General features: G+C 43.1%; 1 long non-coding RNA gene across 1 annotated transcript; it reads left to right on the top strand.

The window, feature by feature from the left end:
- Window positions 1–18,407: 18,407 nt before the first annotated feature.
- LOC112544862 (uncharacterized) lies at window positions 18,408–61,018 on the top strand. Its single transcript, XR_012906129.1, has 3 exons — window positions 18,408–18,482; window positions 27,473–27,616; window positions 60,493–61,018. It is a non-coding gene; the product is annotated as an uncharacterized LOC112544862 (long non-coding RNA).
- The last annotated feature ends 11,071 nt before the right edge of the window (window positions 61,019–72,089 follow it).

Genomic DNA, 72,089 nt, shown 5'->3' with positions numbered 1-72,089 from the left:
CCACCCCCAAAAGAAAACAACGGGTGGTGGTGGTCGGGGACTCCCTCCTGAGACAGACTGAACCATCCCTCTGCCGTCCGGACCTGGAATCTCGAGAGGTGTGCTGCTTACTGGGAGCTCGCATTCAGGATGTGACTGACAGGCTTACCAAGCTGATCAAACTTTCGGATCGCTACCCCTTTGTGCTTCTCCATGTAGGAAATAATGATATGGCCAAGAATGACCTTGAGCGGGTTACTGCAGATTATGTAGCATTGGGAAGAAGGATCCAAGAATTCAGAGTGCAAGTGGTGTTCTCATCCATCCTCCCTGTTGAAGGGAAAGGACTGGGCAGGGATCGTCGAATTGAGGACGTAAATGCGTGGTTGTGCAGATGGTATCGCAGAGAGGGCTTTGGTTTCTTCGACCATGGGACTCTGTTCTGGGCGCAAGGATTGTTAGGAAGAGATGGGATCCACCTAACGAAGAGAGGAAGGAGCATATTCGGGGGAAGGCTTGCAAACCTAGTGAGAAGGGCTTTAAACTAGGTTCGTGGGGGAACGGTGACCAAAACCCTGAGGGGAGAGGGAAAGTCGGATACCGGGAAAAGAAATGCAGAGAGGAAGGAGCGAGAAAGGAGGACCCCTGCCTCGAATGGAGAAGATAGGGCAATCAACTTGTTACCTGAAGTGTTTGTACAGTAATGCGAGAAGCCTGGGCAACAAACAGGAAGAACTCGAGGCCCTGGCCCAGTCCAAGAAATATGACTTAATTGGGATAACGGAGACTTGGTGGGATGACTCGCATGACTGGAGCGCTGTCATGGAAGGGTATAGACTGTTCAGGAAAAACAAGCAGGGGAGAAAAGGAAGAGGAGTTGCGCTATATGTAAGAGAGCACTATGATTGCTCAGAACTCCAGTATAAAGAGGGCGAAAAACCTGTTGAGAATCTATGGGTTAAGTTTAAAGGAGCAAATAACAGCTGTGATGGTGTAGTTGGTGTCTTCTACAGGCCACCGAATCAGGTGGATGAGGTAGATGAGGTTTTCTTTGGACAACTGAGCGAAGCTGCCAGATCGCAGGCCCTGGTTCTCCTGGAGGACTTCAATCACCCTGACATCTGTTGGGAAACCAATACGGCAGTACACAGGCAATCCAGGAAGTTTTTGGAGAATGTTGGGGATAACTTCTTGACACAAGTGCTGAAGGATCCGACCAGGGGCCGTGCGCAGCTTGACCTTCTGCTCACAAACAGGGAGGAACTAATAGGGGAAGTGGAGGTGGGTGACAACCTGGGAAGCAGTGATCATGAGATGGTAGATTTCAGGATCCTGACCAAAGGAAGAAAAGAGAGTAGTAAAATACACACTTTGGACTTCAGAAAAGCAGATTTTGACTCCCTGAGAGATCTGATAGGCAGAATCCCATGGGATGCTAACATGAAGGGGAAAGGAGTCCAGGACAGCTGGCAGTATTTTAAAGAAGCCTTATTGAAGGCACAGAAAGAAACCATCCCGACGCATATCAAGAGAGGAAAATATGGTAGGAGACTGGATTGGCTTACAGGGGAAATCCTTGGTGAACTTAAGCACAAAAAGGAAGCATACAAAAAGTGGAAACTTGGACAAATAACCAGGGAGGAGTTTAAATGTATAGCTCGAGAGTGCCGGAGGGTTATCAGGAAGGCGAAAGCGCAGATGGAATTGCAACTGGCTAAGGATGTGAAGGATAACAAGAAAGGTTTCTACAGGCATGTTAACAAGAAGAATGTGATCAGAGAGGATGTGCAGCCCCTAATAGATGAAGGAGGTAACCTGGTGACAGATGATGTGGGGAAAGCTGAAGTACTCAATGTGTTCTTTGCCTTTGTTTTCACGGACAAGGTTGGCTCCTAGACTTCTGCGCTAAGTGATGCAAGATGGGATGAAGATGGACAGCCCGTGGTGGGTAAAGAACAGATTAGGAACTGTTTAGAAAAGCTCAACGTACACAAATCCATGGGTCCGGACTTAATGCATCCGTGGGTACTGAGGGAGTTGGCAACTGTCATTGAGGAGCCTTTGGCCATTATCTTTGAAAAGTCGTGGAGATCCGGAGAAATCCCAGATGATTGGAAAAAGGCAAATATAGTGCCCATCTTCAAAAAAGGGAAGAAGGATGATCCAGGGAACTACAGGCCGGTGAGTCTTACCTCGGTTCCTGGAAAAATCATGAAAGGGATTCTTAAGGAATCCATTTTGAGACACTTGGATGAGAGGAAAGTGATTAGGAATAGTCAGCATGGATTCATAAAGGGGAAGTCATGCCTGACCAATCTGATTAGCTTCTATGTTGAGGTAACTGGCTTGGTGGACATGGGAAAGTCAATGGATGTTATATACCTTGACTTTAGCAAGGCTTTTGATACGGTCTCCCACAATATTCTTGCCAGCAAGTTAAGGGAATGTGGATTGGATAAATGGACGGTAAGATGGATAGAAAGATGGCTAGAAGACCAGGCCCAGCGGGTAGTGATCAAAGGCTCGATGTCAGAATGGCTGTCGGTTTCTAGTGGAGTGCCCCAAGGTTCGGTTCTAGGACTGGTTTTGTTGAACATCTTTATTAATGATCTGGATGAGGGGATGGATTGCACCCTCAGCAAGTTTGCAGATGACACTAAGCTAGGGGGAGAGGTAGATACGCTAGTGGGAAGAGATAGGATCCAGAGTGACTTAGACAAATTGGAGGATTGGGTCACAAGAAATCTGATGAGGTTCAACAAGGACAAGTGTAGAGTCCTGCACTTGGGACGGAAGAATCCCAAGCATAGTTACAAGCTGGGGACCAACCAGCTAAGTAGTAGTTCTGCAGAAAAGGACCTGGGAGTTACAGTGGATGAGAAGCTGGATATGAGTCAACAGTGTGCCCTTGTAGCCAAGAAGGCTAATGGCATATTATGTTGCATTAAGAGGAGCATTGCCAACAGATCCAGAGATGTCTTTATTCCCCTTTATTCGGCTCTGGTGAGGCCGCATCTGGAGTATTGTGTCCAGTTCTGGGTCCCCCACTACAAAAAGGATGTGGACGCATTGGAGAGGGTCCAGCGGAGGGCAACCAAAATGATTAGGGGGCTGGAGCTTATGACTTATGAGGAGAGGCTGAAGGAATTGGGTCTGTTTAGTCTGGAGAAGCGAAGAGTGAGGAGGGATTTGATAGCAGCCTTCAACTTCCTGAAGGGAGGTTCCAAAGAGGATGGAGAGAGGCTGTTCTCAGTAGTGACAGATGGCAGAACAAGGAGCAATGATCTCAAGTTATGGTGGGAAAGGTCCAGGTTGGATATTAGGAAAAACTATTTCACTAGGAGGGTGGTGAAGCACTGGAATGGGTTACCAAGGGAAGTAGTGGAGTCTCCATTGCTAGAGGTGTTTAAGTTCCGGCTTGACAAAGCTCTGGCCGGGTTGATTTAGATGGGATTGGTCCTGCCTAGAGCAGGAGGCTGGACTTGATGACCTTCTGATGTCTCTTCCATTTCTATGATTCTATGATAAGGGGATGGTTTGAGAACATGATCTTGGTAACTAATTGACCATTCATTATCAGTGGGAAATAGGTCAATGGAGGGATGATAGGAGTTACTATAGAGAACTTTTTGAGTGTCTGGCTGGTGAGTCTTGCCCACATGCTCAGGGTTTAGCTGATCGCCATATTTTTTCTGACTTTTTTTTTAATGTCTCGCTCAAAATCATCACCAGCTCTACTCTTCATGTTACATCAACAATGCAGCTGCAAAAAGTAGTCCTTGCTTTGTACAATTTTGTATGGCATTGGCATTCATGTCAGATGTGTTTTCTAATACTGACATTATTACAGCTTCTATACATAGCATTATTTCAGATTGATCATTGGTCGTGTACTTTCAAGTACTAAATATAGAGAAACACTTTTTTGCACTAGGCAATTTTAATATAGATCTTTTTAGGGCTGTCTGTTTGGGGGTAGGGGGAGGGGGGCCTCTCTCTCCCTTCTCCTAAGGTAGGTGTTTAATACAAATGCCATCAACCTTTTCCTTTTATAGCAGTTCACTTAGAGACCGAGAACATGCAGAGAGTGTCAATTATTATAGAAACTTCACCTCTAGCTATAAGAAGTAAATATCTCACTCATTTTTAGCCTCTTGGATTTGAAGAATGACATCACCTAGAGCCATATAACTTTTTGAGCTATATAATAAACTACTTATATTCTTCAGATTTCTTGGTAGAAACGTTATTGTGTGATATGAATATCAACATACTTTAGTGATATATGTGTTAAAATATTTAGTGTCTCAATGGTGACTTGATCTAAGTTAAATCTAGCAGTTGTGCATATTTAAGCTTAATGGCAAACTAAATTTGTATTAATAGTAAATTACAATCAATTACATTGATCACAATGAGAATGAACAGTGATTCGGCCTGTACCATTCTGCTCTAGACATTAAAGAAAATGGCAGTTCACAACTGCTCCTGCAAGCAGGAAGTTTCCTCTAAATGTAAGCTAGTAGCACATAGGAAATCTTATATTCCATGCTGGCTATGTAACTGATTTGTTACTGTTTTAACAAGAAGAGCTAACCTTGCTAGTTCCCTTGTATACTGGAGTAAAAAGTGTGGGGCACTGGAGGTAGAAGAGACACATTTATCTATTTTGCAGATTTGCCTCAATTAAGAAATACTAGGCTTTCATTTAACTTAAGTTGAAAGCTATTCAGAACAGTGACCGGTCCACATTGTGTTTGTGTGTACTCTGCTTAGCATAATGACTGCAATCTATTACTGAGGCCACTTCATGATACAACAAGTAGAATTAATTGGGAATTTTTATATAAAATATGCCAGTTGGGCAAAACAAAACCTTTTTGTGCAACTGTATTTTGATGAACCTTGTGTGTCAGGAAGTTTTACAGAATTAGGATTCAGTCTCTGATCAGAGAGAGGAGAGAGACAGATATTCTAGACTGCAGATATCTAAGGGGTAAGGGCATTCACTTGTGATGTAGGAGACCCAGACTGAAGTCCCTTTGTGTATGTCTGCATTGTAATTAAACACTTGCAACTGTCCTGTGTCAGATGACTCAGGATTTAGGGGCTCGGGCTCTGGGGCTCTTTGGGTGCGTCTAGATTACATTCCTCTTTCAAAAGAGGAATATAAATGAAGGAAATCGAAAATGCAAATGAAGCACAGATTTACAAACCTTTTTGAAAAAGGTTTTTCAAAAAAAAGCAGTCTAAATATGGTTCTTTAAAAAAAAACCCTTTTTATAAAGAACCCTTATTCCTTGAAAAAATGAGGTTTACAGGGTTCTTTTAAAAAAGGGTTTTTTTTTAAAAGAACTGCATCTAGACTGCTTTTTTTCCAAACAAAACCTTTTTCAAAAAAGCGATCGGATGCAATTATGCAAATGAAATGCGAGATTTGTAAATCTGTGCTTCATTTGCGTTTTCAGTTTCCTTCATTTACATTCCTCTTTCGAAAGAGGAATGTAATCTAGACGCACCATTAGACTGTGGAATATGTGTTTGCTTTTGGAATTCTTGGACCTTCCAGAACGTTGAGAGTCTTGGATCCTGGGCTGAAGTCTGAACCTCAACATCTGCACTGCAATTAAACAGCCCCACACACCTGAGTAGGTTGACATGGGACAGCCATGATGGTTTAATTACAGTGTAGACATACCCTCTGATTCAGACAGAAAACGACTTGGGTCTGGGCCTCCACTTCCCAGTTGAATGCCCTATTCACAAGTCTATTGACGAGTCCATTGTGGGGGGGCGGGGTGTCTTTTTTTGTGAAAAATTCTGGTTTTGTTTGACTATGCAGCAGGGAAAATGTAAAATTCCATTTTGGCAGAATGGGAAAACCATTTCCTATATAGTTTTAATTACAATACAAAGACCAAATAACTTTGGAAAATAGAAAAATTTTGAAAATCTGAACCATACATGTTTGGAGAGAGCTTCACGTTTTTACTGAGGTTAAAGTCCCTTATGGCCCAATTCTGCTTCCATCGAGTACATTGCAAAGCTTCTGTTGACTTTTTGATAATGAATTAATGGTCTTTTGTGTCTTACCTACAAAGTTCTGAAACCTTCTGCTTGGTGAATAGTCGTCTTCTCTCTTAGAATGGTAGAATCATAGAGCTGGAAGAGACCTCAGGAGGTCGTCAAGTCCAGCCCCCTGCCCAAGGCAGGACCAATCCCAACTAAATCAACCCAGCCAGGGCTTTGTCAAACGAAGACTCAAAAACCTCTAGGGATGGAGATTCCACCACCTCCCTAGGTAACCCATTCCAGTGCTTCACCACCCTCCTAGTGAAATAGTTTTTCCTAATATCCAACCTAGACCTCTCCCACTGTAACTTGAGACCATTGCTCCTTTTTCTGCCAACCATCACTACTGTGAACAGCCTCTCTCCATCCTCTTTGGAACCTCCCTTCAGGAAGTTGAAGGCTTCTATCAAATCCCCCTTCACTCCTCTCTTCTGCAGACTAAACAAACCCAAATCCCTCAGTCTCTCCTCATAGGTTATGCGCTCCAGCCCCCTAATCATTTCGGTCATCCTCCAATGCTTCCACATCCTTTCTATAGTGGGGGCCCCAGAACAGGACACAATACTCCAGATGTGGCCTCATCAAAGCCGAATAAAGGGGAATAAAGACATCTCTGGATCTGCTGGCAATGCTCCTCCTAATGCAACCTAATATGCCATTAGCATTCTTGGCTACAAGGGCACACTCTTGACTGATATCCAGCTTCTCATCCACTGTAATCCCCAGGTCCTTTTCTGTAGAACTGTTGCTTAGCCATTCAATCCCCAGCCTGTACCACTGCTTGGGATTCTTCCGTCTCAAGTGAAGGACTCTGCACTTGTCCTTGCTGAACCTCATCAAATTTCTTTTGGCCCAATCCTCTGATCTGTCCAGGTCTCTCTGGACCCTATCCCTGCCTTCCAGCGTATCTACCTCTTCCTCTAGCTTAGTGTCATCTGCAAACTTGCTGAGGGTGCAATTTATCCCATCATCCAGGTTGTTAATAAAGATGTTGAACAAAACCATTGACCTCTGTTGAAGTTGACAATGCTCACTATTGATGAGGCACTTGTAGTCTGACAGGATCATTACATTATTCCAGTTTTCAAAAAAACCGTGTACAGGGCCTGAACTATGCATGGAATACTTTGCTTCATTTTGTTGGTGGCCCTTGAGGAGACAGTTTGCAGAGAAATCAATACTTGGACTCAATTTAACAAATGAACATAGTTTCTGAAGCATAAAACTCGTGAGTCTAGAGCTGTTGCATGTCGATGTAAGGGTATGCCTATTAATGAAGCATTTTAGTGAAACTACTAGTGTCTGCATAATTGCATCATTTCACGCATCAGAAAATCATCCATTAAAGGACCATACCCAAATCTTAAGGTTCTTAGAAAATAGCGTGTGGTATTAGGTTGTTCTCTCACCCAAATCTAGAGTAGAACTTTACAGCTCTCTGCTGTTTGTTTTTAGCACTGAATGCCTGTATCTTCCCTCCTTACAATATTAAACAAAACGGATTGATTATCTGTTCTCACACCTTTCTTGATTCCATCACTCAAAACCATTGCATAATAGTAGCAACCACTCTACCTCACAGAAACCACTCAAATCTCTACTGTAACTTCTGGATCAAAAGGTTATATAAATCTATTCCTAAGTATCGTAGAGAATATTTCTTTAACAAAATAGATTGGAGCTAAAAATCCTTTAAACCAAAATTAAAAATCCAATATAATGTTCAAAGGAAACTATTACACAATGGAAGTCCTGTAACAAAAAGTTATGAAGTGCAATAATGGGCTTCTTCTCTAGTTTTGAAGCCTTCCCCGACTTATAATTTCCTTGGCTTGAGGAGGGTTACATCATAAATCATGATGGAATTTGAATCCAAGTTAGCCAACTTGACAACTGGAATCCAGAGTGACTCTACACTGTGCCCTGACTCTGCAAAAGGTGATAATATTATGCAGCTTTACTCCTTGATTTTGAGTTAGGATGATCAGGAGGCAATCACAGTCAGGGACAATTTCTTTACTTGCTTAGTAAGGTCACCAGACTGCAGTACTTCCTCTCACTCTCTGACATATCCATACTGCATGCCTTTGTGGCATCGCGGTTGAAGTACTTCAAATACACTCTATATGGGGCTACTAAAGAAGCTTGTCAATTACCAGTGACTAGTGTAGAATTCAGCAGGGCAATTTATTATGAAGGTTGGGTGGAGGGTTTCTGACATGCCCGCTGCTTTGCTCTGCACAAACTGCTTGTTGGCGTTTTGATAAAGTTCAAGGTTGTATTTTTAACACTTAAAGCCGTTAATAGGCTGGGACATTCACAACTATCTTGCTGAACGTCTTATCTTCAAGAATCTTTCATCTTTCCTTCTGAGATCTGAGGGTAGAAGGTCATGAGGCATAGAAAGGAAGCTTAGGTTCGCTAGCATCTTTACTCCAGTACCTTCAGACCAGTAGAACTGCCCTCCTTTTAGATTTAAAAAGTAGCATGGGTCTGGCCTTTTAAGAGGTATAAAGATGGACTTTACAGGTATTGGGCTCAGGCCTCTGACTCCTTTATTATTCTCTTTTATGTGAAGGCTAAAGGTTGAGGTGTAAAGGACTTAACACATCCATAAAAACATATCTCAACACTTAGAGTAGATTTATAACATGCAATACACTGCAGTTCATTATCATGAGACTATGGCCTCAACTGATGTCAGAATCAGAATGTTCATATTTCCAGGTCACCTAGCTCATAAGTCTCAAGATGATCGCATATCCATAAATATTGTTGCTGATACTCATCTCCCTTCCTATGAAAGCTAGCAGTTAATATTTTTCAAAGCAGCAGTGACCTTGAGTTTTTCTACCTTCTGACTATATTTGGTGTCAGATACCAAAAAAAGACAATCCCTGGATCTGAGTGGCCACATTTTTTTGTAGTTAAAAAAACTGGTTTCAGATATGTAAATTGACCTATTGAAAAAAGACCTGGCAGCTCTTCTAAGTAGAGAATTATTTTAATTAAAGTTTTGGGATTGCTAAAGCATCAGGCTAACATGTTATAATGGCTGTTCCTAAAACCTACAGACTTTTTTGTGATTAGATATCCAGAATGATTTTACAGTTTCAAATTGTTGGTTTGGTTTAGTACATACAAGCACTTTGAATTAGCTTTCTGGTAGTTGATCCAAACCTAAACTCTGCCCTTTTTTTTATTCTGGCCTCAACCTTTCCTTTCTCTTTTTTATCAATATATATCTGAAGCTATTGTCTAAAATTGCATGTCGCAAGCTTAAAGAAGCTCTGCCATATGAATGAATGGTGAAGAGGGTATTTTCTATTCATGGTCCCCCAGCGTCTATCCAGGGACATGTATATCATAGAATAATAGGACTGGAAGGGACCTCAAGAGGTCATCGAGTCCAGCCCCCCGCCCTCAAGGCAGGACCAAGCTCTATCTACACCATCCCTGACAGATGTCTATCTAACCTGTTCTTAAATATCTCCAGAGAGGGAGATTCCACCACCTCCCTTGGCAATTTATTCCAATATTTGACCACCCTGACAGTTAGGAATTTTTTCCTAATGTCCAATCTAAACCTCCCCTGCTGCACTTTAAGCCCATTACTCCTTGTCCTGTCCTCAGAAACCAAGAGGAACAAATTTTCTCCTTCCTCCTTGTGACACCCTTTTAGATATTTGAAAACCGCTATCATGTCCCCCCTTAATCTTCTTTTTTCCAAACTAAACAAGCCCAGTTCATGAAGCCTGGCTTCATAGGTCATGTTATCTAAACCTTTAATCATTCTTGTCGCTCTTCTCTGCACCCTTTCCAATTTCTCCACATCTTTCTTGAAATGTGGCGCCCAGAACTGGACACAGTACTCCAGCTGAGGCCTAACTAGTGCAGAGTAGAGCGGCAGAATGACTTCACGAGTTTTGCTTACAACACACCCGTTGTAAGCTGTTTGTTTGCTTACAACATGATTCTGAGATGACTAGTTGCATATGGCAGTAAGTCATTTGGGCATCATCACTGTCACAGTTTTGGGTAATAACACTTGTAGGACTTCATGATCCACCAAAGGCACTCTCTCTAGACTCCCAGCTCCCACCACCCTTTGTCTCGCTCATTCCTGATCAGGTTTTTTCCAAAACGCAGAGTTTCCTGTCCATCCTGTAATATTTCCAGAAAGCCAGACTGCCGATGTAGGCCCAGATCTCTGCTTGGCTTTCTCTTTATAGGCTATGAATGGGGTAGATGATTTTAACAATTTAACAGCTTTTCAACTATTTTTTTCTAATCAAACACATTTATTCTACAGGTATAAGAATTACACAGACTATCCACACATATGATAATAAACTTATCAAACCTCTATTGACTTCACAAATGCTCTAGTTGATGTCAGTCCTTCCAACACTTCCCTAAAGATTGTGACCCTCTTGGATAGACACAGCTGTCAGTCTGCTGAATCATAAAGAGGCCATGAGTTAGATTCAACTCAGACTATTTATCCAAGACACATTTCTTTGTCCATTTTTCTAGGGAATCCAATTTGAACTAGTATACTAAAGATTTCCCAGAAGGTGGATCTTCTATGAACTTATTAGAAGGAGTGTGAATCTGCCCAGTAAACCCACCTTCCTACATCTCCTTTCTCTGTACATGGAAAGGCGATTGTTGTGCCCTCCCTACTCCATGGAATTACGTACAACCCATAATGATATATAAAATTAATAGATTAAGATCTTCAAAAGATATTTCGGGAAATTGCCATATCTGTTACATCTGAAACATGGTCACGATGGTGATCATAGAATCATAGAACCACAGAGCTGAAAGAGACCTCAGGAGGTCATCAAGTCCAGCCCCCTGCTCTAGGTAGGACCACTCTCAACTAGATCAACCCAGCCAGGGCTTTGTCAAGCCCAGACATAAACACCTCTAGCAATGGAGACTCCACTACTTCCCTAGGTAACCCATTCCAGTGTTTCCCCACTCTCCTAGTGAAATAGTTTTTCCTAATATCCAACCTGGACCTCTCCCACCACAACTTGAGACCATTGCTCCTTGTTCTGCCATCCGTCACTACTGAGAACAGCCTTTCTCCATCCTCTTTGGAACCTCCTTTCAGGAAGTTGAAGGCTGTTATCAAATCCCCCCTCACTCTTTGCTTCTGCAGACTAAACAGACCCAACTCCCTCAGCCTCTCCTCATAGGTCATATGCTCCAGCCCCCTAATCATTTTGGTTACCCTCCGCTGGACCCTCTCCAATGCGTCCACATCCTTTTTGTAGTGGGGGGCCCAGAATTGGACACAATACTCCAGATGTGGCCTCACCAGAGCCGAATAAAGTGAAATAATGACATCTCTAGATCTGCTGGCAATGCTCCTCTTAATACAACTTAGTATGCCATTCACCTTCTTGGCTACAAGGGCACACTGTTGACTCATATCCAGCTTCTCATCCACTGTAACCCCCAGGTCCTTTTCTGCAGAACTGCTACTTAATTGGTTGGTTTCCAGCCTGTAACAATGCATAGGATTCTTCTGTCCCAAGTGCAGGACTCTGCACTTGTCCTTGTTGAACCTCATCAGATATCTTGTGGTGCAATCCTCCAATTTGCCTAAGTCACTCTGGACTCTATCCCTGCTCTCCAGCATATCTACATCTCCCCCTAGCTTAGTGATCCACAGAACCTCTCTGACAATCCCAGAAATGGTCAGATTTGATTGACCATCACATGAAGACAAATTAAATGGACCATCTAACCACAGAAAAATGCACAGACTTCATTGCAAGTTCCTTTCTTTCCCACAGAAGCCACATGGAAGTTACCCCCCCCCCCCCATTGTTAAGAGACAGTATGCTTAGCATAGAAGTCCACAGTGTCCTCTCCTCTTCAAACTCTGATTTGAAGCTATCTGCCATATGGTCCATTGTCTCCTTTGGTGTATTGATAAATGTGTTTCTTCAGGAATATCTAGGAAGAGCTTTGTGTATTTATGACATACCCCAAAAAATCCTAACTTGTGTTGAGGGCGCAAGTAACTTTTAGAAACAGGAAAAACTTACAAAGCAACGAATGGTTTTGCAACACCTGAGAGGCTAACAAAAATGTAGATAGTATCATGAGTTTTCATTGACGCAACCCACTTCTTCAGATGAATGGAATTGAGGCGCCCAGGATACAAAAAATAGCAGAGAAAGAGAAGGGATGTGGAGGGAAAGAGAAGCAAAAAAATAGGAAAAAATTGTCATTGTGTCCATGATAAATGAGGCTATGAGAGTGATCTGTAAGTACCCGGTACTTAGCTTTTTATGTTGGGGAACACTTTAACTTACCCAGGCACTCACTAATGGATCTAAAAGTAACTATATTACAAAGCAATTTAAAAAAAAACAGTTGGAAAGAGAAGCTGTGGAACTTAGTTTCATTTACAAGATTTAATCAAGGTTTGAACAAAGACCAGAACTGGATGGGCCACAACATTCCACACCCTAATGACATCAAACGCTACGTACTCGGTACTTACAGACCACTCTCTTAGCCTCATTTAGCATGACACTGACAATTTTCATCCTGTTTTTTCCCTTCTCTTTCCCCCCCCCCATCCCCTTTCTTTCTCTGCTTTTTATTTGTACCCTGGACTTCTCACTCCTTTCATCTGAAGAAGTGGGTTGTGCCCACTCATGATACCTTCTTCATTTTTGTCAGTTTCTCAGGTGCTGCAGGACCATTCATTGTTCTTTAATTTTTTTTCAGTTACAGAACAACATAGACTTAGGCTGTGCCCAGACTCAGGGGTTTTTTCGAAAAAAGTAGCCTTTTTTCGAAAAAAACTTCACCTGAGTCTAGACTGCAGCCGCGTTCTTTCGAAATTAAATCGAAGGAACGCGGCTTTTCTTTTGATGGCAGTAAACCTCATTTCACGAGGAAGAACGCCTTTTTTAGAAAGTGCTCTTTCGAAAAAAGGTGTTCTTGAATGTCAACAGGGCTTTTTAGGAAGAGAGCATCCAGACTCACTCGCTGCTTTCTTTCGAAAAAGCGGCTTGCTTTTTCGAAAGTACTGCTTGCAGTCTAGACGCTCTTTTTCGAAAGAGGCTTTTTCAAAAGATACTTTCGAAAAATCCTCTTTCGAAAGAGGCTTGCAGTCTAGACATAGCCTTAGACTCTGAGACTTAGAAACAAACTATGGGGAGACAGCTGGGCTCAAAAATCCTCCTCTCCTAAATACGTTACATAGAAGTAACATAAACAAGTTTGTAGTCTTCTGTTCTGCACACGCAGCGCTGCATCTCCCAGCTGCAGAGTAGTTGTAGGTCTCTACTGTTCTTGTTCAACAAAATGATCAGCTGGAGAAGTAGTTGGCATATGACATTGCTAGTTCATATAGTCCTATGATCTCCTATTGCTGTATACGCTTTTGTAATTATCTTGTTACATACACAAAATGAATTTTGCTTACATGGCTATCTTGTAGCCTCTCTGAAAAAGTAGTCCAATCAGAAACACAGGCAGGGAATAAATTTTACAGGTGATTATGAACAATTTCTAAAAAGAGCTGTGCCACAACAAAGAGAGCATTTCTTCCAAGATCTAACTGTCTACATATTCAGATACCAATAAAACTGTGTTGAATTTAATAGTTACCTCATGTCTCACGGTATCACAACTATATAAAAGGAAATTAACCTTGTAAAGTTTCTCCTAACAGTATTGAAGTAAATAGGTTTTTCCCCCCTTTATTATCTTAGATCTAGACTCTCTCCATTTACAATTTCCCTATTTTCGAATTATTATGATGCAAATAATATCTACTTCAATGAGAAATACGTGTGGAACTTTAACAACATTCTGTGTCTGAATCTGAAGTGTTTTTATATATGATAGGCATTATTAGCTTGTGTGTGGCTTGGATAATAAGGTTTCTGCAATACATTTATTAACTAAGAGGCAATACATTTATTAACTAAAATTTAAAAAGAAGTGAATAGTCTAGTAGCACCTTAAAGACTAACAAAACATGTAGATGGTATCATGAGCTTTCATGGGCAAAACCCACTTCTTCAGATGACTGGAGTATTAGAAGTCCAAATCCAAGAATAAATAAGGGAAGGGGGGATGTCCTGGGCAGGGTGGTGCGCCCTGCACTTGCAGGTGGTGCAGCTGTGGAGAAACCAGACAGGTGGTCAGTTCTCCCTGGAGACAGAGTGGGTGAAGCTCAGCCGCCATCTGCAAGGTGAGGACAGCAGGTCGCTGTACCATCATGTCCTGCTATCCCCAGGAGTGTGAGCTGGCCCGGGGCTCTACCCATGCCCCTGTGCTGTATATAGTGTGTGTGGCGGGGGGGAGGATGTGGCCTGCCTCTGCATAGAGGAGGCTTGTGGAGGGAGGCATCATTCAGTGTCCCTCCCTGGGGTACGGAGCATGTCATGCGCCTTCATACATACATGTGTGTGGATAATGGGCCAGGGCCCCTATGTGGCAGCCAGCTGGGGCCACATGCTGGCACGGCACATGCACAGGTTCCGTGCTCAGCAAGGCCGTGCTCAGCAAGGCCCGTGCTCAGCAAGGCCCACCATTCCCTTCCAAAAGATGTGGCCATCACCCTATGCGGTCCCTGGGCTCCCTCTCCCCGCCACCACAGCCCTGCATAAGGGGACAGTGATGGCACTCACATGTCGAGGCCTCCCCGGCCTTGGAATACAGCGGTGAAAGTTCTGGTGGCATACCTTGGGGATCCAGGGTGAGTGCCACACTCCCGCCAGGCTCCTGTGACTCCTGGCCATCGTCCTCCTCCTGCTCTCCCTCCTCCGTGACCTGGTCAGGACCCTCTGCCCCAGGGTCGATGACCACCTGGGGGACATGGACCGTCCGGCCCCCCAAGATGCGGTCCAGGGCCTCAAAGTAGAGGAAAGGGTCTGGGTCTGCCCCTGGTTGGGAGCTGCCCTCTGTGGCCCTGGCATAGGCCTGCCTCAGCTCCTTTATCTATCTTCAGGCACACCTGCTCCTGGGTGCGCATGTGGCCTTTGGTGGCCAGACTGTCAGGCGTCCGTTTGTAGACGGCCGCATTCCTGCATCTAGTGCGGAGATCATGGATGTTGGAGGATTCCCCCCAAATCTCAGTGAGGTCCGTGATCTCCGCACTGGACCAGGAACGTGCCCGCCTTTTGCAGCTCCTGACAGGCTCCTGGGAGCTGCCAGACTGCTCCTGGAGAGCAGTGGAGTGCTGGCTCGCTCATGCTGGCAAATGGGTCGGGGCAGCGCCTGTGGGCTCTGGGCTGGCAGGCCTGGAGCTGGCACAGGCCCTGTGGCCAAACAGACTCTACCTTTTTAAGGGCTCCAGGGCTGTGGGAGGGGGGGGAGCAGAAGAGTTTTCCTGGTTTGGCCCAGAGTGGCCACCAGGGCACCCTGGGAATGGCTGGAGGCCCCCTATTTCGAAATAAGTGTCTACACAGCACTTATTTTGAATTAGCTATTTCGAATTTGACGTTATTCCTCATAGACTGAGGTTTAACTCATTCAAATTAAGCACCCTGCTATTTCAATTTTATTTTGAAATAGTGGTTTGCCTGTATAGACGCTATTAAAGTTAATTTGAAATAAGGGCTGTTATTTCGAATTAACTTTGCTGTGTAGACATACCCTTAGTCTTTCCATGACTCACGTAGGCCATTTGCTAAAAAAGAGATACCACAGTTCTAACAGAAGTTATGGGAATGATACTTTAGCCATCTTTATGCAGGATGTCAGACTAGATGAACCCAATGGTACACTGTCCTAAAAAAATATATTAAGTCATTTTGGAAACAAGTTTTCTTGAGAATTACAGTTTTTGTAATAATGCCACTGTTGACTTATGCTGCCCCATACCCTGTTTCTGCACTGAGTGCACCTTGATAGTTACAGAGAATTTGATCCTAGCTTTCAATTTATTTGTTGTTCTTGTAATATATGTTGGCTTGACAACTTACATTGGAAAGAATTTGTCTTCTAGTACACCAGCCTAAGCTTCTTTATTTTCATGTGGTACTGCTGGGTGTTGACCATGCAAGGTTGAATTTAGAGTTACTCCTCTCATCAAGAAGGAGTTCAGAAATCAACTTTAACTGCCCTTAAAGTTAGCAGAACAGGCTTGGTGGTGTAGTCACATTGTTTATAAAATGAATTTAATACAACTAACTTCAACCTCACCACCTAGTGTAGACTAGGCGTGTGTGTAAATTTCCATCATTGCGGTTTGTTCTAGATACATATATGTAACCCTTCTGCCAGGTAGCACCAGCAGCATCCAGGGCTGGACTCAATATCTAGGGGTTCCTTTTCATCCATCCAATGCAGAACTGGCTGGAGCCCCCGCCCAGTAGCCTGAGAAATTCACACACACCCCTGGGTGCCTCTGGGAGTCAATGCTTCCCCACTCGCAAGCACAGAGTCTGAGCATAAAAAAGAAACTTTTAATGAAAGAGGGAGAGAAGTAACGTGTCATTAATTTGGGAAAACACCACATACAGAGTTCATAACCAAACCATGAGTGAACATCCCAGCTCAAGCAAGTTGGGAAATGTTCTTTGCCTCTCAGGCTTACAAGTCCTGCTCCATTCATGTGCCAACCCTTCTCTGCACCCCTGTCACAGTTGCTGCCCTTGGTCATGGCAGACTAGAGTTCAAAGGTGACCCGGGGGGGGCGGAGGGGAGAGATGCATCTCACCCAATGTGTTGGTCACTTGCCATCCACCTGCTCGCTGCTCTCCAGTGCTACGTTGCCAGCCACCTGCTGGCCACTCGCTGTTGATCCTTCCATCTGCCCTCCCCGACTGCCTGCTAGTCATGCCTTTGGCTGCCTGCTGCACCCGTGATGGATATGGCACTAGACCAAACCTAGTGATTTCAGCTCTATGTGATGTCAGTTTCTCAGTGATTTCAGCTCTTGACCTGCAATGCAGGCCAGCCAAAAAGATTCCAGCATGCCTTGGAATATTTAAAAAAAAATAATAAAGAGGCTTCTTATGGAGACTGTTTTAGTTCTATTATTAGAACAGTAGGGGAAGAGAAACAGGTTGAACTAGTCTTACAGCTCAGAACTGGAGGGCATGTAGCCTGCTGATTCAGAGCTATTCCCTTCCCCCCAGTTGACTTCACTGAGTCAGGAAGGGAAACCCTGGTCCATCTGAGATTCTTTACAATGACAGTGTCTCTCCTGCAAGCCCTTGTGTCATATTTTACAATTCCTACATATAGGGTTAACATGATTTGTGACCCCACAACGGCCAAATGAGTTACAATACACCACATTCCATTCTAACAATTGACTGTCTATTAGATCTATAGCACTGATTGAACTGTATTTACATAACTACCCCCAGGATTCCTTTCTCATTACAGCTGACTGTACTGGATGCATTGATTCAGATCTTGCTTACATATAAATAAAATGTACAATCATAAGTTGTAATGCCAGGGATAGGCTTGCTTAGAGAACTACTTATACATTTAAGACTAGTCTAGACAAAATGTAAATAATGCAATATTTAAAAATCTAAATATTCAAAACTACAGGAAATAGTCATTTTGGAAACATATTATTCAAGATTAGATTGTTCAGCACTGAGGGGAAAAGTTTTCAAAACTATTAAAACTATATTAATGTCCTTTTAATTCTGTCATATTGCTTCTAAGGCAGTAAGGGGGCATATCATCAGTATCTACTATAGCTCTTTAAATGCTTCAACATGAAGTGTTTTTTATATATTTTATTTTTTTAAACAACCAAGTGACTTTTCAGAGTATTGTAGTAGATACATCTATTCCTTAATTTTAAAGTCCCATAAAGGCTCTTTTGATTGTGTGGATTTAGACGAGAACTAAACATAGCTCTTGTCAGGTGAAGATAAAGCTACAGTATTATGTCAAAAGGCATACTCTACAAGAAATTCTAACTTGGGAATTTGTTCGGAAGCCAAAGACTCATATTCCTCTCCACCTTTTTTCCTTTTGGTTTTTGATAAGTCATTGTCAGTTTAATATCAAATTGGGCAGAAATATTTTCCCCACAGGACCAGCTACTGTTTAAGGAAAGCTTACTTGTGCAAACATTTTGTGGTGGAGGGCAATATGAATTAGTCATTCTGACAGGAAGGTGTGAATTATTCAGAACAAATTAACATTATATTTTCATTTTATGTGGGATATAGTCACACAGACTTTTGCTAGTTAAACTGATGTATATGTGCATATACAGTCACACACATGCCTACCCTAGGCATAATCCCAGAAATCATAAGTACACTCACAACATTCTCTGAGCTGTTCAGCTTTCATCATTTTCAAATGCTAAAAGCTTTTCTATTTCTTGTTGGCAGAGAAATTGCTGAAACTAGCACTTCTTGCAAGATAAGCTCAATAAATTGGTGCCATCACAGGGCTATTTTCATGTAAGTACAGAGGGTACTTTTTTCCCTTTTTTTGTTACTAAAATTCAATTAGACTGTAATCAGACTTCATTTTGCAAAGAAAGTGACTATTTCTGATTGGATTTCTGCTCTGAGTGATTCAATTAGTGCTCACAAATATATTTATTTGCGAAGGTTAAGTAACACAAACTGGAAATTAGTATATAATGGCACATTGCTCTTGACAGCCCACACAATGATGCAAAAAAACCCCAAAAAAAACAAAAAACAAAAACTACCAAGATCTATTGCCAAAAACTTGATGAAGTTAAATGAAGAAAAATTATCCAGTACTAAAGCTTATGAAAGGATCACAATATTAAGTAGGTGATGTGTTGTGGGTTACATAGATAACTATCATATGAAAGATCTGAGATCTAAGTACATTGTCTAAAATTCCATCATTGATGCGTTAAGTATGCTACATTTTTATATTACTGACAACAGTCCAAATCCTACTTTCCTTGCTCATATGATGACTAGGCATTGTATTTAATGGGACTGTCTCATGTATCAGATAAAATATTTTTTCACATATTTGGTTGTTCTAGTTAAACAGGTTCTTATTCTTAAGGATTTTTTAAAGGGACAGTCCCATATTTAAACTATCCTGCAGGTGTCCTGACTTTTTCTTAAAAATTGACAAATTGTCCCATATTTTCTGCCTTCCCCTATCAGTAATTGGGTATTGGCAGGTGCTACCGCTGGCCTTATCCCTGCTCACCAGCCGGTCCATTGGCTAACACAATGGATAGGACAGAAGTCTGGTTATGGGGTGAAGATGCAGCATGTGGAGCTGGACACTTCCTTTGCTGGTCTATTAGCACAGCCCTTCCTGTGTGACATCTCTCGGCCAGCAGGGTCCTGCCCCCCATCCCATTTCCAGCAGGCACTACCTGTGAACTACTGTCATTGTTGCATGTGAGCAGCTGGTCACATGTTGCCTCTGCTACCCACCCATTGGCCCTTTACATGCTTTCCCTCTCACTCTCCTCTCTCTGCTTTGTCCCTTACCCCTACCCCACTGTTCTTTCATAGCCCTCCCTTCCTCCCAGGGTACATCCTGCTCCCAGTGTTATGCAGAGAACCAGCCCCTAGTCGGAGTGCTGTGCTCTTCAGCAGCCTGAGCAGCAGGCTCCTTCTTCCCCGCCAGAGTCTGGCTGGGCCAGTGCTCTGGGAAAGCCCAGGGCCCTGTGGTCTGGGGGGCTGTCCAGGAAGAACCAAGCCTTCCATGTGCCAAAGCCCTGCACATTCCTGGCATGGGGAAATGTCTCCATCCTCAGCTAAGCTCTAGAGAGTTGGGGGGAATAAATTCCAGCCTGGTGATGCCCCTAATATGCAAGGTGCTAAGGCAGGGGCTTAGCACCCTTTCCGTATACATACATCCCCAGTACTAAATCCTCACCCAGGGAGCATAGGGCTGCTTTGTCCCCTATAGCTAAGATAAATGGCCATATCATTATATTTTTTGATGACCTGATAGGGTGCTGAGCATTTTTATGAAATAAGGATGCTTAGGGTTTGTGCACATACTTGAGTATGGCAAGCTGGCATGTAAATTTACCCAATCTTATCCTGATGTGCATTTTGTCCACATGGATCCTAAAAGTTACATAGCACACCTTGATCTACCTCCTTTTGAAGAGGACAGGCTCTTACACTGGCACCTAAATTCAGGTTCCTCTTGAAAATATTTTCCATTGGGTAACATTTATCAAAATGTTCCTCTGACCTCCCATTATCTACAATTAAACTATCTAGTGACTTCATTACACTCAGCATGAGTAAGGTGTGCACTAATGGTCCCTAAATTAGGCTTCTGATGTCTGCTAAATTTGAGTTACAATCTAAGGGGCCCAATTTATTGTCAACATAGGAAATCTTTGTGATCTTCATGTACAAATATTGTCTAATAGCTACACCTTTCCTTGGTCAATAAAGCAGCTTTCAGTTATGTGTGAGGTTCTGTTTATCACTTAATTGATGTTGAACTTGCTCAACATTCACAACATTGTCTCTGCATAAGAACGGCCATACTGGGTCAGACCAAAGGTCCATCTATCCCAGTATCCTGTCTTCTGACATGGTTAATGCTAGATGCCCCAGAGGGAGTGAACAGAAAAAGGTAATCAAATGATCCCTCTCCTGTTACCCATTTCCAATCTCTGACAAAAGAAACTAAGGACACCATTCCTACCCATCCTGGCTAATAAATATTGATGGACATGAATATTATCTCCATGAATTTATCTAGTGCATTGATTTTAAGTGCTGATGAATTTCATAGGCCCACTGAATTAATACTGTCGGTCTTTATTCAATATCATAATTGCTCAGAGAAATGTAGTAATACAAAACTTTAATATCAGTAATAACCTGCTTGTTTTTTCATGTTTAAAAAAAAAACCAGGTGCCACAGATGTCTTTTAGTAAATTTCACATATATATCCCGACTACAGCCATTTAACCTGAGAACTTTTAATAAAGTGGTCAATACGGCTATATCTATACAGCAGCATTATTTTGGAATAACTAACGTTATTCCAAAATACCATCGTCTGTTTCTACACTACAGGCAGTTATTTCGACATTATGTAAAAATAATGTCAAGTTGGTGGATTTCTTACTCCCACTCCTGTAACCCTCATTGTACGAGGAGTAAGGGAAGTCAGAGGAAGAGTGCACTCTCTCAGGGTATGTCTACACTACAACGTTAATTCGAACTAACTTAGTTCAAATTAGTTAATTCGAACTAAGCTAATTCGAACTAACGCATCCAGACTAAAAAACTAGTTCAAATTAGCGTTTTGCTAATTCGAACTAGCATGTCCACATTAAGTGGACCCTGAACTGAGGTTAAGGATGGCTGGAAGCAGTGCCGGCAGGGCATCAGAGGAGGACTTAGGGCATGGAGCTGCTGCCTCAGGCTAGCCGAGGGCTGTGCTTAAAGGGTCCCGATCCCCACCCCGGACAGACAGTTCTCAGGGGTGCCCCGCTTGCAAAGCAGTCCTGGCTTGGAGTGCCCGGACTACCCACACTGGGCACATCACAGCACTCGGCCATCAGCCCGGCTGCACTTGCCGCAGTCTGCCATCTGGGGAGAAGGAGCAATTGGGGGGCTGCAGGAGAGCTTCCACCCCCAGAAGCCTGCAGAGCCAGCCCAGTCCTCCCCATCGGGGGCTTGTGCCCCATTCCTCCCTCACCTCCTTCCACTTACCCTTCCCTAGCCCCTCTTCTTGATGTACAAAATAAAGATAACGTGTCTTCCAAAATGGAATCTGTCTTTATTGAACAAAACTGGGGGAGACTGGGAAAAGGAGGTGGGAGAGGGGAAGAGAGAGGCTGGGAGAGGGAAGGGCAACTAAAATGATCAGGGGTTGGGAACAGGTCCCATATGAAGAGAGGCTAAAGAGACTGGGACTTTTCAGCTTAGAAAAGAGGAGACGGAGGGCGGACAGGATAGAGGTCTCTAAAAGCAGGAGTTGGGTGTAGAAGGTGCATACAGAAAAGTTCTTCATGAGTTCCCATAAAGAAGGACTAGAGGACACCAAAGGAAAGGAATGGGTAGCAGGCTTCAAACTAGTAACAGAAAGTTGTTCTTCACAAAGCAAAGAGTCAACCTGTGGAACTCCTTGCTGCAAGAGTCTGTGAAGGCTAGAACTAGAACAGAGTTTAAAGGGAAGTGAGATCAAGTCATGGAGGTTGGGTCCATGGAGTGGTATTAGCCAGGGGGTAGGAGTGGTGTCCCTGGCCAAGGTTTGTGGAAGGCTGGAGAGGGATGGCATGAGACAAATGGCTTGGTCACTGTCTTCTGTCCATCCCCTCCAGGGTCCCTAGGGTTGGCCACTGTCGGCAGAGAGGCTACTGGGCTAGATGGACCTTTGGTCTGACCCAAGACGGCCATTGTAAGCTCAGGGCTCAGGGTCGGGGGTCTCAGTGGACCCCCTTGATTCTCTTGCACACCTGCTACTGGGTGGCCAGGCTGGCAGCTCTCCTGCCCTAGCCAGCCGCTTTCCTGTGCCTAGTGCAGAGATCGTGGATGAGGTCCACGATGTCTGCACTAGCCCAGGTGGGTGCCCGCCTCTTGTGGTCCCGGGCAAGGTCCTGGGAGCTGCCAGCCTGGTCCCAGGAAGAGGGGGAGAGCTGGGGGGCATCGGGTGGGTGGCTCGATCCATGCCAGGTGCAGGGTCTGCTGGCTGGGTGCTGGCAGTCTTGCACCTGACACGGGCACCGTAGCCAGCCCGTGCCCCTTTAAGGGATCCGGGGCCAGGAGGGGGGCAAACGAGTTTCCCTGGTGTTGGCTAGAGTGGCCACCAGGGAAACCTGGGGAGGGCTAGCCTCCCACTAGTTCGAATTAAGGGGCTACACACCCCTTAATTCAAACTAGCTAGTTCAAATTAGGCTTAATTCTCGTAAAATGAGGTTTTCCTAGTTCGAACTAAGCACTCCGCTAGTTCGATTTAAATTCGAACTAGCGGAGCGCTAGTGTAGCGCCTATTAAAGTTAATTCGAACTAACATCTGTTAGTTCGAATTAACTTTGTAGTGTAGACATACCCTCAGACTTCTTGCTGTGTAGTCAGCGCCAAAAGCTAAAACAAGCTATTTCGACTTAAGGTAAGCAGCTGACATAGCTCAAGTTGCGTAGCCCAGCTGTGTAGATGTGTCCTATGAAAAGAAATTGCTTCTGTGTTATCCTTAAAGTTTTTAAAATTAACTTCTATTTTTCATCCTGCCTCAGTTTCATCTTATTTTCAATATTTTGTGCATTGTGTGGATTAGACCTTTCTACTGCCTTTCCTCTTACTCTATAATATGTATAGATACAGCTATGTATATTTATTTTAGTTGCATACATTGTTGCTGGGTTATCTTCCTGTTTTCCTAAAAATGGATCTGTCATGTGAGAAACAATATATGTAGGGAAATGCCTTTTGTGAAGTGCTGAGCAAATTCTCAGTCTAATTCTAAACTGGTATTAAAACAGGGTAGCATCACTGCACTGAAGTTGCATCAATTTACTTCCACAGAGAATCTAGCTTCTAGGTAGGACATGTAGCCCGTGCTTCCTCCTAATGTGCTTGGACTCAAAGTTCTATCTCTGGAGGCTGATTCTTTTTAACAGCTTCCGAATTCCATAGAAGTGCTGAACCCCCACATTTTTTGTGGTTGGAGTTACGATGCTTAGAATCACTGAAATTCAAGGACCTGTATTTGAATCAGAAATGGTTATTACCTTTTATACTATCACTTCTTGTCATACTTTTCCTTTATTCTGTTCTCAAATGCATTGATTCCACCTGCCTCATAGTACTGATATTCCTTCCTTGTTCACAATTTTTAATTATACCATTATTAATCTAGAATAATTTATTGGATCTTTACAGGACTGTCAATGTACTGTCACAGAATTCTCATTGCTGTTTAGTACCAATTCCCATTGCCTTTATGAAATGTGTCTGAGGTGCTCTGTGACTGATTTCATCTCATCAAGTACTGGATTTATAGTTTGATGAGCTAGTTAAATCACAAAGAACAGAAATGGAGAGAGAATGCATATTTAGGTCTCCTTTTCTTCTGATTTTTAAGCAGCACAAGGTGGACCCTTAATATTTGGCAAATGGTATTTGCTCTTGTATAGCTTACAAAGAAGTGTTAGTGAATGTTTTATTTTGTTAACTATATAGTTTCCTAGACACACACACTTGGCGTCTTTAGTTATTATAATTTTCACTTGGATTTCTCTTGTGACAAACCAAGTGTACTATTCTCTTTGAATGTTTTACTTCCTTCCAGCAACTGGTTTCTTCCCTCACATTGAGCTTTAAGAATTATCCCTCTGCTTTAGCTTCTTTCTGACTTCACAAAAAAAGATTCCTCTTCACTTTTTGCCCACTCCTGTCCTTTCAGCCTTCAGAGTTTGTGTTTTTCCCTTTACATTTCTCTAAAACTATAAATAGGGATGTTAAATTTCAAGTAATCGACTAATCAAATAGTTGATGCCCTAGGGCTCGTTGATACACTTCAAAGGTGAAAGTACTGTGGGTAGCACAGGGCCAGCTGGGCAGTCTTCCACTGGCCCCATGCTCTCCATGGTGTTTCAAAGCGGCAGCGCCACGTGGAGCCTGGGGTCAGGTGGGAACTCTCCCACTGATCCCAGGCTCCATGTGGTGCTGCTGCTTTGAAATGCTGTGGGGAGCCCAGCATCAGGCTCCACACAATGTTTCAAATTAGCAGCACTGCACAGAGCCCAGGATCAGTGGGAGAGTCTTGGGCTCAAAGTGACAGTGCCATGTGGAGCCAGAGGTTTGGTCCCAGGCTACACATGGTGCTGGTTCTTTGAAGTGCCTCCTTCATCTTCCCTCCCCCCTTACTGACTCTGATAGAGGCAGTAAGGTGGGGAAGCAACTAGTCAACTTGACTATCCGATAAGCATTTGCTTCAGACTTCAAAGAGAAACTGCTAAGCTACAGTTCATCTTCAAGTTTGACACAATCAACTCAGGATTAAACAAAGAGGCTGCGTCTAGACTGGCAAGTTTTTCTGCAAAATCATCTGCTTTTGTGGAAAAACTTGCCAGCTGTCTACACCGGCCGCTTGAATTTCCGCAAAAGCACTGACGAGCTCATGTAAGATTGTCAGTGCTTTTGCGGAAATACTATGCTGCTCCCGTTCAGGCAAAAGTCTTTTTCCGAAAAACTTTTGCACAAAAGGGCCAGTGTAGACAGCAGTGATTTGTTTTCCGCAAAAAAGCCCCGATCGCGAAAATGGTGATTGGGGCTTTTTTGTGGAAAAGCGCATCTAGATTGGCCATGGATGCTTTTCTGCAAAAAGTGCTTTTGTGGAAAAGCGCCCTGCCGATCTAGACGCGCTTTTCTGAAAATGCTTTTAACCGAAAACTTTTCCGTTAATAGCATTTCCGGAAAGTCATGCCAGTGTAGACGTAGCCAGAGTGTGAATGGCTAGCTAACTACAAAAGCAGCTTCTCCTCTCGTGGAATTCACACCTCCAGATCGGCTACTAGAAGTGGTCCTCATCCTCCTTGATTGGATCCACCTCGTCATCGCCAGCCTAATTCTGGCCTGCATGTTTATACCTGCCTCTGGAAATTTCCCCTACATGCATCTGACGAAGTGGGTCTTTGCCCATGAAAACTTATGCTCCAATACTTCGGTTAGTCTATAAGGTGCCATAGGACTCCTTGCTGTTTTTTCTTACTAGATGCTTTTATTATTGTTTACATTTCTCACTTATCTATAACTGAAAGTAATTTTCATTACCTATGTGAATTGTTAGTTAATGGATATTGGCCTGGATCATCTTCAGCAGAAATTAACAAAGTAAACTTTAACTCAGTGGGAGAGGGATTGTGATCCCTTGTTTTTATTATTAGAAATAGGCTATGCTTAATGATTTAATTGACACTCTTACTCTGCTTAATCTATGCGGCTACGTCTACACTGGCCCCTTTTCCGGAAGGAGCATGTAAATTTCACTAGTCGTAGTAGGGAAATCCGCGGGGGATTTAAATATCCCCCGCGGCATTTAAATAAAAATGTCCGCCGCTTTTTTCCGGCTTTTAGAAAAGCCGGAAAAGAGCATCTAGACTGGCCCCGATCCTCCGGAAAAAGTGCCCTTTTCCGGAGGCTCTTATTCCTAATTTGAAAAGTAGGAATAAGAGCCTCCGGAAAAGGGCACTTTTTCCGGAGGATCGGGGCCAGTCTAGACGCTCTTTTCCGGCTTTTCTAAAAGCCGGAAAAAAGCGGCGGACATTTTTATTTAAATGCCGCGGGGGATATTTAAATGCCTACTTCAAGTAGGAATAAGAGCCTCCGGAAAAGGGCACTTTTTCCGGAGGATCGGGGCCAGTCTAGACGCTCTTTTCCGGCTTTTCTAAAAGCCGGAAAAAAGCGGCGGACATTTTTATTTAAATGCCGCGGGGGATATTTAAATCCCCCGCGGATTTCCCTACGACGACTAGTGAAATTTACATGCCCCTTCCGGAAAAGGGGCCAGTGTAGACGTAGCCTATAGGTGTTATGTAAGGATATATTTACATTGCAGCTACCATCTATGCTTGGAGATTGGACTGTGATTTTCCAGCTCATGTAGACATACTCATGCAAGCTGTCCTTTTTAGTAATGACAACTAGAGTACGTCTTCTGAGTTTGGATCACTCCCTTAGCTTCAAGTGCAGATGTAGCCAATAAGGGCAGGTGTCTAATCAGCATTGGTAATAACAATGGTGAAGACATGGCAATGCAGACTTCATCATGCCCTAACAAGCCCACTCTGGAGTCTACTTATGTATGGAAGTTGATAAGTGTCACTGAAGCCCATGCCATCATGTCTTCACTACAAGTATGACTGTGATGTTTAGTCTAAGGCTAGCATGGCTATATCTCCTCTGCTACATCCCTCTTTTACTAAGGCATACCCTACGAGCCTGATCCAGTGAGATATTAATCTTTCTGTACTCCTATGACTTCAATGGGATCTGAGTTCTTGGCTTACTTATCGTATTATACATTAGTCCCTAGATAATATAATCAACAACTGTAAACAGTCCATCGTGGGAGGAACTAGTGTGTTGAACATAGAATAGTAATTGATTTATTTAAAACGTTGGAACCATCACATGAATGCTGATGTAGTCATAGGTCTGTATTATGCAGGAAATCAGAATAGATTATCATAATGGACATTTCTGGCCATAACATTAATACAGGAATCAGCACTGACCATTTCAAATATTAAATTAGAATCACACAACTCATAAAAAAGGCATTTTTAAAAAGTGAATTCTATCTGTATTTTGTCTCAAAGCATCAGGATGTGGTTTGCTCACATTTTCAGGTTTTCCCCCAGCAACCATAAGGGCTAGAAACTTTAGAAACAGTAATTACTACTTTATAATACAACCTAAATTCACTGATGGATTCATGGATCTGAAATCCTGTTTGTTCTTGAAGCTTTTGTAGCATGAAATGGACGATTTTTGGTTGGTGACTCTTCTGCTGCTACTATAAACAAAGAAGCCAGTTCCAAGAGGAATGATGCTTCTGGGCCTTGTAACAGGGAATTGCAGAAGGCAGTAATACCAAGAATCAGGAAAGGTAGGTCTCTGAAGCAACAATAAAACTCTAATCTTTCTCTGGTGAAATTATAGACTTATACTCTGTGTTATAGTAAACAGGTCCCTAGCAGAAATATTTAAAGAAATTCTAGCTAGCAAGATTCCAAACCTAAGAGATTGCAGGCATCTGTCAGGAATGCATCAGAGAAAAAGTCACTGAAATGTAACTGAACATAGTTGTATGGAAACTGTCTATATGCACCAGACCAGTGTTTCTGAAAGCGTTCTGTGGAATCACTCAGGAACACATTAACTGGCCACCCGGTTTGTTTGTTTATTGGTGCCACAGCCATGGAGCCTCACGTTTCCCATTGGCTCTGTTTCATCCTTTGCAGCTGAGGGTAGCCGCGGGAAGGAGTGTGGTCCGGGCCACCATTTCCCGTGGCTCCCCTTGGCTGTAAAGGATGAAACAGAGCCAATGGGAGCTGTGAGGCTCCGTGGCCGTGGTGCCGGTAAATAAACAAACTGGGGTGACAAGTTAATGTGTTTCTGAGAGTGATTCCGCAGAGTGAAACACTGCACTAGACCATTCAGCTACTTTCCATAATTGGGCCAAAGTCCTCACTGTACCATTCACCTTTCATATTTCTTGCACAAAACAGCGCAGTATAGACATAGTTTTAGGGGGTTGGAGCACATGACTTCTGAGAAGTCCAGGCTCATAGTTTGTAACCCTAAAATTTTGGAGCTTTTTTTCTGTTATCTCGAAAATAGAAGAAATATAAATTGAAATCTGGGTCAAAATGTTTTTGTAAATAAGGCATTTCAATGCTATTTTGAGTTTTTTCTTCTACTTTGTGACTTTGAACATACAAAACTCTCATTTTTTTCCCCAATGGAAAAGTGAAACACATACAAATCCAAGTTTAAGACTTCCTTTCTAATAAAGAATTAGACTTTTATTTCATACATAATCTCTTAAATTTCTATTTAGTATTGAGTAAATAATTCACAGTGAATGACTTATTTCAATTTCTCATAATTTTCTCTTTACGAAGGATTAGTGAGTAGGTTAAGACTTTTATTTGCTATTCAAAATTATTCAATGTATTGTGTGCACAAAATTCTGAGCCTATGAATTGTGGGTAAGAAGTTAACTCTAGACTCTACATACTAAAGATCAGAGATGTTGTTTTGAACATGGCATATCTGTGCTCTGGTGGATGAACATAAGTCTTAGAGTTTTTAACTTGGCAACCTAATTCTAACTTGCAAATTCAAAATTCACTTTCTATTACTGAAAGTGACACTAAGGGGAACAAAAATTATCAATACAAACTTGTTTTCATGGCGATCATAAAAATGGCAGAAATTTGTTTAGTTCTATTATCTGCAATGGGAGTTCATCAGAATATGGGAAGATGACAACCCGAGGGGGAATTCAGGATGCATCCAGTTCAAAATAATGGAATTGTTCTTAGTTTTATTCCCAGAATAACATTATAATCTTATCATGATTCTTTATTGCAACTGTAAGGCAGTAACCTACTCTGGAACATTCATTCTAATTAACTGATTTGGTAGGTTCCACTATTTTACTATTAAGTGCTATCCAGTTTGTTATAGTACAAATCACAGAGTAGGGGATACTTGGGGATGTGTCAAGACTTGCGTGTTGGCAGGGAAAAGGCAGGAATTGATTGAAAATGACTGGAACATCCCCTAATGTGAAGGCAATGAAGGAGCAAAAAGAAGGATCCAAAGAATGCATGACATACATGGTCTGAACAATGGACAAGTGGCTACATTTTGGATCAAATGGAGAGGGCAATAGAGGTATTGGTTGATGGTTTAAAAGAGCACATGGTGGGATATGTTATTACAAGGTGAAACAAAAAACAGGACTATGTAGCACTTTAAAGACTAACAAGATGGTTTATTAGGTGATGAGCTTTCGTGGGCCAGACCCACTTCCTCGGATCAAATAGTGCAAGAAAATTGTCACAACCATATATACCAAAGGATACAATTAAAAAAATGAACATGTGAAAAGGACAAATCAAATTTCAGAACAGAAGGGAGATGGGGGGGGAGGTAAATGTCTGTGAGCTAATGATATTAGAGGTGATAATTGGGGAAGCTATCTTTGTAATGGGTAAGATAATTAGAGTCTTTATTCAAACTTAGGCGTAAAGTGTCGAATTTAAGCATGAATGACAGTTCAGAGGATTCTCTTTCAAGTGTAGTCTTAAAAGGCCTTTGAAGCAGGATGTAGGTAATCAAGTCATTGAGACAATGTCCTTTCTGGTTGAAATGGCAAGAAACTGTTTTTTCTTTGTGATCCTGTCTAATATCTGTTTTGTGGGCATTGATCCTTTGGCGAAGTGTCTGAGATGTTTGTCCAAAGTACATAGCAGACGGACACTTTCGGCACATGATAGCATAGATTATATTTCTGGATGCGCAGGAATATATGTTCTTGATCTTGGTTAACTCACTTGGTTAGGTCCAATAATAGTATCAGCAGAGTGTTCCCTGCCAACACCCAAGTCTTGACACATCCCCAAGTATCCCCTACTCTGTGTTTTGTACTATAACAAACTGGATAGCACTTAATAGTAAAGCTAGCAACGGGGTTTGTTGCAAGGGAAAGTACCAGGGTTTTTTTTGCATCTCACTTGTGTAGCCCTAACTGACTTCTGTTGGTCAGTGACCCCTAACTCAGAAAAGGTTACCTGCTTGTTTCATAAATAAAGACAATGCAGAAACTTTTTGTGTTTGACATAGTATTTTATTTAAAAATGAAGCCTGGCCAACAAATCGCCAATTGGGGCCAAGCCCCCATCTAACCACAGCATCGTAACACTCCTGCACTCCCCCTTCACTCAGACCTTCAATCATACACTGGAACCCCCTGTCCTCAGGCCCGTACATACCTCAACCCAAATTCCTGAATCCTCACATCCACAAGCCTGTTGCTTGCTTAGTACCTCAACCCTACATCTGACCCGAACACTGCCTGGCCTGAAGCCCCCTCCTGGAGCCAGCATCCCCTTTTCCACCTCCTCCTGCATCCAGATTCCTCCCAGAGCTTGCACCTCTCATCCTTTCCCACACCCAAATCCCTCATTCCCACCCCAGAGCCTACACATCCTGTGTCAACCCAGCAAGGTTATGGCTAGACTGCAGGAGTTTTTCAGGATTCCGGAGGTATCCCAGAAAAACTCTCTGCATCCAGGGATGCATTTGTTCTTTCACTTTTTTTAGTGGAAGAGCAAACATGCTCTTTTGGTCATCCCTATATTCCTCTTTCCACGAGGAATAAGGGAGCTTCCAAAAGAAGGTTTTTTTCTGACATTTGGTCCAGTCTAGACGGGCCAAATGTTGGAAAAACCTCTTTCTACAGAAGAACTGGAAAAAAAAAGCAGCAGTATAACGGTTGGGGATAGCAAGTGATTGAGAGGAGGAGAATAGAGAGGGGGGGGCTTCAAGGAAAGGGTGGGGTGGTAGATCTTGGCTTGTTCTGTCATTTAAAAAGTGATCTTGGGCGTAAAAAGGTTGGAGACCACTGGTCTAGATGTACCCTGACAGACATAGTTGTAATGGCAGAAATCTCTGTTGTAGATGCTGTACTGTTTGAAAAAGCACCACTTATTTCTGGTGATGGCTTGCTATATTGGTTCAAAATTTTGTACCAGCAGATCATTTTTAAGGTAGACATGGCCTTAAAGCTGTAAATGAATTTTACCCTAATTCTCAAAAGTCATCTGGTAATTGTCCATCACCCATTAGCAACCTTTTTTCCTTATTTGTGGATTCTTAAGCACTGAGGATATGTCTACACTACCACCCTAGTTCGAACTAGGGTGGTTAATGTAGGCAACCGGATTTGCAAATGAAGCCCGGAATTTGAATTTCCCAGGCTTCATTTGCATAAAGCCGGGCGCCACCATTTTTAAATAACGATAACGGTATTTTAAGTAATGGTAGTTCGGACTAGGAAGCCTAGTGTAGCCGCGCGGCACGGAGTCCGCACTAGCGGACATTTAAAAATGGCAGTGCCCAGCTTTATGCAAATGAAGCCCGGGAAATTCAAATCCCGGGCTTCATTTGCAACTCCGGTTGCCTACATTACCACCCTAGTTCAAACTAGGGTGATAGTGTAGACATACCCTAAGTTATTAAACTATCAATAGACTAAACACATTGCTATGGCCATTAGCCTTTTCTATGGTTTCCCATTGGAGATTTTTATTTTGATAGCACTGCTGTTTCATATCTGTAATGAGTCTATAATAGAGGAACATGTTCCTCCATATTTACATACACACTACTGAAAGCCTTAAATTAGTTAAAAGTAATGCTTCTTTTCTCTTTGCTGTTTGGAATAGTTTTAGCATCTTGTGACCTCCAGTGGGATCTCATGCAGTCTCCCATAGTCTTACAATTTAAATAAGCATACAGCCAAAAATGATTAATGTACTTTGCTTGGCTAGCTTTGGCTGTAATGTTCTAGCTTCTGTAATTACCTCATTAGAAAAATGAAAGAGTTATTTAGGTGCACAACTTTCATCCTAAAGCAAACAAAACAAAATAACATTACAGTTTGCAGCAGCTAATACCTATAAATTTAGCAACTCAGATATGGTTAAGGAGTCCATAAATTAGTCACATATGAAGGATTGAACAACCAGGTAAATAGACTAATGTAAATTCACAGATTTGTATGGGGTGGTCATTAATGTATTTGTTCTAACAATAACCCTTCTAGGTTGGTACAAGATTCAGAGTAGACTGAGATGGATCGCTGGGTTCTGACAAAGGGGAAGACTCTGGTATCAGTTCAATGACTATTCCTAAGGGACATTCAGGCAGTTCTGGGACTTATGACACAATTGGCTCTGAAAAAAATGCATCAAAATCATAACTTGGAACTGCAATCCACTCCATTAGAGAACTGAGAGCCATAAAGTTGAAATCAGTATTGTAAGTCAAATCAGGATATCAATTCAGAAATGTTGTAAGAACCCTTTGTGGCACTGTCAAGGACTGCCTCTAAACTAATATAACAAAGGTTAGAATTTTACCCACAGTCTTAAAAATAAACAATGAGAATGCAAGTAACAACATTCTGATTCTCTAGTCTTCCATGGAAGACTAGAGAATTGGAATGTTGTTACTTCAGATTTACACTACATTGTAAATGTATTTTTTTATATTACTGTCTATTACATTGCTCAAATGCTAAGGTTTAGGACAGGAATCTCCATTTCTTGAGGAACAAAACTAATTTATTTAAAACTTCGCTCAGAATAAAATTTCCAAAAAACTTGATTTCAATTGAAACATTTTATTTTTGATCATGTAATTTTTAATAACATAAAATAAACTTTAAAACAATTGTTATGGACTATATTTGAATTGTTCAATTAAAAAAAGTGGCTGAATTGAAGCACTTTTTCTCTTTTCTCCAAAATTGAAAAGAATGGGAATTGATCTGTTCATATGGGAAGTGTCTATTTTAATAAAATGGAATTTCCAATTAAAAAAATATTCCGTGTGAAAATTTTTAACCAGCTCTTTTTAGCGTTAATTGTCTGGGAGCGTTTCTGCAAACACACACGTAAGTGTTTATCTTTATGCATGTGAGTCATACTGTTGACTTCACTGGAACTACTCGTGCATAAATATGAGAATTTTCATAAATCTTTGCAGGATGAGGATCTGTTGCTTGCAAACATGCAATAATATTCTTGATGAGACTGAGTGATTAAAGCACTGGTCCTATAGTATTGAAGGTCATGGTTTTGAACATCACTATCTTGCTCTAAAAGGCCCCTTGCAATTCACTCAAATGCAAAATGGATACCTAATTTGTCAGGTTAGTTTAGGGCACTTAAAGATCTGGATCTGGGTCTGATGCAGGCCATGTCACTCCTTTATGTGCTGTTGGCTATGAAACTGACATGTTTTAATGACTATTTGTTGTTTAAGTTTTTCATGCTTTAATGATGTCATTCTCATGAGCCATTTGCTAGGGAAGGATTCAACTTTGAGTAACTACTCTCTCCTTCAGATGAAATGTTTATCTTCTAAAATGTCACTTTCCAGAAATTGAGAAGGTGGATTGACATTTCAAAAGCACGTAGCAGTGACAAAATGTTTCTATTAAAGTCTGGTAAATATTCCATTATTCTCACTGAGAGTATTATTAAGCCAAGCTTCTGAAAATCCCATTGTATACTTTTTAAATATGTGTAACTTAATTCATTACCCCATCTTTCTTTGGACATTTCTTGAACTTCCCTTCACACAAATTTTGAAATCCATTGCCCAGTAAAGGGTTATGCCTATTTCTGACTATATTCTTGGGAAACCTTATTGAATGAAGTTTAAGAATTTTGGGGGTCCATTGTATTAAATGTGTAAGCAGGGGCTGAATTGCTGTTTGCTGTCAGCCAGCTAGAAGGAGAGAGCTGCCTCGGGGGTGGGGGTGCTCACTCCAATTGTCTAGCTCTGCAAGATAATTAACTGTTAACTGTTGATATGTAAATATAGCTCATGCCAGGAGGGGGAAGGAATCCGAGGTGTGGTTATGTAAATCCAATTCAGCCAGAGCTGATGGAGAATCAGTGTTGGAATGGAATGTGGTGTATTGTAACTAATTTGGGGCTGTTTTGGGGGTCACAAATCATGCTACCCCTAAATGTGGGAACTGTAAAATATGACACCAGTGCTTATAGAAGAGACACCATCATTGTAAGAGGTCTCAGAGGAACAAGCTCCCCCCTGCCAGAGTTGAGTAAACTGAGTTGGGGGGGAGGGGGGTTGAGGACTGAGTCGGCCTGCTCCATGCTTGCCAGGTGTGAGCTGTAAGACTGGCTCAACCCACCCCTTTCCACCTTGTTTTAAGGACAGACCTAAAGCAGATTCCACGAGGAGTCTTTTTGCTAGTCCAGTGGAAGCTGGAATCTTTTGCTAGCCTAGGTGGTGGCTAAAGAGTTGAAATCACTAAGAGCTGAAATCACTGGTTTGGCCAGGAGCCTGATCCATTGCAGCCAGTAAAGTGGCTGGTGGGAATGACCAGCAGGTGGCCGGTATGAGTGGTGGCAGACGGTCAGCGGAACAGCTGGCGGGAACAACTGGCAGACTACAAGCGCAGCTCAAAGGTGGCCTAGCTTCAGGCTCAACGAGGATAGTCAGGGTCTGCACTGACTGGACTGAGCTGTAAGTGGGGCATCTGAAGTGGGGTACGGAGAAAGTTTCAGTAAGTGAATGGAACCCTTACCTTGGTGGACTAGTGAGCCTGATAGGCAAAAGACATTGCTCAATCCTTTTTGAGCTGAGACAGTTACTCATGGGGAAGGGGGGGCTATGAACTCTGTTGTGGTATTTTCCCAAGATAATGCCATGTGACTTCTCTCTCTGTCATTAAAAGTTTCTTTTCTACACTCAGACTCTGTGCTTGCAAGTGGGGAAGCATTGCTTCTCAGAGGCACCCAGGGGAATTTCCCAGGCTACTGGGTGGGGGATTGAGCCAGTTCTCTGTGAGATGAACCCCTAGATATTGAACCCGGCCCTGGTTGCTGCTGGGCCTACCCGGCGGAAGAGTTACAAACGCATGATTTATGTTCAGTGGGTCATGATTGTATGCAACCTCTAGAGTGAGGGGAAGAAATCTCAGATATGAAATGCTGGAGGGTCAAAGGACTATACTGAAGAATGTATCAGATAAGAATGGAGTTCTGGAACAAAAAAAAGTTAAACCTGGGGGCGGAAAATGCAAATTTCCCTCTCCGAGTTATGCAAAAATCTAGCCCTTTGTAGCTGTGCCCTGAGGAAAGAAAGGAACGTTGTCTGCTTGTTAACATGAGACCAAGATCGAAGACTGTATAAAAGACTTAAGTACAGTACTCATCGTAGTTCTGAGGCCCTTATGAACTGATAATTACAAAACCCGTCTACACGGAGCCAAATTTCGGAAAAGCCTTCTCTTTTGGAAGAGCCCTTCTTCCTCGTGGAAGGGGGAAGACAGGCTTTTGAAAGAGCATGTTTCTGCTCTTCCACAGAAAAAAGCAGAAAAACAGATGCATTCCCTGGATACAGTGGAGTTTTTCCGGGATACCTCTGGTATCCCGGAAAACCCCCCATAGTGTAGACATAGCCACAGTAAAGCTTCTTTCACCAGGTTGCAGGGTTTGAGTGGGCTCAGGCTTTGGGCTCCCCTCTTAAGGTCATGTAGTAATTTTTTGTCAGAAGAGGTCACGGTGCAATGAAGTGCTTAAATTCATTCACCTTAAGAATAAATCATGCTTTCTTATAGGGTGTCACATCTCTTAATAACTGTAGGCAAATATGCTTTCCATAACCTTTGGAGAAAAAGCAAAATACAGATGTAGACTTTTTATGTGATCTGATTTGCTAGAGATATTACAGTAAAGGGAATGGTGCAGCCAGGAAAAAATCCTGGAAGGACATTATTTGATTGAAATATTAGATATCTGATTAAACTGTGGCACATGGGAAGAAAGGGTTAACCTACTCATAGGCAGACTGATCCAGGGTCTACCTTTAATGACTTATTTGGAGATGTGTAAATTTTTTGAAAAGCAAATTTGCATTGTTAGATTAGTAGAATCTAGTAGATCTTGTGATGTGAGCAAACAATCCTTTTGTGTTAGAGTAGCTTTGATTCAAGACCAGAAGGGAATATTAGAATTTATAATAGAACTTGATTGAAGCAATAGTATTGTATATATGTCTATTTAAAAGTTGTGGTAAACAGCATGTGAACTATTTAATGGATAAATTAACTTGTGCTAATTGCCACAATATTTGGGAGACAGAAGGTTACATCCAGGGGGCACAACAGACTTGACAGGCCTTTGGGCAAGGTTGGGGGTGAGGAGTGGCTTGCACTACCACAAGGAGCAGATCCTTGGGCAGAAGGGAGGGGGCCGGCAGCAGCCAGCCCTCAGCACTGTCCAGAAAGTGCCGTGGTCCCAACCTCTCCAGCCAGCCCTCAGAGCTGCCTGGAATGCACTTTGTGGCACTCCAGTGGTAATTTAAAGTTTCTGGGGTTCCAACCTTCACTGCTCTTGCAGTAGTGGCAGTGGCAGCGGGAAGCCCTGGGTCCTTATGAATTGTCAGGTCCCAGGGTACCTGCTTCCCTTCACCCTCCTGTTGGCAGACCTGATTACTTCAAAAACCTATTATGTTCTCTCTGGCCAACTAGGTATAAAATCTCTTTGGACAAGAGGCTTTTTTATCTCATTTGCTTGGATGCTCGTGGAGCTGAGGAGATCATCATCTTTATAACAGACATTGACTTAATATCTCAGGACTAATCCGAAAATATCCATCTGCAACTACAAGATCACCATCTCTATTATGTATATGAACCTCAAGAATTGTACTCATGTGCTCTCTCATGTGCACTTAGTTTTATTGCACAAAAAAAGATTTTTCCTATCACAAATACAAAGTCACAAACACTCCAACCCAGCAGGATGCAGAGAGATAATACAAAATGTGTGTCTGAGCAGCCATGTACTCACATATCCCTGTCAGAACAACCTGAAGTGTTGGCTTGCTATCATCATCTTCCTTATGACCATCACTGGTGTTTGTCCTGCTGACCCCTTCCAACACATTCAGGTCAGGATACAATTGTTAGTGTTATAGTAGTTACCCTGACACCATTATGCCTAATGCATATTCAGTAATGGTTTCATCCCCTTTTCCTTGTTTGTGTTTCTTAACCCTGCTAACACTAGAGTGTCCTTTTCAGGTATATTATTAGACAATTAATGACATACGTGATTATCAGCTTAATGTAATTACCATGTCACTAATGTGTTCGGACATCTGCTGGTGTTCCTAACTTAACATCCCTCACTGGTATAGTAACCTGTGAGTGTTTTAGTCAATACAGCATTCCATCTTGCAATAGTTTATAATCTAGTGGTACGCCTGGTTAGTTGCTTTAGGCCTTGTGCCTTATTTAGCTAGCTATCATATTGCATGCCTTGTAGGGTAAATTACATTATTGCTTTAACTGATGCCAGTGCCTTATCTATCAAATACCTGTATCTACAGGCTGCAGGAGGACGATACTGGAGCAGGGTCTAGAACAGAGGTCTCCAACCTTTTTACACCCAAGATCACTTTTTAAATGACAGACTAAGCCAAGATCTACCGCCCTGCCCCTTCCTTGAAGCCCCACCCCTTCCTTAAAGCCCCGCCCTCTCTATTTTCCTCCTCTCCATCACTTGCTATCCCCAATCCTTATACTGCTGTTGCTTTTTTTTTATTCTTCTGTAGGAAGAGGTTTTTCCAACATATGGCCTGTCTACACTGGACCAAATGTCAGGAAAAAAAACCCTTCTTTTGGAAGCCACCTTATTCCTTGTGGAAAGAGGAATATAGGGGTGACCAAAAGAGCCTGTTTGCTCTTCCACTAAAAAAGCAGAAGAACAAACGCAACCCTGGATGCAGAAGAGTTTTTCTGGGATATCTCCAGAATCCTGAAAAACTCCTGCAGTCTAGCTGGACCCTTGCTGTGTTGAGACAGGATGTGTAGGCTCTGGGGTGGGAATGAGGGATTTGGGTGGGGGAAGGGGTGAGAGGTGCAAGCTCTGGGAGGAAATCTGGATGCAGGAGGAGGTGGAGAAGGGGACACTGGCTCGGGGAGGGGGCTCCAGGCTGGGCAGTGTTGGGATACCAGCAAGCCACAGGCTTACAAATGTGAGGGTGCAGGAATTTGGGTTGGGGTATGTGAGGGGCTGAAGGCAGGAGGTTCCAGTGTTTGATAGGCTCAGATCTAGGGTCTGGGGAAGGGGGAGTGCAGGAGTGGTTGTGGCCAGATGGGGGCTTGGCCCCAACTAGGGGTTTGTTGGCCAGGCTTCATTTTTAAATAGAATACTATGTTAACCACAAAAAATTTCTGCATTGTCTTTATTTATAAGAATGGCAGGGAACCTGCCTTGAGTCAGGGGTTACTGACCCATAGAAAAGTCATTTGGGAGCAGGGGACACAGTACTGGGGAGGAGTGCTGGTAGGTTCTGGTGCAGGGAACAGGGTGCCAGTGGGGGCAGGGGAGAGGGGGCAGGGTGCCAGGACAGGTTTCTGCAACAGGGGACAGGGTAATGGGGGGGGGGACAGGTTTCTGCAGAGGGGAGCAGGGGGACAGGTTTCTGTAGTAGGAGACAGGGTGCCAGAAGGAACTGGTTTCTGCAGGGGGGGGCAGGTTTCTGCAGCGGGGTCGGGGGGGCAAGGGAGAGGGAACAGGGCCAGGAAGGCGGGGAACAAGTTTGGGACAGAGGAGAGGGAACAAGGTTGGGGGCAGGGAGTTCCCTACACCAGCCACGGAGGGAAGCCTCCGACCCGCGCTCCCTCCAGACTGACCGCAGGGCAGCTGAGCTGGAGCGAAGAAAAGCGGCTGCCCAGCCAGCTGGCCATGGTGCTCAGCCAGGGTGCCACCAAACTCCACATGGGCAGGCACAGAGGGGAAGCCGCCCAATCAGCTGGAGCGCAGTTCAGCCTCCTTTGGGCTGAACGCCACAGACAGCAGGCCAGGCAGCTTCTCCTCTGTGCCAGCCCACGTGGAGCGTGGTGCACCCTGGCTGAGCGCCATGGCCAGCTGGCCGGGCAGCTGCTTCTCTTCCCTCCAGCCCAGCTGCCCTGCGCTCAGCCCAGGGAGGCTGCGCCTAGCTCCAGCTGTGAAAGCCACAGTCAGCTGGCTGGGGTGTTTCAGCCCTCCCAACCTCCCAGCTCCCACCATTCCTCGCAGCTACTCACCTGTGTTGTTGCTCAGTGAGTAGCAGCTCCTCAAATGAGGAAATCTAATGTAAATGTACTGCGCAGGCGCGCAGTTCAGAGAGGGCTCAAGAGTTACTCTTAGAGCCCCTGAGATCTACCGGTAGCTCACGATCTACTGGTTGGTGACCACGGGTCTAGAAGCTTCAAAAACAAAACTGGAGCTCAGTCGTGAAAACCTTGGGGTCAGTGTTTCCTCTAAGCAGCCCCGCCTAGTCAGTTAGCTCCCTGCATTGAGCCCTGAGCCTCTGTCTGGGCGGAGCTGATGAATCACCAGTGAAACTCTGCTGCTGCTCACCTTAGAGGGAACACTGGGGTACAGAAATCAGATATGAGACTTATAATCACATTAACACAAGTGTGTATGAGAAGGAAAATATGGTCTGTGACAAATTCAGCAGATAATTCAGTAGAATTGTATCTTATAATGGAATTAGAAAATAAGACGAGAAACATGTAAACTAGATCTGACCTGGAGTTTTTAAATAGGTAGGGTGTTTTGAAGAATGGGAAACCCATCTGCTCTATGTATATATAGGGACATTGGCTGGAAGTTAAAGCAGTTGTCTTGCTGTGAGATGATAGGTAGCAGACATAATCTCTCCATGTGTTAGTTTGCCCATATGTAGTAAGCTGTTAGACTTAATTCTTTATTACTTCTAATCCGCTTTGAAATTGTCAGATGAGAAAATAATTGAAATGTGAAGTATTAAATCTGGGGAAAATCATGATGCTGTTCTCTAGTAATATTCTGTGGTGTTAATGCTGTATTTAATTTTGTAACTACCTTACAGGCTTCCAACACACAGTAAACAGAGGTACCTGTGAAACAAGAAAGAAGTGTTTCAGGAGGCATGTAGACCCTATGCAAACAGGTTACAATCCTAATGTGGGCGTAGCTTCATTGTCACAGTCTGGCATTTGTGCTGGTGGCAGACAATAACTATCTGACTATCCTGGCTTATTTTTCAAATTTTGGCTTTGATTCATAAAGTCAATGTGACTTCTAAATTTAGCATGTTTTTATGTAATTTGCTGGAATAGGGCTTCTGACTGGGAAAAGCTGGAAGTGACGATATGTCTACACAACAGCTTTAATTCTAGTTAACTTAATTCAAAATAGTTAATTCGAAATAACGCATCTATACACAAAAACTATTTCAAAATAGTGTTTTGCTATTTCAAAATAGGGCGTCCACAATGAGTGGACCCTGAACCGAAGTTAAGGCTGGCCGGAATCAGTGCTGGCAGGGCATCAGGTTAGGACTTAGTGTGTGGGACTGCTGCCTGAGGCTAACTGAGCTCCGTGCTTAAAGGGACCCTACCCTCACCCCGGACAGACAGTTCTCAGGGTTCACTGCTTGCTTGTCTACCTCGATGAGGGACAGCAAAGCAGTCCTGTCTTGGAGTGCCCAGAGTGCCTGCACTCAGGACACCACAGAACTCGGCCACATGGAGCCAGAGCTGCCCCAGGGCATGCCGGTGCGTCTCGTGGAATCATTGCCATCAGCCCAGCTGCACTTGCTGCAGGCTGCCATCTGGGAGGTCCATCGGGGGACTGTTGGTATCCAGGGGGCCCTGCGGGAGAGCTTCCGCCCCAAGGAGCACTAACAGCCTCCCTGGTCTGCCTCACTGGGGGCTTGTGCCCCATTCCTCCCTCTTGTCCTTCCACTTACTCCTCCCTAGCCCCCCCTTCCTGATGTCAAATAAAATACACTTTTTTTCAAAAATAGAAACTCTGTTTATTTAACAAAACGGCAGGGGGGGAAGAACCTCTGTGGGGAGACTGGGAAAAGGAGGTGGGAGACGGGAGGAGAGAGGGTGGGAGAGAGGAGGGGGAAAGCTGGGAGGAGGGAGCTGGAAGGGGGAAGCAAGGGAAGGAAGGGGGAGGGGAAGCTCAGGGGTGGAGGTCTCGTCCGGCCACATGTCTCCCAGCATGGTGGGTGCGGAGGCCTCGGTGTCCTTGGGGGGATGGGGAGGAGGGTGTGGAGGTTGAGGCGGAGGGTGAGGAGTTTGAGGAGGTTGTGGTGGGAGAGGTGGGAGGGGGAGAAGAAGTGGAAGGAGGAACGGTAGCTGGGGGGCAGCAGGTGCTGGAGCGGCACAAGGCAGCATGCTCTTCACCAGGGTCCGCAGATGGGTACACATGGCACGACCCTGGGCAATCAGCTCCTCCAGAACTCCCGTTCTTCCTGTGCCCACTGCTCCATGATGTGGGTCAGGGCTCGCAGGGCCCCCAGGTGCTGCTCTCGGTAACCCTGCCGTGTTGTGGTCATCCTGTGGAGCCCTCGGGTGCGGGAGCATGTCCCAAGTGGGGTGGTGCGCAGCTGGTGCGGCTGTGGAGAAAGAAGAGAAGTGGTCAGTTCACCCCTGGGGACACAGTGGGTGAAGCCCAGTCCCCCTCTGCAAGTTGAGAAGGACCGTGCCCTGAATCGTCAGAGCTGCTGTGATGCACAGAGACCCCACCCATTCCCCTGTGCTGTGTATAGTGTAGGTGAGGTGGAGGGGAGATGTTGGAGCTTGTGAAGGGAGGGCATCCTGCTGTGTCCCACCCCGGGGTCAGGAGCATGTCAGGTCTCTTTAGACACACGTGTGGCTATCAGGCCACGGCCCCTGTGTGGCAGGCAGCTGGAGCCACCTGCCCAGGGGTGGAATGGCACGTCCTCGCACATGCACAGGTTTCTGCGGGAAGGGAACAGTGACGGCACTTACTCTCTGGACGACCCTGCTGACTCCTCTCCTGGGACTGCTTGGGGGTCCTGCTGGTGTGGCGGCTCCTCATCTGTGCCCTGGTCAGGATCCTCCGGTCCCAGCTCGCTGCCCCCCGAAGTGGCACAGACTGCACCGCCCCCCAGGATGCGGTCCAGGGCATCAAAATAGGGGCAAGTATCTGCCCCTGCTGAGGAGCTGCCCCAACTGGTCCTGGCGTACCCCTGTCGCAGCTCTTCAATTTTCAGGCACACCTGCTCCTGGGAGGAGGGAGCTGGAAGGGGGAAGCAAGGGAAGGAAGGGGGAGGGGAAGCTTGGGGGTCCTGCTGGCGTGGCGGCTCCTCATCTGTGCCCTGGTCAGACACCTGCATCTCAGCGTGCTGTCCCCAGAAGTGGATGCTGCTTTGAGCATACAGGCATGCCCGTATGCAGCACTCCTGACTGTGTGTGGGGGCATGCCAGTCTACTTCTAGTGGTGGCTTGTGGTGGGAAGGTGTCCCACACGGGTGTCTGAAGTGTGGCCAGCCTCCCCGGGCCCTGTGAGCAAGAGCCCAGGGGTGCACTGGTGGGGGCTGCATGGCCCAGACTGGCGCTGCACATGCATCCATGTGTACGGACTGCAGCATGATCCCCAGGTTGACAAGGCCACATGAGGAGCTCTTCCCAACCTAGCACCCTTGCCGCTGGCCGTGTCCACTCTGTCTGTGTCTTTTGCCATAGATCACTCACCTGATGATCCTCCTCTGCCCTGGGAGGATACCTGGGTCACATTCGGGCTGTGGGGGTACCGACTCCAGGGTCACCAATGTCCCAGTGCTGGCCATGTTGGGGTCCTCCTCCTCCTCTTCCTCTGCATGACTGGCTCTGCCCCCTGAGTGGGCAACAACGGGCATCTCCAGCCCTGAGTCGACCACCAGGGGTGGGGAAGAGGCTGCACCTTCCCCCAGGATTCAGTGCAAGTCCAGACAATAGGGGCAGGAGTGTGATTCTTCCCTGGAATGGGAGCTGCACTCCCTCACCTTGCTTAAATTCAACACTTTACGCCTAAGTTTGAATAAAGACTCTAATTATCTTACCCATTACAAAGATAGCTTTCCCAGTTATCACCGCTAATATCATTAGCTCACAGACATTTACCTCCCCTCTCTCATCCCCCCTCTGTTCTGAAATTTGATTTGTCCTTTTCATATGTGTTCATTTTTTTTATTGTATCCTTTGGTATATATGGTCTTGCCAATTTTCTTCCATTATTTGATCTGAGAAAGTGGGTCTGACCCATGAAAGCTCATCACCTAATAAACCATCTTGTTAGTCTTTAAAGTGCTACATAGCCCTTATTTCAAAGTAACTTCAGCTGCCGCGTCCACACATGCTCTGTTTAGAAACTGGAGTTATTCCTTATGGAATGAGGTTTACAGATTTCAGAATAAGCCATCCATTATTTCAAAATTATTTCAAAATAATGGAATTGCTATGTAGACACTCGCATTCTTATTTCAAAATAACAACAGCGCTGTGTAGATGCACCCCTTGTGATTAGACAATAGCTTGTGATAATTTTTTTGTGCACAAAAATGATCTTTCCAATCTCTCAGGGTATGTCTACACTGCAAAGTTAATTCAAAATAACAGCTGTTGTTTCGAATTAACTTTAATAGTGTTCGTACATGCAAACCGCTATTTCAAAATTAATTCGAAATAGCGGAGCGCTTAATTAGAATTTGGTAAACCTCATTCTATGAGGAGTAATGCCAAATTCGAAATAGCTCATTCGAAATAAGTGCTGTGTAGACACTTAATTCAAATTAGCTGGCCTCCAGCCTTTCCCAGTTTCCCCGGGTGGCCACTCGAGGAAAAACAAGAAAAACTCTTCTCCTCTCCCCCAGCCCCAGAGCCCTTAAAGGGGTAGACTCTGGCCAGACTGCATGTGCCAGATCCAGGCCTTCCAGCAGCCTCTGCCCCTGACCCAGTGGCCTCACCATGAGCCAGGCAGCCAGTGCCAGGCAGTCATCCCCCGCCCAGTCCTTCAGCACCCAGGAGCCAACCAGGGGTCGTAGACGCCACGCTCCCTCCTGGGCTAGTGAGGAGATTATGGACCTCATTGAGGTTTGGGGGCAGGCCTCCAATGTCCATGATCTCCACACTAGACAGAGGAACGTGACTGTCTAAGGCCGCATAGCTGCCACCATGTTCCAGAAAGGCCACACTCCTATGAGGTGGTCCCCTCTCTTTATTGTTCAAAGCTGCTGCAATCCACATCCCCCTGCAACACAATGAGCTGAGGATTGAGTTCCTGCAGGGCCAGGAGGGCAGCCTTCAGAAACTGCAGCACGACAATCAGGGGCCATCGTGTACCCAGAGGCAGCTCCAGCTCCATGGCTGGCAAACTGAGGTGTCCGTAAGGCGAACCACAGCAGTCAGAGAAAATGCTTTGTTGTCCCTCGGGAAGGAAGGCAAGCATGAGAAGAACTGGAGAAATGACTGTATTGGGAGAACCCTGTAAGCAGGCATCTAAGATAGCCTCAGGCAGCAGCTCCATGAAGTAATTTCACCCTGATGCCCTACCTGAAGTGTTCCAGGTGGTCTTAAATGTGAGTTAGCATCCAGTCATTGTGGACACTCTATTTTGAAATACCTAAGCTCTATTTCAATGCACTTCTTGTGTATAGATGAGCTATTTCAAAATAAGCTATTTCAGTAAAAAAATTCCAAAATAGCTTATTTCGAAATAAGCGTGCTGTGTAGACATACCCAAGATGGAGCATGAGGACTGCAGTAGCAAAGAATACTAAGAAGAGGAGAATAACACAGAGGCAGTATTAGCACAGTCATAATGTGGGTTTTTTCATGAAGAAAACATGCTAGTCATTCAGTAGAGTTTACAAAAAGGCTGGGCAAAGGCTGTGACTCCTGGATTCTGTTTGGTTACAGCCTAAATGGCTTATATTGTAACTCTGAGCTGCTCAAAAACCATATAAGGTTTCTTGCTCGTCCCTGGAATTTCACATCTACTGTAATTTGCAAGGGGAGATTTTGGTTCGTGCTAAATTATTTCTTGCAAAGTTGTGGGTCTTTTATGGTCCCCATATACCCATACAGCAGTGCACAAGGCCTGGACTGGAAGAGAAAAATCTTCCCAAGGAATGTTTGTTAGAAACCTTTTCACTTTGTGGAGGGGGAAAAGAGAGAAGCATACAACTCCACTTAAGAGAACAGGAACCTCTTTGGAGACAGATTGTGAAAACTTGCCATGGTATTTGTGAGCTGGCCCTTGGCTTTCAGCAAAGAAGGCTACTTTAATATTTTTCATGAGCAAGCACAGACTTACTTGCACAAAATTTACATTTTCAAGAAGGGTGAATAAGGCATATTTAAAATTGGGATTCTGATTTGCATCTTATACCTTTTGGTTCTTGGACTACAAATTACATCTATTTAGTATCCTTTACACATTAGTAACTTAGATTCAAGACTAACATATACTGTCATGCATATCTCTTCTGAATTTGGTCTACCAAGTCCAGCAAAATGTATACAGGAATTTTAGATTTCAATGAATAGAGCACTGTAGGGTTTTTAAATCTGGTTGGTTTGATTAAACACACTTCTAGAAATATATATCACCTGCAGGGAAAAAACTCAATTTGGCTAGATCATATTAAATGGTACATATTTTAATAAAACTCCAAAATTATTGTCCCAAAATAAATATTCTCACCGTAGATGATGGATCTAAGGGTGCTGGGCATAGTACTTCATGCTCTGGTTTGAAGTGGTTTCTATCATATGCAAGGTTTACAGTTTGTTTCAGTGCTCCCAGTATATCAGTACTGTAAAAATTGTTACAGCAACCCTGATTCTTGCCACAGAAGAATCTGTGAAAGGGTTCAGTGGCATAAAGGTTAATGATGATGTAAATAATTCCATTCACATCCATCCTGAATCTGACTCTGCATACATTATGTGAAATATTTGTTCATCAATCACACCATAAATACTACTCATGAGTTGCCAAAATAGACGAGCCACTCAACATGAACTCCCAGGTGTGATGCTATCGCAAAAACCTAATTTTGGATTCTTAGCTATATTGAGGGGGAGTGCTAAATAGATGTAGGGAGGTGATTTTACCTCTGTATAAAACATCTGTGAGTCTGATGGTAGAATAATGCATATAGGTCTGGGAATTATATATTTTAAAAGGATTGAGAGGGTATAGCAAAGAGCCATAAAACAATTCAAGGGCTGGAGAAAATGCCCTGTCTGTTTTGCTTTCAAAAAGATGACTGAGAGGTGACAGCATATAAATGCCTTCACAGGGAGAAATACCAAGCTTACTAAGGGGCTCTTAATTTATCAGAGAAAGTCGTAACGGTTGTCTATGGATGAAAGCTGTAGTCAGCATGTTTAAATTTAGAAATTAGTCTCAAATTTTTAAGTAAGGGTGATTAACCACTAGAAATACCAAGAGAAAAGTGGTTGCTTTTCGACCTCTTGACATCTTCAAATCAAGACAGAATGGAAGATAGACTTTGGCCAAATATAAGTTTTGTGTAGGGTATATGTAAAGTCTAATGGTCTCTTCTTGCTTTAAAATCTGTGAATCAATAAATCATTCTTACTTCAGAAAAAATCTTAATATTGTAAGTTCTTCTTTCAGAAGAATAAAAATTGCACCTAGATCACTTTCAAAGTCCTTGACATAGCTTGAAATGAGAAAGATTCCTTAGAATGGGGATGCTAAGTAAATATATCATGATTATATGATAATGGCAAGTAATGTCATCTGTCTCTAAATTACTACTGGATAAATAAGTTCACCACAACTTTTGTAAAAATTTTAACCTTATACTTTTGTCTAAAAAAAAGTAGCTTTAAAAAAAATTTACAACATGATTCTTTCAGTTGCTGATCTAGAATGGAAAAAAAAATGGATGTTGTGATATATTTTGAAAAAGTAAGATGCATCTTAGAGGCCTTACTGATCCCCCTGCTTATGTATCATCAACAAATTTGGGAGTGTGGAATTTCTTACTGATGCAAAACTTACGCATTTACAAATTTCATTCAAAGGACAATTTATGTAGAAATTACTGTGGTAGACTATAAAGTTGTAATCCAAGATGAGGGATGAAGGGAGCAATCTTCATGCTCCTCTTGTATAGAAAGTGGTTAAGGGTCTGACAATAATATTGTAAATTTGACTATTCCCCATTATCATCTTTCTTGTAAGGCACAAACATATATAGTAAGACACTTTATTGTAAAGTAAACTGCAATGAATCCTCGGAGAATTAATAAAATAGTATACCTCTGAAGGCTGTTTTTTTCCCCCGATGCAAATGTGGATCTTCATAATCCTCTGAGATGAGGCTCATGAGTTATGGATCTTTGCACAAATAAAAGTAACAGTACACACATCCTTCCTGGATGAAATATTTTGCATTCATATGCTGCTTGCCACTCATGCCCACCATAACCCAAGACTGCTGTATCTTAAAAGAGAATGTTCAAAATGATGAGAAATATCACCTCTAACATGCGCAAATATATAACACCACCGAGTGTGTGTAATATAGTCAGTGTGTGCTGCTGGACAATATAGAGAACTTGGTGAATGAGAAAGTCCTTAGTAGGCTAATCTAATATATAAAGGAGAATGTTTATAAGTTTGTGTACTAATAACTTGGACACAGTGAAAGCTACCACAACCAACGAACAGGTGAGTGCTAACAGGGAGTTTAGAGAGGGAGTTCTCCAGGTAAAGGAGAAGCAGATACAAGACTCTTGAGGGAAGTGTGAGTTGTGTTTGGGGCTTTCTTGCTGTGTGCTGAACTTGTGTTTGTAGGTGTGTGGTGGTGGGGTTTTTTTTCTTCTTCCTGTTTGAGTGAGGCTTTAGAGAGGGAGTTTTCCAGGTAGAGGAGAAGCAGATACAGGACTCTTGAGGGAAGTGTGTGTTGTGTTTGGGGCTTTCTTGCTGTGTGCTGAGCTTGTGTTTGTGAGTGAGGGTTGGTGTGTGTTCTTTTTTGTTTGTTTATTTATTTATTTCCCCCTGTGTTTGAGAGTGAGGCTTATTTTTTTTAACCACTTCCCCTTAACCCTCCCCCTCCCCTTGATGGAGTTTGTGCTGTGATTGGCAGGTGGAAACTGTTGGCTTCTAATTAAAGTTTGAATTCTAGAAGCCTCTGCTGATTGGCTGAGCCTTGGTAGGGGGAGGGACTTTCAGGCTCTCCAGGGCTTTATAAGGCAGGGACCAAGGAGCTTCCGAACAGGTGAGTGCTAACAGGGAGTTTAGAAAGGGAGCTGGGAAGAGGGCGAGGTTCTCTTGCCTTTCTTTTTAAATCCCTTCTCCAGGACAGCAGTGAAGGATGGTGATGGGTCTGCTGTTGTTTCTTGCACAGCATGTGCCATGTTTGTCTTCCTCCCAGAAGAAAGAACGGATTTCATCTGCACGAAGTGCAAGCTGGTCGACATTTTGGAAGAAAAAATTAGAGGACTAGAGGCCCAAGTGTCGACCCTACGCTCGATCAGAGAGGATGAAGACTTCTTCGATAGAAGTCAGCATTTAATCCTTCAAGCATGGCAGGCAGAGGAGCCAGAGAGGGCAATACGTGACCAAGAAGAGAACTGGCAGCATGTAACTTCCAAAAGGGTAAAAAGGCCAGCACGGGAATCCCCCGATACTATAGAGGTAAGTAATCACTTTCAAGCTCTCTCCACAGGCTCTGCAGTGCTAAAAGCTCTGGAAGGGACCTCACAAGGAAGAAACCAGAAGGGAACACCATCTACTGGAAGGCATGGGATGCGTAGTCCTAGGGATGGGGGTTCCACAGCCACCATACCCAAAAGAAAATGACGGGTGGTGGTGGTCGGGGACTCCCTCCTAAGAGTGACTGAGCAATCCCTCTGCCGTCCGGACCTGGAATCTCGAGAGGTGTGCCGCTTACCGGGAGCTCGCATTCAGGATGTCACTAAGGGTATGTCTACACTACAAAGTTAATTCGAACTAACGGACGTTAGTTCGAATTAACTTTGATAGGCGCTACACTAGCGCTCCGCTAGTTCGAACTTAATTCGAACTAGCGGAGCGCTTAGTTCGAGCTAGGTAAACCTCATTCCACGAGGACTAAGCCTAGTTGGAACTTACTAGTACGAATTAAGGGCAGTGTAGCCACTTAATTCGAACTAGTGGGAGGCTAGCCCTTCCCAGCTTTCCCTGGTGGCCACTCTGGCCAACACCAGGGAAACTCGTCTGCCCACCTTCCAGCCCCGGACCCCTTAAAGGGGCACGGGCTGGCTACGGTGCCCGTGCCAGGTGCAAGCCTGCCAGCACCCAGCCAGCAGACCCTGCACCTGGCACGGCTCGAGCCAGCCACCCGATGCCCTCCCCCTCTTCCCGGGACCAGGCTGGCGACTCCCAGGAGCATGCCCGTGATCACAAGAGGCGGGCACCCGCCTGGGCTAGTGCGGACATCGTGGACCTCATCCACGACCTCCGCACTAGGCACAGGAAAGTGGCCATCTAGGGCAGGAGAGCTGCCAGCCTGGCCACCCAGGAGCAGGTGTGCATGAAAATCAAGGTGGTCCACTGAGACCCCCGACCCTGAGCCCTGACCTTACAATGGCCGTATTGGGTCAGACCAAAGGTCCATCTAGCCCAGTAGCCTGTCTGCCGACAGCGGCCAACACTAGGAACCCTGGAGGGGATGGACCGAAGACAGTGACCAAGCCATTTGTCTCATGCCATCCCTCTACAGCCTTCCACAAACTTTGGGCAGGGACACCACTCCCACCCCCTGGATAATACCACTCCATGGACCCAACCTCCATCACTTTATCTCACTTCTCTTTAAACTCTGTTCTAGTTCTAGCCTTCATGGCCTCCTGCAGCAAGGAGTTCCACAGGTTGACTATTTGCTTCGTGAAGAAAAACTTTCTGTTATTAGTTTGAAGCCTGCTACCCATTCCTTTCCTTTGGTGTCCTCTAGTCCTTCTATTATGGGAACTAATGAAGAACTTTTCTGTATGCACCCTCTCCACCCCACTTGTGCTTTTATAGACCTCTATCATATCCCCCCTTCATCTCCTCTTTTCTAAGCTGAAAAGTCCCAGTCTCTTTAGCCTCTCTTCATATGGGACGTTTTCCAAACCCCTCATCATTGTAGTTGCCCTCCCTTCTCCCACCCTCTCTCTTCTCCTCTCCCACCTCCTTTTCCCAGTCTCACCGAGTTTTGTTCAATAAAGAGAGATTCTATTTTTTAACACAATTGTCCTTTATTTTGTAAATCAGGAAGGGGGGCTCGGGAGGGGTAAGTGGAAGGAGGTGAGAGAGGAATGGGGAACGAGCCCCCGATGGGGAAGACTGGGCTGGTTCTGCGGGCTTCTGGGGGTGGAACCTCTCCTGCAGCCCCCCAATTGCTCCTTCTCCCCAGTTGGCAGCCTGCGGCAAGTGCAGCCAGTCTGATGGCCAAGTGCTGTGATGTGCCCAGTGTGGGTACTCCAGGCAATCCAAGCCAGGACTGCTTAGCAAGCAGAGCACCCCTGAGAACTGTCTGTCCGGGGTGGGGGTCGGGTCCCTTTAAGCACAGCCCTCGGCTAGCCTGAGACAGAAGCTCCATGCTCTAAGTCCTATTCTGATGCCCTGCCAGCACTGCTTCCGACCAGCCTTAATCCCGGTTCAGGGTCCACTCTGTGTGGACATGCTAGTTCGAATTAGCAAAATGCTAATTCGAACTAGTTTTTTAGTTTGGATGCGTTAGTTCGAATTAGCTTAGTTCGAATTAACTAATTCAAACTAAGTTAGTTTGAATTAGCGCTGTAGTGTAGACATACCCTGAGAGGCTTACCAAGCTGATCAAACCTTCAGATCGCTACCCCTTCCTGCTTCTCCACGTGGGAACTAATGATACGGCCAAGAATGACCTTGAGCGTGTTACTGCGAATTATGTAGCGCTGGGAAGAAGGATCCAAGAATTCGGAGCGCAAGTGATATTCTCGTCCATCCTCCCTGTTGAAGGGAAAGGACTGGGCAGGGATCGTCGAATTGAGGACGTAAATGCATGGTTGCGCAGATGGTGTCACAGAGAGGGCTTTGGTTTCTTCGACCATGGGACTTTGTTCCGGGCACAAGAATTGTTAGGAGGAGATGGGATTTACCTAACGAAGAGAGGAAGGAGCATCTTCGCGGGCTGGCTTGCAAACCTAGTGAGGAGGGCTTTAAACTAGGTTCGTCGGGGGACAATGACCAAAACCCTGAGGAGAGAGGGAAAGTTGGAAGAAATGCAGAGAGCAAGGGGCAAAAAAGGAGGACCCATGTTTCGAATGGAGGAGATAGGACAATCAACTGGTTACCTGAAGTGTTTGTACACTAATGCGAGAAGCCTGGGCAACAAACAGGAAGAACTGGAGGCCCTGGCCCAGACCAAGAAATATGATTTAATTGGGATAACAGAGACTTGGTGGGATGACTCGCATGACTGGAGCGCTGTCTTGGAAGGGTACAGACTGTTCAGGAACAACAGGCAGGGGAGAAAAGGAGGAAGAGTTGCACTATATGTAAGAGAGCACTACGATTGCTCTGAACTCCAGTATGAAGAGTGAGAAAAACCTGTTGAAAGTCTATGGGTTAAGTTTAAAGGAGCAAACAACAGCAGTGATGTTGTGGTTGGTCTCTGCTACAGGCCACCGAAACAGGTGGATGAGGTAGATGAGGCTTTCTTCGGACAACTGAGCGTAGCTTCCGGATCGCAGGCCCTGGTTCTCATGGGGGACTTTAATCACCCTGACATCTGTTGGGAAACCAATACGGCAGTACACAGGCAATCCAGGAAGTTTTTGAAGAATGTTGGGGATAACTTCTTGACACAAGTGCTGAAGGATCCGACCAGGGGCCATGCGCAGCTTGACCTTCTGCTCACGAACAGGGAGGAACTAATACGGGAAGTGGAGGTGGGTGACAACCTGGGAAGCAGTGATCATGAGATGGTAGATTTCAGGATCCTGACCAAAGGAAGAAAAGAGAGTAGTAAAATACACACTTTGGACATCAGAAAAGCAGATTTTGACTCCCTGAGAGATCTGATGGGCAGAATCCTATGGGATGCTAACATGAAGGGGAAAGGAGTCCAGGACAGCTGGCAGTATTTTAAAGAAGCCTTATTGAAGGCACAGAAAGAAACCATCCCGACGTATATCAAGAGAGGAAAACATGGTAGGAGACTGGATTGGCTTACAGGAGAAATCCTTGGTGAACTTAAGCACAAAAAGGAAGCTTACAAAAAGTGGAAACTTGGACAAATAACCAGGAAGGAGTTTAAATGTATAGCTCAAGAATGCTCGAGAATGCCGGGGGGTTATCAGGAAGGCGAAAGCGCAAATGGAATTGCGACTGGCTAAGGATATGAAAGATAACAAGAAAGGTTTCTACAGGCATGTTAACAAGAAGAAGGTGATCAGAGAGGGTGTGCGGCCCCTAATGGATGAAGGAGGTAACCTAGTGACAGATGATGTGGGGAAAGCTGATGTACTCAATGCGTTCTTTGCCTCTTTATTCACGGACAAGACTGGCTCCTGGACTTCTGCGCTAAGTGATGCAAGATGGGATGAAGATGGACAGCCCGTGGTGGGTAAAGACCAGGTTAGGAACAATTTAGAAAAGCTAAACATACACAAATCCATGGGTCCGGACTTAATGCATCCGAGGGTACCGAGGGAGTTGGCAAATGTCATTGAGGAGCCTTTGGCTATTATCTTTGAAAAGTCGTGGAGATTGGGAGAAATCCCGGATGATTGGAAAAAAGCAAATGTAGTGCCCATCTTCAAAAAAGGGAAGAAGGATGATCCAGGGAACTATAGGCCGGTCAGTCTTACTTCGGTTCCTAGAAAAATCATGGAAGGGATCCTTAAGGAATCCATTTTGAGGCACTTGGATGAGAGGAAAGTGATTAGGAATAGACAGCATGGATTCATGAAGGGCAAGTCGTGCCTGACCAATCTGATTAGTTTCTATGATGAAGTAACTTGCTCGGTGGACATGGGGAAGTCAGTGGATGTTATATACTTTGACTTTAGCAAGGCTTTTGATATGGTCGCCCACAATATTCTTGACAGCAAGTTAAGGGAATGTGGATTAGATAAATGGACGGTAAGATGGATAGAAAGATGGCTAGAAGGCCGGGCCCAGCGGGTAGTGATCAATGGCTCGATTTCAGGATGGTGGTCGGTTTCTAGTGGAGTGCCCCAAGGTTCGGTTCTAGGACCGGTTTTGTTCAATACCTTTATTAATGATCTGGATGAGTGGATGGATTGTACCCTCATCAAGTTTGCGGATGACACTAAGCTGGGGGGAGAGGTAGATACGCTTAAGCGCAGAGATAGGATACAGAATGACTTAGACAAATTGGAGGATTGGGCCACAAGAAATCTGATGAGGTTCAACAAGGACAAGTGTAGAGTCCTGCATTTGGGATGGAAGAATCCCAAGCATAGTTACAAGCTGGGGACCAACCGGTTAAGTAGCAGTTCTGCAGAAAAGGACCTGGGGGTTATAGTGGATGAGGAGCTGGATATGAGTCAACAGTGTGCCCTTGTAGCCAAGAAGGCTAATGGCATATTAGGTTGCATTAAGAGGAGCATTGCCAGCAGATCCAGAGATGTCATTATTCCCCTTTATTCAGCTTTGGTGAGGCCACATCTGGAGTATTGTGTCCAGTTCTGGGCCCCCCCCCACTACAAAAAGAATGTGGACGCATTGGAGAGGGTCCAGCGGAGGGCAGCCAAAATGATTAGAGGGCTGGAGCATATGACTTATGAGGCGAGGCTGAGGGACTTGGGTCTGTATAGTCTGCAGAAGTGAAGAGTGAGGGAGGATTTGACAGCAGCCTTCAACTTCCTGAAGGGAGGTTCCAAAGAGGATGGAGAGAGGCTGTTCTCAGTAGTGACGGATGGTAGAACAAGGAGCAATGGTCTCAAGTTGTGGTGGGAGATGTCCAGGTTGGATATTAGGAAAAACTATTTAACTAGGAGGGCGGTGAAGCACTGGAATAGGTTACCTAGGGAAGTAGTGGAATCTCCAACCCTGGAGGTGTTTATGTATTGGCTTGACCAAGCCCTGGCCGGGTTGATTTAGTTGGAACTGGTCCTGCCAAGAGCAGGGGGCTGGACTTGATGACCTTCTGAGGTCTCTTCCAGTTCTATGATTCTAACCAAACTTTGCATGGGATAACCTTTCAACCAGGAGAAGGTTGTCAGGTATTTTTGGACCCAATCGGGCCTGAGCTCAGGCTGTGAAAATCAAAAAGTAACCCGCCACGCTGCAGGGGCCACTCCGTGCACCTTAGGTCCGATGCCTGCCACCTGCAGCCTTTAGCGCCATCCAGCATTTGCACAAGAGGGCTTTTTCCCGAACGGGAGAGTCATTGTATTTGCAGAAGGACACTGCCAATCTTACATTAGATCGTCAGTGTTCAAATTCAAAGTGGCCAGTGTAGACAGCTAGCAAGTCTAGACGCAACCAAAGAGTTTAATGGCCAAAAGAAAGTCTCCACCATCCAGCTTGATCTCAATGATTTATTCAAGTCTATAGGAAACAGCCAAGGATGAAAACACTATGGAGCATGTATCTTACAACCAAGATTCCGTTCCACTCAAATGTGACAAGCCAGGTTTTGAGTTCCCTCTTGTAAGGATATACTGTATGAACTATGTAGCCTGGGGGAGTAGTGTAATCCAGCGTGCAGAACACTTAATTAATACTTAGGGGAAGAAGAGATAATTCCTGGTCTTACTACTAACATGCTATTAAGTTGTTTTACATGTCTGTGGCTCAGTTGGGGAAGAGACATTCTCTCCCCATGTTTTGTACAACACCTAGCACATCACTATTTTTAGTTTGGGCACCTAGGTGTTACTGTATATAAATAGTAATGGATTCATTCCTCATTTGTGAGACAAAAGATACAAGTCCCTTAGTAACCTGTGTATATGTTACACAAATATCCAGTATTTAAGATCTGAAACATTCACATGAGGAAGATAAGGCTTGTTACATGTGTTACTGAAGGGGAAAAAGAGGTTCAGAGAGGAATTAAGTTGCTCATGATCATAGAGAGAGTAAGCCGCATAACTGGGAATTAGAACCCAGAAGCAAAACTGTTTCTTTTTGGCTTACATTAGGCTTTATTTCTAATTTTGGTTCTTCTGTATTTTGCTTTTAATTTCAGGTTCAACAAACAACAGCAACCTCAAAGCCAAACTCAGTAAAAACTCCTACATTTCTCATGAGTTCCAATCTCGACCATAACATTTCTCACTGGGTACAGCTCTCTAAAGGCACAATCTGTCCTCCTCTCTAGTGCTATTGGCATGTTTAAAGGCTCTTGCATATAATATATGTAGCCATCTCCAGCCAGAAACTGGGCCTGGCTAGTTAAGTTTGGGAGTCTCTATTTTTGGGTGCCCGACTTGAGAGAAACAGAGAATGATTTCAAGATAGTACTGAGCACCTCCTCTTAAATTTCACAGTGGGTGTAAAAAATGGAAACTCCCAGTATCATTAGTATTTTGTCTTTATCTTTGAGAGGCATACAGCTTGGTTTTTCCCATCTACAGACTCATCATCTCCCTGCATGTACCTTCTGCAACAGGACTGGATAGATCCACTTAAGAAAGGCTGACTCCCACTGAAGAAATTCCTTCAGAGGAGCAGGCTCTTTGTCCCACATTTGGTAGGAACAAGATCCCAAAGCCCCCTTACTGCTGTATTGGTTATCAAATGAGGTCAATGCCACAGCTGAACAATGCCCAGAGAAAATTGCAAATCACTAGGCCCCACACTCAAAAGAGAGGCCTGAACCTAGTGGAAAGGGGAACACCATAGTCCAAAGCTGCAGATTGGGTCTTCTGAAGTGGGTTGTGCCCATGAAAGCTCATGATACCATCTACATGATTTGTTAGTCTTTAAGGTGCTACTAGACTATTTGTTGTTTTTTAAGTTTTTCCTGTTACAGATTAACTTGGCTGTCCCTCTGAAGCATTAATTATGAGGCATTCTGACCACTCAAATGTTATATAAACTAATCTTTCCTCACACAGCATATTTTGCTACAAGCACAATTATTTAAAACCAGTTATTTAATTAAATCATGACTCTATACTTCTTTCGCATGTGAGTTCTTAATGTTCACTCTGGGATTGCAAACTAGCCACAAGCATTTACTGGTACTAAGTGAGTGACTGTTCAGTGGTGTAGAACGTGGCTCATAGATGTGTGATCATGATGGGTATGCATTTCAGCCATCTGTCAGAAAATATTCCTGGTGATGTGGACTGAAGACAAGTGAAATCTTTAATTAGCACATCTTTAAAAATATGTGTGTTTGCTACGAACAGATGAAGTTCTAATCCTAAAACTGTTTTGACATTTTATAACTGGAAGTGCATTTTTTTTGCCAGCACAGTAATTTAGATTTCCTTTTAAAAGATAGTAATTTTTTTATATTGCTCATTGTTCCTTTTGCTGCCTTTAATTGCAGTGTTGCCCACATTGAGTAAAGGTCGTTTTTTGGAACTTGTAAGACGAGCTGTAGCATACTGCTGAAATCATAACCTCAGGCATTTTTAAATTAAATGCTATTGAAGGGTGAAAAATTAGCAGTATGACAGGCAAGTAGTAATAAGTTTTGTGCACAGAACTTCATAAACTAAAATATTTATGCTGGTCCTATTAAGCATTATAGCTAAGCAAAAATAGATTTGCTACTTCTGCTATGTTCTTCACCTATCCAATAACTGGACTGAGATTTACTTTGCAACTGCCATAGCACAGTAATGCTTAACTTAGGAAGGTATTAAACAAACAATTTTCAATAGGAAAATCTAATTCTCCAGAATGATTTCATGGAAAATCAGGACTCCTCAAAGATTCATTTAAATACTAAACGACTTGCAGTATCAGTTCTAAGAACTCTTCATGAGATAGACCCATAGCAACTTAAAATAATTTACCAAAAGAATAACAGAATATAATGTAGCTTTTTCTATCAATCTTGCACTAAAAAAGGACAAAAGGCTTGTCATTTGAGAGTGAAACTTTCTTGAATAAATATGGCAATAATTGTTACATGAGAAGTAATTTATCTAGGATGGCCTTAAATTATGGGGGTCACAAGGAATGTATTAAAAAAGTAAAGCGGAGGGAGGGAGAGAATTCATTTCCATACCCTTTTTTTATCCTTATTATCTTCTTGAAACCATTACATAGAAATTAGAAGCTGAAATGAGCCGCAACAAATTCACACATTTAAGAAAAGGCAGATATGACTAGAATATTCTTCATGTTTACAGTCTTGGTCCCCGTGTACTCACAGACTAGAAAAGGCATGGGCTATAAAAGTAGATTGAGAGAAGGCTGAATTTTAAAGACCTCTTCTAGTTTTATTGTCCTGCCCCTTCATCCTCCCCAATCCAGATGAGAACCACATCTGCATGATGTGAGCAACTTCAGGGGCACCCCCTTCCACAAGCAGCATCTGGAAGTGGAGAGCAAAGGAACCTAAGCAGGTGTACCCTAGCAGCTGTGGAGGAGGGTAAAGGAGTGATACAGATTGAGTTGACATTTTTAATACCAGCCTTGTTTCCCCAAAAGCATGGTTCAACCATGTACTAAATCAGACTTTCTGTGATCACACTGAAACTATGATCAAACACAGTTTAGCATCCTGGGCCTGATTGCCCACTCCATGACACAAGTTCTGTACCAATGTGACTCATTTGTTTCATTGGAGTCACGCTGGTTTAAAAAAATGGTGTGACAGAGTGGAGAATTGGGCACACTGTCCCTTGCTAAGTGAACATAGGCTTTGAAGTTGAATGGTGCTATGACATCTATTTCATGTTAGGAGCTGAAGCAGAAGTCCATACTCAAATCTTTACAAACCTTAGTAGTGGTAATAGATGCATTTGCAGCTTAATGAGAGGTTAGAAATGAAGAAATATAACATGGTCAGTTTTAATGAGCTCATCTTTCTTAAATACTAGTTGAGGAAGACAAATGAAAAGAACATTTGGCATCTTTTGACCCTGAGCTAAGCGGTTTGTGTGTATATATATTTATAATATAATATATAATTAATATACTATAGTGTATAACACAGTTTCACACAGAAAGCATGGCCAGAACACTCATTTTCTTTGATAGGCACCAGATCCTCTTCAGCGATCTGCTATCGTTCTATTATGACTGACAAAAGTCCATTTGAGAAATCCGTCATATTGCCATGGAAAATGTTTATTTTCAAAAGCCAATTCAAGCAGCTATGAATCACATTCTTCTTTGGGAGTCAATAAGTTTGTAGTTCAATGTGAACTACCACCTACTTTTCTGTGTGTGAAAAAAAAATAAGTTCTCACATTTATGGCATTTTTCTAAAATAAGATTATTTCACTGTAATTCCACTTCATTTCACAGGAGAGAGGAAAGGTTACTTGCTGACAAGTTTAGCAAGAGTTTTCAGGATAATATCTGCTTGCAATGGAGCTAAACTTTATCACTGCTTGTTTTTGGGAGACTCCAGAAAAATTTGGGGTCAGTCTTGTATAATCCTATGAATGTCAATTTGTCAGTGGTGTGGGAGGATTTAGCAGCTGGCAGAGAATTTAGGTTGCATGTCTGTAAAGTATATTAATTAGAACTCAATAAGGTTCTTGTCATCAGGTGAGTTTCCAAGCTAGGATGTGGAAGTGGGAGGAAGATATTCATCAACAAGATTAGCACCTGGTCACTTGCTGCCGGAGCCTTGGCTGTGTCTACAGTGGGCCACTTATTCCGGAAAAGCAGCTGCTTTTCCGGAATAAGCTGCAAGCTGTCTACACTGGCCCCTTGAATTTCCGGAAAAGCAGTGACAATTTACTGTAAGAAATCAGCTGCTTTTCCGGAAAAACTATGCTGCTCCCACTCGGGCAAAAGTCCTTTTTCCGGAAAACTGTTCCGGAAAAGGGCCAGTGTAGATAGCACAGTAGTCTTTTCCGGAAAAAAGCCCCGATCACGAAAATGACGATCGGGACTTTTTTCCAGGAAAGTGCGTCTACATTGGCCACAGAAGCTTTTCCGGAAAAAGTTCGAACTAGGAGGGTAATGTAGGCATACCGCACTTGCAAATGAAGCCCGGGATTTGAATTTCCCGGGCTTCATTTGCATAAGCGGGGAGCCGCCATTTTTAAAACCCCGCTGGTTCAAACCCCGTGCAGCGCGGCTACACGGGGCATGAACTAGGTAGTTCGAATTAGGCTTCCTAGTTCGAACTACTGTTACTCCTCGTGAAATGAGGAGTAACGGCAGTTCGAACTAGGAAGCCTAGTTCAAACTACCTAGTTCGTGCCCCGTGTAGCCGCGCTGCACGAGGTTCGAACCAGCGGGGTTTTAAAAATGGCGGCTCCCCGCTTATGCAAATGAAGCCCGGGAAATTCAAATCCCGGGCTTCATTTGCAAGTGCGGTATGCCTACATTACCCCGCTAGTTCGAACTAGTGGGGTAGTGTAGACATACCTCCCGCAAGTGGGGTGTGCAGACAATGTCAGCCACTGCCTTTCACGGCCAGCATGACTGGACCCTGTCCCTTCTCCCATCCACAAGCTCCTGTGGGAAGGTGGAAAGTGGCAAGCAGGTGTACCCTAGAAGCTGTGGAGGAGGGTAAAGGAGTGATACAGACTGAGTCGACATTTTTAATACCAGCCTTGTTTCCCCAAAAGCATGGTTCAACCATGTACTAAATCAGACTTGCTGTGATCACACTGAAACTATGTTCAAACACAGTTTAGGATCCTGGGCCTGATTGCCATGACACAAGTTCTGTACCAATGTGACTTCCATGAGGAGTAACGGTAGTTTGGATTAGAGAGCCTAATCCGAACTACCTACTCCGTGCCGCATGTAGCCGCGGGCATGGAGTCCAAACTACCGGGGCTTTAAAAATGGCAGCGCCCGGCAAAATGCAGATGAAGCCCAGGATATTTAAATCCCAGGCTTCATTTGCAACTTCAGTTGCTTACATTAACCACCCTAGTTCGAACTAGGGTGGTAGTGTAGACATACCCTACCTGGCACAGAAGGCCACCACATCAGCTGCCACCCTGCCCTGGTGGTACAATTGGACCCTGTCCCCCTTCCCACCTGTAGGATTGTACACTGACAAGCCCCCTACCATGCCTGCCACCAAACTGGATGAGGCCATGTTCCCTTGAGAACTCTGTGTTGTACCTGCTGCACAGTGGCCACTTTAAAGCATGACTTTGGCCTAGCACAGAACACCTTTCCATTGTATTTAGAGATGCCTTCACTGTACGTTAACAGAGTAATATATCTTCTGTAATTTGTGTAAATTGTAATTTTTTGTTAGAGCGAGAACAGCAGGGAGCCTGCTGTGTACTCTCCCAGCTCCGCTAGCTGCCAGCTGACACAAATCTGAAGGCAAAAATGGACAGGGGAAGACAGGTTCAAGGAGCAAATGTAATCCACCCACTTGGAGAGGGAGCACATAACCAAACAGAGGAATACACTATTAGAGGACATGCAAGCAGAGCATCAGGAAAGGGGAGTATTCAGGGAACTGAAAGAGAAGCACCAGGAGACTGTCTTGTCATTCTTGATGTCTGTGGTGGACCACATGGCAGTCTAGATATGTACCTGGACAGACTCCCCCAATCTTTCACAAACCAGCTTTCCCTCCTCACCCAGTTCTGTAGCCTTCTCCCCCAGGGATCCTAAGACATGGGAGGGACTTGAGGACAGTCTCACACTCAACCTCCAGGGCATCATGAAGCAAAAGCCTGTGTCATCCTTGTATTTCTGATCCCCCTTCCGCTTTGGTTCCCACTGTGGACTCATTTTTTGTCCCTGCTGTCTCCCTAAATAAAAACATATGATCTCTGAACAACAGTTTCTTTATTGTTTGTATTGCAAGGGAGGACGGGGTTACAGGCAAACATGCCAAATGCAGGGGCAACTGTTTGAGAGCAACGTGCAAGACTCTCAAAACTGGCCATGCATAAAACTTTTTTTCAAAGTCTCTCTGATTTGTACTGACCTGCACTGTGCTCTCCTTCTTGCCCTGATATCTGTCTGCTCAAAATCTCTAGCTTGGCAGTCTGCTTCAGATCCACAACCTGCCAGATAACTTTCCCCTTGCTTTCACAAATATTATGTAGCACACAATAGGCTGCCACTTCAAAGGGAATGTTGTGTTTGCTGAGGTCTAACCTAGTCAGTAGACTCCTAAGCTTTCCTTTTTAAATGCCCCCAAACACATTCCACCACTATTCTGCACTTGCTCAGTCTGTAGTTGAACTGCTCCTTACTGCAGTCCAGGCTGCCTGAGTACGGCTTCATGAGCCATCAAAGCAAGCAGTAGTCTGAGTCTCCATGGATGACTATTGGCATTTCCACCTCTCCAATTCTGATTTTTCTGGTCTGGGAAAAAAAAATCCCAGCATGCATCTTTTTGAAGAGGCAAGAGTTCCTAAAGATGCATGCATCATGCACCTTTCCCTATCATCCCATCTTGATGTTGGTGAAATGGCCTTTGTGATGCATGAGCACTTGTAGCACCATCGAGAAGTACCCCTTGTGGTTGATGTACTTCTTAGGAAGTAGGCCAGGTGCCAAGATGGGGATGTGAATTCTGTCTATTGTCCCATCGCAGTTACCGAACTCCACCTCAGCAAAGCTATCCATTATGGTATCCATGTTTCCCAGAGCCACTGCCCTTGGTATAATAGTGGTATTGATTGCTTTGGCTACTTGTATAACAGCCCCCACTGTAGATTTCCCCACTCTGAATTGATTCTCAACTGACAAGTAGCTGTGTCGTGTTGTAAGCTTGCACAGAGCAATTGCCATGCACTTCTCCACCGTCAGAGTAGGTCTTACTGGGGTGCCCCTGCACTTCAGAAAGCTATTCACAAAGTTTCACGAAAGCGGCCTTGCACATTTTGAAGTTTTGGAGCCACTGCTGAGCATCCCATAGAATTGCTAAAGTCAATGTTCTTGGCCTCTGGGGGGCATCATATAAATATTCTGCTGTGACCATTCTGGCCAGGCCAGCTCTGGGTAACTTTGAATTTAATTTCCTGTGTGGACAAGCGGAGCAAGTTCACCTCAGAACAGGCACAACATCTGAGCAGTGAACACCTGACCATGAATTCAAGTTCCATAAACTGGATGAGCTACAATTCCCAGGGGCACAGAGGAGCACCAGCCCAACATAGAGTATGAAGGTGCTCTTGGACTTGATTGATGCATGAGGAGGGAAATCCATTCTCATAGCACCTCAGCAAACAAAACACAGATATCTATGTGAAGTTTGTAAAATCCATGGTTCAGAAAGGATATACCAGGGATGCTCCTTTTGAAAATAAAGGAGCTGAGGCAATTCTACCAAAAGACAAAGGAGCCAAATAGATGGTCTGGAGCATCACTGCAAACATGCTGCTCCTAAGAGCAGCTGCATTTGATCCTAGGGGGTGACCTGACTAGCATCCCATATGAGACCATGAATCCACCCAAGATGCTCACCAAGGGAGCAGTGTGAAGGACAGTGTGGTGGTGGTGGTTGTGGTGGTGGAGAAGGAGAAGGAGGAGAATGGTTAGCAGGCGAGCAGAGAGAGCTAAGAACTTTTTATAACGTTGGAGACAATCCCCTTCTCCCAGGATATCTCACAGTTGGGCACTGAATAGACAAGCACATTATGAGACACTGACAACATTAACCCAGCACCACTGGTTGTTTCCCAGGATGTCTAACCGTTTTGGTCCCAGCATGCACCCGGAGTATTACTTAGAATACAAAGCCGTGCAGGCATTGAGGAATAGCCACCCAAGTTCATTGCTCTCACAGTCAACAGCAGTCTCCTTACTAGAGATGCGCTAATTTGAACTACATTGAATTCTTGTGCACAGGAGTAATATGGACTTTCAACTTTACAAAATTGGGTCGTAAGAAATTGATCTTAATAAATTTGACCTTATCTTATAGGATATACACTGATTTCCCCATGTCCCCAGAGCCAGTTGCCTCATCATAGAAGCTAATCAGATTGGTCAGCCATGACTTGTCCATGTTGACTATTCCTGATCACTTTCTCCTCTTCCAAGTGCTTCAAAATGGATTCCTTGAGGAACCCCTCTGTAATTTTTCCAGAGACTGAGGTAAGGCTGACTAGTCTGTAATTCCCTGGATTTACCTTCTTCCCTTTTTTAAAGATGTATGATCTGGATTCTGTCCCTCCAGGTCCTTCAAAATTGAGTGGCCCCAGTACATAAGATACTGATACAAGATGGTTTAGAATTTATTACATCATAAAGTAGCAGGGATGAGGAGAAAGACGTTTAACTAATCAAGAAAAGAGGTGTTAGTCGTAAGTTGATCTTATGAATCACAGCAACCATTCTGAGGCTTTAGTACCTAGCATACCACATCTGAAATTAAATAATACTTAACATACCACCTGTGGCATCTTCATCTATTCATTTATAGTGGGCTCTTATTGTGATTAAATCAGCCCACGTATCCCTTTATTGAACAGTGCATATGTCCAATGGTACAGTTCCATGACTACAGGTTTGAGTAGTGCTGCTCTATAAGAGAACACAAAATTATTAATCGTTCAGATTTTATTCTATTTCCTTCTGTCTGCACTGTGAATACAGCCCTTGACACTTACAGCACTGACTGTCTCAGAAGGATTATGGACTGAAAATATGTTTCATTTGGTCATCTTAGTTCAGAGAGTTCACTTCTCATCCTTTGATCACTGCAGCCATCCCTCTAAGCACTAAAACATGAATTGCCAGTTGGGGATTGGGAGGGGGGGATCAAGCTGATTGCTTTCTGAAGCTGTTCTTCCTGAGCTACTGGGAAACTCTGAAGAAGCTCCACATTAGTAAACAGCTGGCATCACACCTCATGTAATGAATTTATTTCAGCATGGATAAACATGACAACAGTTTGCTGTAAAGAAAACCTCTGGAAATAGCTGTAGTGCCCAAAGCATACCACAGCCTCCTGTATTTTTCCAGGGTCAATAGAAATTCCTGAAATAGTAAATCTTTTATTAAAAAGTCACTGAAAGTTTGAAAACTTTTAAAAACATATTTCTTAGGGTTGTGTATGATGAGGCATAAGCGATTTTTACGAGGGGAATTAACAGAGCCTATAATGTATAAACATGTATGTAAATGAAAAAAAAAACATTATAAAGTATAACTGTAGAAAGGAAAGTAATAGAAATGTAGCCATGTTAGTCTGGTGTAGCTGAAGCAAAATACAGGACTTTGTAGCACCTTAAAGACTAACAAGATGGTTTATTAGATGATGAGCTTTCGTGGGCCAGACCCACTTCCTCAGATCAAGTAGTGGAAGAAAATAGTCACAACCATATATACCAAAAGATACAATTAAAAAAATGAACACATATGAAAAGGACAAATCACATTGCAGAACAGGAGGAGGATGCAGGGGGGAAGGAAGGAAGGAAGGAAGGTAAGTGTCTGTGAATTAATTATATTAGAGGTGGGGAGAGTTAGATGTCTGTGAGCTAATGGTATTAGAGGTGATAATTGGGGAAGCTATCTTGGTAATGGGTAAGATAGTTAGAGTCTTTGTTCATTCCTTCCCGGAGAGTGTCGAGGAAGCCTAATCCGAACTAGCTACTCCGTGCTGCGTGTAGTCGCGCGGCACGGGGTTCGAACTAACCAGGATTTAAAAATGGTGGCGCCCGGCTTATGCAAATGAAGCCCGGGAAATTCAAATCCCGGGCTTCATTTGCAAGTGCGGTATGCCTACATTACCCCGCTAGTTTGAACTAGCGGGGTAGTGTAGACATACCCTCAGACACTTCGCCAAAGGATTAATGCCCACAAAACAGATATCAGACAAGATCACAAAGAAAAAACAGTTTCTTGACATTTCAACCAGAAAGGACACTCTCTCAATGACTTAACCACCTGCATTCTGCTACAAAGACCTTTTACATCTGCACTTGAAAGGGAATCCTCTGAACTGTCATTCATGTTAAAATTCGACACTTACCACCAGGGACTTAACAAGTCTTTGAACTTTCTCACCCATTATCAAGACAGTTTCCCCAATTATCACCTGTAATACCATTAACTCACAAACATCCCACTCTCCCTACCTTTAATATCAGCAATTCACAGACACTTACCTTCCTTCCTCCCCCTTCCCACCCCCCCGCATCCTCCTTCTGTTCTGCAATGTGATTTGTCCTTTTCATATTTGTTCATTTTTTTAAATTGTATCCTTTGGTATATATGGTTGTGACTACTTTCTTCCACTATTTGATCTGAGGAAGTGGGTCTGGCCCACGAAAGCTCATCATCTAATAAACCATCTTGTTAGTCTTTAAAGTGCTACATTGTCCTGCATTTTGCTTCAACTACCCCAGACTAACACGGCTACATTTCTATCACTATTCTTAAGTTTCTAGTACTCATGATTATCCAGAATGTTTTTCAATAGAGACATAAAATCCACAGCCTAGGAGAGTTCTTGCCAGTAAGTACATTTACTAGGTGTTCAAGAAAAGCAAACAAAAGATGTTAAAGTTACTATCATCCATCAACCTTTAGCATACTGCAGTCAGAGATACGACTGCAACATATGTAGACTAATTTTTATCTAGCAAGTTTGAATGACTACAGTGGAGAAGCCACAACATTATAACCCAGCCATTCAAGTCACAAGTGGGCTGGTACAGTTTGGTTGCTTTGAGCTAAAACTTTTTTTCTAGATTTTTTTCCCCCTTGCTTAACCAAATGCCACACAAACAAACTTCTCACAAACAAAAAAACATTTGGGCCAAACAAAAACATTTGCTTGTTGATTCAAAACATTATTTTTGAAGCATCTTGACATTTATTGAAATGATTTTTTTCATAAGAAAATATTTCCTGAATTTAATAGTTTTGGTTCTCTCAAATGCTGCACTTTACGAATAGTAAATTGACCAAAAAAAGTAACCCCACTATTTTTATCAGCTTGTGAACCAATGAGTTATGAGGAGAAAGTTTGGCAAAGCCTGTATCATCTTATATATTTCTAAAACAGTTCATGAGGAATAAATTCAATCCTTGGGCATAAAAGCCAAAAGATGATTCAATTTCGACTTGGGCAGAATTAGACCTTTTGCATAATGAATGAAGAAAAGAGGAAATTAGTTAAGTTTCAAGTTTTCGGGTTTTTTTTTTAATGGTAGATAAAATAAATGAGGAGGGAAAAAAACTTGACTGTCCTTTTAAAGCTAATATCGAGTGAGATAATTTTGTGCTATTTTCTCAATCTTGTGCACATAACTTATCACGAAGAAGAGTTAATTTGCTGTCAGTTTCCTCCCTTTTGCACATTATATCATGAAAAAGTTGATGAGCATTTAAATGTCCGCATGTTCTATGAATAACTCCTGCCTTGTACTGCACTGACCTTTTCAATATTCTGTGTTGAGACTAGATGACCATCCTGTGTCTCCACTAATTACCACCTCACATGGATATGAAGAAGGGGGTGGAATGATCAGTCATGAATTTGAAAGCATTATAAGGAGTATGGAAGGTAAAGTGAGAGCTCTACATTTCCCAAATACAGTTACAGTAATAATGTCTCACAGACACAGCCTTAGTTGGTTAGTCTTGTGCTCTATTTTTTGTATGTGAAGATTTGTGCAGAAATGAAGATCCAGCACTCAAGAACCTAGAAAATGTTTCAGTTCATTTTTGAACACATATAAAATGAAATAAAAAATAATACTTTATTTTCCATATAATGCCTTAAATTCCAAAGGTTAATGTTGCTTTTAAAAGTTAGCAAACTTTATTTGTCTATATAAAGATTGAATACATGATGGTGCTTGAGGCATAAGAGTATCTCATGCCAATAAAATACTTGATGGTATGAAATTAATGTTTTAGCAATGCATAAATACAAATTGCTTAGCCTTCCACTAAAACGCAGCATCTTTTTGGTAGAATTAATATGGTAACAATAACGGTACCAGGGTGAAAATTTAAAAGTAATTTAGGTAATCAATATATTTTAAAAAATTTACCTTATTTAGATTTGACCCAGTAGAAAATATCTGACTCTTGTGAATGGTGCCATGGCTCTTCAGTGATCAATCATACAGTGCTTGATCAGGTCAGGGGAGAAACTTTTTACAAGAACACCAGAGGATCAGATGATGTCCCAGTTGCTGCAAGGGTTGTGGATGTAGTAAATTGACTAGTTGCATATACTTCAATAGGACTAAAATACTATTAGTGTATTCTGTTCTCAGAGAAAGCATATTATGTTAAGTTATGGGTCTGGTTTCCCCATGTATAAGGTTATAAGGAAATACTTTATACCCATTTTATCAATGACTTCATATGGGTATAAGAGAGTAGGAACCCAGAGCTATATTTTATAGTAAAGTACTGCACTTTTCTGATACAGAGATGTTTATTATAGAAACATTAAGTATATATAGCCATTTTAATCTTAAATTCATAACTTTTTTTATTTATAACTGCTTATGAGGTTGATGATTGATGCCACTGCAGCGTCTGTTCAATATCTTTGTGACATGTATGAACCCTGACTCTGGGAATCAGAGACATGAAATGTAGGTGAAGCTAGAGCTGGTCCCTCTCTGTTCCTAGATTATTTTCCCAAAATCCACAGTATTTGTGGGGGAACATTAATTTCTGGCTCACTTGCTTCCAAAGTTGGGATATTTTTGAGGAATGGCTTTCCCATTGCTCATTTAAGGGAGGTATTAATATACCAAATCAATAGTTGGGCCAGTTCCTCTTCCTTTGACTTGAAGCAAACATAGAGGGCAAGGCAGCATCTCACAACTTATCACAGAAACTTCTAAGGATGAAACTAGGAGAGAGAACTCATTGTGTAGAGATTTTCTTTCATTCTTCTCTGACATTACCGTGAGTGGCCTAATTATTCTGTCCCCACTCAATCTAAATTATGAAATGCAACAATAATTCCTTGTGGTAAGAAACTCTGGACTTTTTTAAAGTAAGTTGAAGTTGTCTGGGATAATTGCACTGCCCACAATGAAGTTCTATGAGTCACAATTTTGCAGGCGATTTAGCTGAGAAACGCTTTGTTTACAATGCAGAATATTCATTCTGCCTACTTTTGAAAAAAAGAATAATCAAGCTTCATTCCAGTAACAATAATAATGATGATGCTAATAAAGTAATCTGCCCATATAAACTGATCCTTTTCTTAAATCAGAAGTTGTACACATAAACATCTAAACTATATTACTATCTCTGGGACCACTGTACTATATTATTCTGAATCTGTCAACTAATAATGACAAATATTTTTGATGTTATGAAGTAGGATGGTTTCAGATGAGCTTACATAGGTACTCCATTGAACTCCCTCACATTCATCTGATTAACCATGAGTGCACACCTGGTTGTCACATGCTCTATTTCTTAAGCAACTTTAGAGCCCCTCATTGATTCCAAGACCTTTAAAAGTTAGGTTGGCTTCCTTTTCTTTGCCAAGTTTGTTCAAAAAGGACTATGGGATGAATCTGTAATATAAATTTGACCTAAGGGGGGTTATGTAATAAAGCTCTAGTGTAGACCAAGGCTAAGGAAGAGTGAATTCCATGGCTGATTTTTACGAGCAGCTGGCTGTGTTGTGACAGGTGGTGGTTAGAGAGATTCTCCAACAGTAGATTCTGAAATGTCTGACCATGCCAGGAAAAGAAGAATGAAATTGTTTTCTGTGCCTTTATTAATAGTTTCAATTTATTCAATAAACTTAATTTAACTTATACACAGTGATGTATTATTTAGCCTTTTTGTTTTGGAGCCCACTACAGATGTCTACTCCCAATTAGATACTATCACCAAACCATTAAAAAAGAAAAAAATTCTTATTTTCCCCTAGAAATGGCTTAGTAACTTTTCAATCCTTTCATGTAACTTTATTTGGGTAGTTAGCCAAATTTGGACTGTTCAGTGACCCTCTCAGCCAGAGGTTCATCTTCTTCCCTTGCTCATATTTCAAGGCGTATAAACGTCATGATAGTCCTCATGAATCCACAGCTAAGGAAAAATACTAAAGAATAGAGCAGAGGCTTACTGCAGAACAGGAGATTATTTTTGAACATTGTGCTTTCTCACTGACAAACTATTTTCTCAAAGACAGTTTATCGTTTCTTGTATTCTTTACATGAGTTTATTTACTTTTTTCAAATCATCAGCCTAATACAACCTCACAGGAATAAAGGTGCTTCTAACAGAAGTCTGAGTAACAATCCCACGTGTAATTGTGAGTGACCTATTTTTCAATAACACTGATCACTTCCATAATTATTACTCTAAGATAGATGCTTCAAGAAATTAAATTATAGCAAATTAGAATTTTAAAAAGCCACAGTTCAGGGAAATTCTTTATTGCAATAAACTCCAGCACAGGGATTTTGAAAACATGTTTATGTATGCAGAACATTGTTTGAGGCCACAACAGTAATCAGTGTCTAGGGAAAGGCTGCAGCTTAGCACTTGCTCTACAGCTGCAAAATAGACAACTGGCTGGAGGCATTTTTAGGAGACACTCTACAAGCTCAAAGAGAGTCCTGGAACAACACTAGAAGAAATGGGTTTGTGTTGTGGAATGTATCGCGGCAGCAGTGGGGGGAGGGTGTTGAAGACCTCCAGAGATGCATGTGCATGCATACAGTAAGAATAAATAAATTATTGCAGAAGAATAAAAACAAATCCAAAATATCCATTAATCTCTAAGTGGAAAAATACTGAGCAAAGAAATGGAATTATTATATGTCCATTTCACAGATAAGGAACTCTTAGGGAGAGCTTCAACTTTGTAGCAGCACACCAGATGGACTGTCAAGGAGCTGTGAGTCTGGAATGTCCCTGTCTGGTGGGTTACTAGAGAGCCGTGGCTTTTAAACTTCCTGCCAGGCAGGATAGTGCAGAACCCAAAGACCTTGGAGTTGCCGGTGAGACTGGTAAGATGCCAGTGAGCTGGGGAGGTGGGCAGATGATGACTTTGCAAGAACCTGACATGTTTCTGAAAAGCTTTTGTCAAAATCTACGTGTTTTCACAGACTGTTTAGATTTTAGCAAATTGGAATTGTCCAATGAAAATTCAATAGAACAATTATGACTGTGCTAACCCAGAGTTACTGTACCAATGCTGGTAGTGTGACAGGCTGGTGGTAACTCAATCAATATTCAAACATCTCTACAGCACCATCACTATCAAAAGCACAAAATCATCTTACTAGAGTGAGAAAAGCAAGTAATTGTTGCTTAAAGTATTTGTAAATCTTCTTTGAAAGTTGCACTACACATGCATGTTTTAATATGAAATACCTGGTTAAAAGTTCAGAAACAAAATTACATAGAGCATGTAATGCTAAGAAATATATACAGAAAAGAACATAAACATTGAAATACAAAACAATAGGGACCAAAAACTAATAAATGCTGCTATGTTCACAGGAAAGCAATCTTCACAGATGCTGTTGAATTATCTTCTCTCAGGCTATGTCTACATTGCTGGATTTTGCCGGCAGACAGTATGCTAATGACGAACTCATTAGAATTTGTCACACTTTCATTTGCATATTCTCTGCCAATGCTTTTTGCGCAAGAGGTTTTTGTGCAAAAACAAGCAGTGTAGATGGGTCCATTTTGTGCAATCCCTCCCTTTTGTGCAAATTTCTTATGCCCCAAAAAAGGTAAAAGGGGGTTTTTGCGCAAAACAGACCCATCTACATTGCTTGTTTTTATGCAAAAGCTTCTTGCGCAAAAAGCATCAGCAGAGAATATGCAAATGACAGTGCGACAAATGCTAATGAGAGCTTCATTAGCATACTTTTTTTTGGCAAAAGCCTGCAATCTAAGCATAGCCTCAGTACTTCAGAGTGAGGAAAGTAGAGTTTCCATTAAGATATTCTCTTACTTCACATTTTGAAGTCAAATGAGCATCACAATGTGATCAGTTTAACCCTCTGCATTTAAGCAAAAATGACTTGGGTAAAGCACCTAATCCCAGCCAGCAACTTAACATTTCAAACCTTCTTAAATTTTCCAGTTCATTTGTCACACTTTCACAGCATTTGTCCAGAAATAGAAATCACAGCACACTGCATTATCATGGGTTAGTATAATGTTTTCTGGTAATGGACTTGACTGACTTTGACTAAGATACATTTTGTGTATATATTTGTAAGTTTCAAGAAAGGTGAAAAATACTAGACTGTGCTCTAGTAAAGTGGCCTGGTAACCACCGAGTTATAAACACATTTCGTTCTGATGATTCATTGAATGTCTATCTATATCTCATTTTTTAAATGATCATAAAGATGCTAGGACAGAACACCATTTATCTGTCAAGATGTCCTATCTGATGTGGAGTAGAATTAACATATACAGAGGTAATGATATTAAAGCTTTATCTACTGTTCATCTGATTTAACTGTGATAATACCTCAACTCTGTCCTAGGAATTGTAGAATATATTCCCCATGGCTCCATGCTAAGTACTATGTCCCATCCCATGTGAAATATTTCTTGTATCCACAAAATGTATTTATTAGATGTACTGGTTGCTCACTTTTCCTTTACCACACCATTCAGTCCATCAACTTTTTGATTGTATAGGTGCTTATCCTGAAAGTACTATATGCATATATTTAACTTTAAGCACATGAATTTCACGGGACTCAGTGGAAATCCTCACATGAGTACAATTAAGCACATGCCTTTTGATCTATCACCCCAATTCCTAGCTTTTTTTCCTTACATATGATATGAATATAACTGGAAAATGGATTTAAATGTCACATCCTGATCACCACCTGAGTATCTTGGTCATGATTTTTGTCAGACAGAATCCATAAGTATGCTAACACTTCTTGTGTCTTGTATGCTGCT

Source organism: Pelodiscus sinensis, chromosome 9 (assembly GCF_049634645.1).
Source record: "Pelodiscus sinensis isolate JC-2024 chromosome 9, ASM4963464v1, whole genome shotgun sequence".
NCBI classification, from domain to species: Eukaryota; Metazoa; Chordata; order Testudines; family Trionychidae; genus Pelodiscus; species Pelodiscus sinensis.
Note: the sequence above shows the minus strand (reverse complement) of the source record. Positions and strands in the feature narration are given on the sequence as shown.